The sequence below is a fragment of the Cryptomeria japonica genome, chromosome 6 (genome assembly GCF_030272615.1).
Source record: "Cryptomeria japonica chromosome 6, Sugi_1.0, whole genome shotgun sequence".
Classification (NCBI taxonomy): Eukaryota; Viridiplantae; Streptophyta; class Pinopsida; order Cupressales; family Cupressaceae; genus Cryptomeria; species Cryptomeria japonica.
This window is the reverse complement of record NC_081410.1, coordinates 265,289,879-265,361,967: the sequence shown is the minus strand read 5'-3', so window position 1 is coordinate 265,361,967 and position 72,089 is coordinate 265,289,879. Positions and strand designations below refer to the sequence as shown.

At 40.4% G+C, this 72,089-nt stretch overlaps 1 protein-coding gene and 1 long non-coding RNA gene across 3 annotated transcripts; one reads left to right on the top strand and one right to left on the bottom strand.

The window, feature by feature from the left end:
- Window positions 1-25,646: 25,646 nt before the first annotated feature.
- LOC131062584 (uncharacterized) lies at window positions 25,647-49,354 on the bottom strand. Of its 2 annotated transcripts, XR_009358195.1 has the most exons (5): window positions 49,221-49,354; window positions 48,065-48,163; window positions 27,504-28,113; window positions 27,055-27,289; window positions 25,647-26,149 (listed from the first exon to the last, which is right to left on the bottom strand). It is a non-coding gene; the product is annotated as an uncharacterized LOC131062584 (long non-coding RNA). The 2 variants fall into 2 exon arrangements; XR_009358194.1 differs by lacking the exon at window positions 25,647-26,149 and having other exon boundaries at window positions 26,783-27,289.
- Window positions 49,355-49,403: 49 nt separating this feature from the next.
- Window positions 49,404-51,213, top strand: LOC131062601 (uncharacterized). Its single transcript, XM_059207341.1, has 5 exons — window positions 49,404-49,533; window positions 49,651-50,037; window positions 50,249-50,422; window positions 50,644-50,766; window positions 50,987-51,213. Exons 1-5 carry the CDS (start codon window positions 49,429-49,431, stop codon window positions 51,053-51,055), a joined length of 858 nt encoding a protein of 285 aa, XP_059063324.1. The 5' UTR covers window positions 49,404-49,428; the 3' UTR covers window positions 51,056-51,213.
- The last annotated feature ends 20,876 nt before the right edge of the window (window positions 51,214-72,089 follow it).

The following is a 72,089-nucleotide window of genomic DNA, read 5'->3' as shown; positions in this document are numbered from 1 at the left end:
TAATATCATATAGATTAAATCCTTCATCTTGGTGTAGTCTAGTCACTGGTATTGCTTATAAAAATTTGGGAGCAATCTTATACTCGCATCTTTTGAAGGCAATTAGTCGCTTTGTTATGGTTTATTATTTATTGATTATTTATTTACTAACCATACATGTAATGACTTAATTGAAGTGTTGTGCTTGCAACTACAGACCCTTTTTCACACACACACTTGTATGCTCAGGAAATGAAGATATATGCTAGCAAATATGCATCTTACACATGGAGTGGTATTCCAAAGAATTTGACATATCATTGTCAAAAGTATGTGTTAATCTCAAAACACGGGTTTACAGAAAATGGGAATCAACGGTAACACCTCGCTTTGAAGCATATTAGATAATATAAACATGAATTTATTCTAAATCTTGTCCATCCAGCCACCTACACCAAAAGTCAAAGTTGATGTGGGGTATAGAATGCACCTCTAGACATAAGAAACCAGAAAAACCTTGATGCAATGCAATTCCTTTGAAGCTTATTCCAAAGTAGCAGTATTTAGCATGGTGAAGCTAGAAAACTTGACAAATTGAACATTTGGGCAATTAATCACATGTTTTTGCCAAGTTTCTGGTTGTTTTGGTGGCAATCGCTTCACACATTTTATCCTATTCCAAGTTCAGAGGCCTATATGATGCTTAGAAGCATTTAACTTCTTTACAAACAATTTTTACATAGGAGATTTTCTTGTCACATGGATTGAGACTCCAACCTTGTCAGTAATTCTCAAGAACTCAAGAATTAGTCTATATAAATCTTTGTAAACACTAAAATGTTAAAAAACTATAGTGTAAATGCCTCACTTATTCTTGTGACAAAATGGTAGACTCCTTTTAGCATGAAAAAAATAAAATGGCAATATCCAAATGACAAAAGTTTCACAACACTAGCTCATATGCTAAAATGTCTTTTCACATTAATGCTTAATGAACATTCTGTATTTATGGGAATGGAGAATTGTTTTTCCTGCATCCACAAAAAGTGTGGTAGCTCATAGTTTTCAATGATGGTTAAGTGAAAAACAAGTTGCCCTTATAAAGACTGGAAAATACCACAAGGACTAAAGCTTATTATGCAACATCAAAACTAAAAGAATCTGGAACCATTCAGAAGAACCAAAGGAAGCTTCTACAGATTCCAAGTAAATGATAATAGGAAACTCTGAGCTTTGGAATCACCCAATAAAGAGAATAAACTTCTTCAAATATCTCTCTAAATGTTTTTAAATATCAAAGCATAAAAGTCGATGATGTAGATACACTAGTTTACATAAATCTCATTAATTCATGTAAAGTTTTTGACTCATCTTAAGTTTGACATCGAGAGCAAATATACAGATCAAAAGTTTCACAACACCCACTCATCGTGATTCAAGATGAAACAAGTACATAATAGGCCTTTTTTCCTCGCAAGAACACTCAATCATCATTAAACATTCTGGTATTTATGGGAGTGAATAAGTGTTTTTTCTTGCATCTGCAAGAATCTCGGTAGATTATAGATTTCAATCATGTGAACGAGAAAATCAAATTGTAGTTTGAGCAAACATACAAACACCAGGCAATACCACAAAGATTATAGCTTATGTCACCTAACATCCTGAAAATTTCTAACCAAGATAATCAATGTCCTAATGTTCTATAATTATTAATAAAAAATTATACTTTAAAATATCATAAATCACATAACAGTTGAAACTTCAAATTATGAAAGCATAAATACAAATACACAGATAATTACACCTTCAAATAGTCTGTTCATTCCTTTGAGAAACTTACAAAGAAACCTCTACAAATTGTTCACTGCAACTGCATGGCAACTTATTAGTGTATATAATGGAGTTAATAATTGAAAAATATGGCGAGCATAGGGAGCGAGTAAATTAGGTAGGTAGAAAACCTTGAGGGAAAGTCATGGAGCAAGGTGGAGGAGGCAGAGTTTCTGAACAACAACCATGATATGAACGGAGTGAAGAGACATATTCTGCAGTGGTTATATGAAAATGGCAAGTGGGTGGACAAATGCCTTAACCCTATCCAAGATAGGAAAAGACCGGATAAACAGGAGATGTGGCAAGATCAAGCAAAGCATGGATATCCTAAGACATCAGATAGGGGATGGAACAATCAGAGTAGAGGCCATATGCAGAGAAAATTGGGTGGTGTCCTAGATCCGGATTGATTTCGGGGCAGACAACAGCGGCTACCATGGCTTCAGCGGTAAAGGTGAGCACCCTTAGGGAGCAAGATCATCAAACATCGGCAGGCGCAGTATCAAGAGAATGGGAGAAATTCTCAGCTAGCTAAATTTCTTAGCAACCAAGGGTTTAAGAAAGGCTGGAATGAGTGGTCTAAGCAAATAGAAAATCCCAAAGGCAGATTTATCCAGCAATTGGTGAAGCAGAGGAAAGTTAGTATTTGGATAGGAGGTATGGCCACTAACTAGCAAACCATGAAAAGGAAAAGGCATCATGGTTAGGGATGAAGGGTCATCACACCAATTTTTGGATCAAACCGGTAAGTCACCTGATCCTTGTAGGTTAAATCACTCTATTTCAATCGATGGAAATAAAATTAGGAATGCTAGGGGGAGGCTTAAAGAATCAAGAATGTTCATCAAATGGGGAGGAGGTCCTAAGGAAATTAGTAGCATAAAAACATGGTGTCACAAAAAATGGGGTTCCCACATTCTTGTGAGAGCCCTACCTAGTAGATATTTTTTGGTAGAATTCCCCAACATGTCAAAAAATAAAAGCCCTAAACAGTGGCCCACACTACTTGGACAGTACAAGGATGCATCTAATTGATTGGTATCCTCACTTCATTCCATGGGAGTGTAAAATTGGGGAGGGTCTAGTGTGGATTTGATTATACAACATCCCAACTATTTATTGGGCGGAAGAGATACTCAGGGAAATTGGTTGGGGCTTGGGAACCTTTATTTATGTAGACAAGATATTAGAGGACAAGGTTTGGGGAGCCTATGTCAAAATGTATATACGATTAACTCCCCATTAATCACTACCATTAGAAATAGAGCTACATGTAGAAGGGGGAGTCTAGAAATAGAAGGTGGATAGGGAGGATCTCTTAGTGCTATGCCCTAAGTGCAAATCCAAAGAACATGGGACACTAAATTGCAATGGAGTTGTTGAAATCAATAGAGCCAATGAATACAATCATAAGCTATCTCACAACAACATAAGGGATGAGAATCACCATTAGGAGATCCTCTTTGGACAAAGGAGAAAGGATTCAAGGATCCAATAGTGGACACCAAGGAGATGAATGGTCAAACATGGGAGGAGGAAAGGATGAATCCTTTACATACACTCGCAACAAAAGGAATGTGTGGCATAAGGATGAATCAGGATCAAAAAGAGCAACCCCCGGACAACAGGGACAACAATCAGAGTAGAGAGAAATTTGTGGAGGGTGTTGGGCTGGAGGAGAAGGAGAAGGCAAAAAACCAAGAATATATTATTGAAAGTACGGTTGAAGCAAAGGATGTTATTGAATATAACAAGCCCGAAATTGAGGAAAATCAATTGATAATCACAACATCGGAAGGAAAAAATACCTAAGAACTCATGCCAGAATTAGGGGGCATGCCTAAGGAAGAGGAGGAAGTGTCGACTATGGCATTAGAGGAGGAGGTTGCCGGGATTGTTTTGGAGGTAGATGAGACAAATGCAAGGCATGTGGTGGCCAAACTAGAGAATGTTGATTATGATTCCAAGTTTGATGAAAGCTATGAAGATGACCAAACAAACATTATGACAGAATGAAGCATCATAGAGCAAACATAGTCTAAATTAAAGAAGCCGAATATTGAAGGAAAAAAGCAAAGGGGGCGAATATCCAACAAAGCTAAGTTAGCAATAGCAGGCAGTGCAAGGGTGCCAGAGAAAATTGAGAAACGGGATGGAGATACTCCTTCCCAAGGAGGCATGAAGGTCATTATGGAATGCTAGGGGCATCAATTCCCCTAGCAAATGGCACCTAATTAACCGTCAAGTAGACTCAAGCAAAGCAGATATGGTACTATTACAATAAAATAAGTGGAGAAAGGAGGAGTATCAGATATGATGAAAGTTTGGAGATAGTGGGAGGGGTTGTTTGTGGAGTCAGATGGTGCTTCTGGCAGGTTGGGCTTAATTTTGAATCCACAATCTATTATATGTAATACCATCCTAGAAAATCAAAATTGGATGGTTGTTAGGTGTAAATCTCTCAATCATAATAGAACATTAATAGTCATAAATGTGTATGGGCCCATTTCAACTATAGCCAAAAGAGAATTGTGGAGTGAAATCACTCAATGGTTGAAACAACAAAAGGGTGAAAAAATAATAATAGGGGGTGACTACGATGCCACACTAGACAACTTAGAAAAGAAGCGAGATTTGCAAAATTTGTCAAGGGTTTAGCACGATTTCCATTTTTTTGTAGATTAGAACAACCTAAGGGATGTCCCAATGAAGAATGGGAGATTCACTTGGACTAATCGTAGACAAAGATTTACCAACATAGCAAAAAAGTTGAACTGCTTTTTCTTATTTGGGGATTGAGAGGCCACCATAGATACCTATGAGGTGGCTATCCTACCATACACTGGTTCAAACCACTATTCAGTGTAGCTAATCATAAATTCAGAATTCATCAAAGGTGGATCTCCATTCAAGTTTGAAAACATGTGGCTCAGAGATCCTACATTAATTGATTTGGTGAAGGTCTGGTGGATTGAGATCAGGGTGGGGAACCATTCCAAGTTATACCTCTTTAGTAAGAAACTGTTACACATCAAAAGTAGACTTAAGGAATGGAATCAAGAGTGGAGGTAGAATTGCAAAAGCTAAATGAGACAATAATTGAGAAAGAAAAAGAGTTAAAGATAGAATTAGCAACAATTATGGCAAAAGAGGAATGTTATTGGAGACAGAAATCAAGAGAGGTTTGGTTAAAGGAGGGGGAGAAAAACACAAAATTATTTCACATAACCGCCATTGCTAATTGAAGTAGGAAGAGGATTGTAGAGATAGAGAAGGAAGATGGAACGATGATTCAATCCATGGAGGAAGCTAATTAGGAAGCAACAAGTTTTTTTCAGTCTATAACAAATTGAGAGTCACAGGGTCATAGAGAGGAGAGGGATAGGTTCTTGAATATAATTCCTTCTTTGATTAGTGAGGCAGATAACTTGGAACTATACAAACCTGTCACTCTAGAAGAGGTTAGAATTGCCACCTTTCAGTTCAACCTTGACAAATCTCTAGGGCCGGATGGTTTCTCTACTAAATTTTATCAATTCTTTTTGGACATTTTGAAGAAAGATCTCCTAAAGGTGGTAGAGGATTCTAGGAGAAAAACGACCATGCTTGGGGCCTTGAGTCTCACTTTCATAGCACTTGTGCCCAAGAAGAAAGAAGCACAAAGCATGAGCGGTGTTTGACCAATAGCACTATGCAACAAAGTATACAAAATAAATACCCAAGGTAATAGCTAACAGGCTAAAAATAGTGATTAAGTATGGTGGTCTCAGAAGAGCAAAGTGGGTTCTCTCCAGGAAGGTCAATAGTGGAAGGTATCATTGTGGTTCAGGAGGCGATACACTCTGCCAGGAAATTAAGATCCCCCGACATGATCACCAAGTTGGATATTCTGAAGGCATATGATCTCGTGGATAGGCAATTTCCTCTTAAAGTCTTGGGCAAGTTTGGGTTTGGAGACAAATGGATTGAGTGGATAGGTAGTTGTATAAGGTCCCCAAAGTTCTTAGTATTTGTTAATGGAGTGTCTCAAGGTTTTTTTAAAACCTCCAAAGGTATAAGACAAGGTGACTCTCTTTCACCTTTCTTTTTATCATCATTCCCTTTAGAAGCATCATGCAATCTAGATCAAAGGGGCAATGGAAGGGTATTAACATCACACCTAGTATTGATCCAGTCACCCATTAACAATTCACAAATGACACAATTATATTTGGGAGTGCTACTAGAAGTGAAGCAAGAACTATTAGGAAACTAGTGGATGACTTAGTAAGGCTTCAAGGCAAAGTGTTAACTGGAGGAAGTCTAAAGTCTTTTTTCTCAATACTCAACCTAGCCTTCAAAGGGAGATTGCCAAGATACTAGGGCTAAGAGTAGCCAGTGTCCCAGGGAGATTCTTGGGGGTGCTGCTATTTGCTAGATCAAACAAAAAAAGCTATTGGGAATGCCTTATCAACAGTTGCAAGAAGAAGATAGAGTTGTGGAAATAGAAATGGTTGACTTTGACTGATAGAATTCTAATGATAAAGGCGGTGCTTCCTGTAATCCCAATATATTCTATGTCTTGTATGAAAATCCCTAGAGCAGTGGAAGATGTTCTCATTCAGATTATGCAAAGATTCTTTTGGAATGGGGTTAATGAACATAGAAATTTCCACTAATCTCATGGGATAAGATGTGCGAACCCCAAGGTGCTAGAGGTGCGGAGGTAAAGCAACTTAGCATTATGAATAATGCTATGGGAGCGAAATTAGTGTGGAACATATATCAGGGAAATAAAAAATGGGTCCAGATCCTAAGGAGGAAATATCCTGACACTAATGACCCAATCAAAATTCTTACCACAAGGAACCCTCTGAGAGGCTCTTCTATTTGGAACTTCATTATTAAGAGTAGAAACATTATCACTAAGCATATCACCTAGGAAATAAAAAATGGTCAAAGGGCCTCCTTCTGGGAGGACTCTTGGGATGGGCACCTAGAGCTATGAAATTTGCAACATTTGATGGATATCAAGAGGGAGATTGTCAATGCATGGGGGAGCAAGGTCTGCAACTATGGGACCATTTCCATGGTCAACAACATCCCCAAATGGGAATGGAAGTCATTCAACGATTTAAATGCCCCCCAGGATAAAAAAGAGTCCAACAAAAATTCTAAAAAATAGAAGCCTCTCCATCTCAGAGCAAGATGATGTGATCAGATAGTGTGCTTCACCAGATGGGGAATACAAGGTTAAAATCAGGTATAAATTGGGGGAGGCTATGATGGATGATAATCAATGGCCAACAAACCTCTTATGGGGCAAGCAATGCCTACCCAAAGCTAGAGTATCCTCATGGATGGCCATACAAAATAGGATTCCCACTCAAGATAGATTGGCTAAGTTAAGCATACCTAGTCCGGATAGATGCCCTTTGTGTAAAAGTAATGATGAAATTACAAATCACCTTCTTCTTAACTATGCCTATGCAGAAACTTGTTGGAAACATTTCACTACCAAACTTAATTTGGAGAGCCCACTACTACAAAAATTGAAGGATTGGTTTGGCATGTGGCCAAAATGGCACAAAAAGAGATTTATTTGGTAGCCTGTGGTAGGTAATACCATCTTTAGTGACTTGGGAATTATGGAAGGAACGCAACAAAAGGATCTTCAAGGAACAATCGATGCCAAGAGAGAACCTAATAAAGAAAATGGAGACTCTAATTGTTGAGTTGGCAAATTTGGTTGCTAGAAATAAATCCTTAAAACGAAATACCTACTCAAATTGGGATGAGGAGATGATTCAATTTGTTCGAGGGATTGATCATTCCACCACTTTTGGGAAATAACAAGTCTAAACAAATCTTAGCTCATTGGAAGAGTGTCTAGTGGTGTGCCTAGGAGGCAAATTGGGTCAAAATTAACTTCAATGGCACCTCCAAAAGCAATCTAGGGCCTAGTGGAATTGGGTGTGTGGCTTAAAACAAATTTGGAGAAGTCATTGTAGAATCATCTAAATTCATAGGCGATATGACTAACAACATAACAGAATTCAAAGTTGCTCTTATTAGAGGACTAGAGCTAGGTAAGAAAATTGGAGCTGAAAAAATTCACTTGGAAGGGGATTCCCTTATTACCATCAATGCCATTAGACAAAATCATACACCTAATTGGAAATTAAGTAGGTGGCTTGCTCCAATCAAGAAGTTGATTGATAGCCTAAAAGAATTCAAGATCAATCATGTGTATAGGGAAGGAACTAGGTTGGCGGATGAATTGGCAAAAAGAGCTTCAGAGGACAATGCGAGATGATGATTTGGCATAGGACGCATGGCTAGTTGGCAGCGGTAGATCGCACATGTGGATTGGGTGTTGGGCAACTAATATCAAGTACTTTAATATATGAATCATAACACTCTCTCTTTGGCAAGAGAGCCATATCACACATGCCCACTTTTGGGAGGCTTTTCATGTATGCCATGTAGAAGGAAGGATGATTGCCAATTAATGATCGTATTGAATGTGGCGATATTGTTACTTACCACCAATATTATAATTGACAAAAACGTCATCCATATTCACAATCAATATAAGGTATGTGGAGTTAATGCAATAAGATTCAGCGAATTTCTGGCCCCAAAAGGTATGTTAATCTCATGATTAAAATAGATGTGGAGGGTTTATTTAAGGCTATCTCGGCATTTGAAAATGCATTCTGCTATTCTCCAAAACTATGAAGATTGACTCTAAAAAGAGTCATGGACAAGCCTTTGCTACTTAAATCAACCAAAAGACAAATGGCATTCCTAGGAGAAATAGCATATGAGAGTGGTCATGATTATGGCATCTAGACACCCGCTAGTTTTACAAGCAATGAAGTCAGTATTGGGAAAATAATTTTTTAGGGCATTTCACAAATACAAAGTAAACACAGATATTACAACTGTTAGACACAATGTACCACTGAGAGGGGGGTGAATCAATGGTTCTCAATCTTTTCCCTTTAACTATACTATGTGTGTATACTGGTTATCAAATCTGACTCAATGCAAACTTATCGGTTAGTGGGGAGACTAATCAAAAATGCATTCACACATAAAGGGACATCACATTACACCAACATGTACGAGGAAAACCCAAGATGGGAAAAACCTCGATGAGAAATGTTGTTGGAGTCTACTGCTCCAATCCAGCCTCACAACGAATCTCTAATTACAATGTTTAGGGCACCAACCCCTGATTTTAGGGCACCAACCCCTGATTTAGGGCACCAACCCAAGGAGCTACAACCCCTGCACCAAGCTCCAACTCAATGAATACAAAACATAATCATTTACAAGTTGATAGCTTTGTTACAAATGGATTTTGTAACTCTTCTTCAAATCTCTCTATTGGATCTTCTATTCAATTCACTGTCGGTTCTCTCTCTCTCACCCTCTCACTGCTGCAACCTTATCTCCTGTTGTAACCTTATCGGTTCAACATCTTCTCCTTCTCTACCGGTTCTCTCTCTCTGTCGGTTCTCTTTGTTGGTTGTCTCTTCTCTCAACTACTTTGTTGCTCTCCATCGGTTCTATCTTTTGTCAGTTCCTTCTTGCCTACTCTGTACTCTTTTGCAACTCTTCTCTACTGGTTTGGTCAACACCGGTTATCTCACTGTTGTTGGTTGAACTCTTCAACCCTAATCTCTCTCACACTCAGTCTCTCTTTTGATACTCGTTGAGTACTTGACTGATTTGCTCTCGCATGCAGCAACAACACTATCTCCTTCAGCAGCCTGTCGGATGCTTTAACCTCACCAGTTAAGCCTTCGCCAAAACCTATTACCGATTGTCTCCCTGTTGCTGGATCTTTATGATCCTCTGTACATATCACACTTCATCTATTTCTCTATTTGGCCCTTTGCATCACTTGGCAGCATCTCTCTCTCTCTGAGGCATCATAAAATCTGTCTTTGGCCCGCATATTTGTATTCAAACCTTCCCCCAAAAGCAACATTCAAACCTAGCACCTTAGGGTTTCTTCCACTGATCATGAGGCACATCGAATCCAATCAGATCTCATTCGATCTGAGCTTCAAGACAACTATTTGCACATCACCCCCATTAACGTGCCTTCCAATACATGTTTGCTATGTTTAGCAAACACGACCCTATATATCGACCTGCATCTGTCAAATGCCATAAATATCTCAGTTGTTTCCTTTAACAAGTGAGCACAAAGATCGGATCGTCCTTCCTTGATCCACTCAGCGAACTGCTCCTTCAATCTGCTTCGATCTATAGGATCAGTCCTTTCTAGATTTCTGTTGTTTTCTTCATCTCGACCCGCAATCCTTTGTTTTTCTTCCTCAAGCCTCGCACTCAACATTTAATGTCGATCAACCACCAGCTACCTCACCAACATGACACTTCATTGACCTCTACGAGCTTGCCACTTCAACTCCACGTGGCATCCTTTGTTGGTATCCACTTCAGCAAAGATCTCTGTGTTGGCTAGACTTGGTCACCGACAATCAACACACAACCGGTCCTTCTTTTCTGCCAGTTTACTAACCCTACCGGTATCTCACACTTTACTGGTTAACCATCATGTCTGCACTTTGTTGATCTGTCGGTGGAACACCTTAATCGGTCGCCAGACATACCTATCCATAGCATGCCCATTCTCATCAGGTAGGAGCACATCACTTAGCCTCTTTGCTTCCTTACCGGTTCTCATGCTCACCAGTAGCCATCCTGATGACACCATGTCATCAACCTTCAACTGATACCATCTAAGGCATCTACATACCAATTGCACTCTCTATATGTAGCTGCTCCACTCTGCCTTCTTCATCATCAAACCGGACATCATCTCAACCAGTTTGTCAAAGTGACAAACCCATCACTCGTCACTTAGTGACTGCATCTCTATCCGTTGGGAGTCCTGTTGTTCTGCATCCTGGGAGTCCTCCTCTTGTGCTGATGTGATTTAGGTAACATTCTGTCTCTTCATCACAAACAACAGCTCAAGCTTGTACACTGGTCATAAGATTGCCAGTTGACAACCACTCACTTGGTTGATTTTTCTTCTCCATGTCAACACATCACTTACCAGTTGACATGCTTTCCTTACCGGTGATAAACTGTACTGGTAACCTGCGCATCTCTTTCACACAAGTCAAAACCCTGACTTGTATACCGGTGACTCCAAAGGTCATTCTGTTGAATGACATTCTCTCCCTTATCTTACCTTACCGGTGCACTACAACACAAGGTGATATTAAGAATATCTCATTCTGTATGCATCCATGACAGTGCAGCACATGCATCTCTTATACTAGTAGCCCTTCTACACTGGTTGACATCGATGACACTGTTTCCGGTATGTATCAATGACAACACTGCTCATCAATCTCCCATACCGGTTGACATCAATGACAACACAATACCAACAATCTCCCCCTTTGGCATTGATGTCAACACATGTAGTATCCGACATACTACAAAATATTTCTCCCCCTTTGACAACAATGGCAAAGGGCACTATCAGTGTCTCTCACCTCCTTGTATTTACCAGTTACTGTTAGATATTTCTCCCCTTTTTCTCTTTACCAGATGCATCTCCCCTTTTGATACCAATTGGTACAAATTCTTAAGTTACAGCTCTTGAGATGGAGAACTCAACTATCAACTAACACCAATTGCTCAACCACAAAGTGTATATACAAACCAGAAGCCTTTGCATATACAAGTCTAAGACCAATTGAAGGCACATGTGTTAGTGAACAAAACCTACCTACCGATCAGACTGCATCATCTCCCCTTTGATATGTAGAAGTTATTTTTACCCCAACTAGCTGATATCAAGTGTTGAAGCTGACACTGATACCAATTGTATCTTCTCCGATACCAACTGTATGTTCTCCTGTGCAGGAAACTCTCCCCTTTTTAGACAACACTCCTGGTGATCCAGTTGTGATTTCAATTGAACAAGCATTGAAATATCTCACAAAACTGAATACCTCCAAAACCAAACATATCGGTACAGCCATAAACACTTGCACACCCTTTGTGTCCAGCAAGTCTGATACACATCAGAAAACATGGTTGTCAACTCCCCCTGAGTCATACATCTAAGGTCCAGAACCAGACCTCCAAACTTCACTATATACCGGTTGAGTTGTGCGTATGTGATCATCTAATGATCTTTCAATTCTATTATATCCCCCACAACCTATGGCATGATCTTGGATGTACACAATGCCATACAATGTCATCAACATGCCATGAAACAAACCAATTAGCCCAAAAACATGTATGCCTGCATGATCAACATCCGGGCCAACATATGTCATTCAGGTCTTCATCAATACCACCTGAGACATAACTTCCCATTCCATGTTATCGGGGCTAATGCAATGATCTCCAACCTCATTGTCTTACATAACTTTCAAGTACCTGTTAGAATTCATGTCGGTAACATCATGCACATACCGGTTTCCTGTACCGGTCCATCATCACTATCGGAGCACCTTCCCGTGACTCTTGACATTTTGTGTCACTATGTATCTGATTTCAATTGTTAATCTCCATCCATTGACACATGCAGTAGTGATCCAACTTTGATCTGTAGGTGTGTATCCAAGGCAGCCACTACACACACTTATCTTCTCAATTCCATCCTTCATACCGGCAGCACCTTGTTCTTCAATATGTCCTCTTCCACTAAGGGGTGAATAATGTGGTCAATGTGTGACTCCCCCTAAGGTCATGCATCTCCTTTAAGTATTAGGAGATATTACCTCTGCATTGAATTCACTGTGCCGGTCCACGGTTGCATCCTCTTGCTTCTTCCTCCATTCCTGCTTGGTCTCATTCTTCATCCCATTTTCAGTCTTGTGAGCAGGTCTTTCCTTCTTCTGTTGGTGGGTCCTTTCATTTCCGGACTCTGCTGCATAGCCAGAAGTAGTGCTATAGTAGCACATAGCATCCATGCCAATCTCATGATTGGGGAACCTTTTAACATGTCGATTAGACCATCTTCTTCTGGTCATCCCATTGTATTAGCTACCGGAACCGGTGGACCACTTGATCTTATATGAACAAAACCTCTTCTAATTTTGTTCCATGCATCATTTTGTCTCTCATATGCTCTATATCCATTTCTATGTTGAGCATAGCTACTACACCGGTAGTCATGTGACTGAAAGTTCATCCTTCTACAGTTATGAATTTTATGGCCAAAGCCATTACACCTCCAACAGATGACATTGTTGTTTCTAGGAAGAACATACTGTCTACTCCTAGACTTCATTTTGCATTCATCTACCCTATGGCCGTATTCTTTGCATGCAAAACAGTAACCAGAGAGAGGGGGCACATAACTTACAAATTTGTTTTGCCATGCTTGAGGAGATCTTACCGGTTTAGTATCTCCATTTCTGCTTCTCTAGGGATGAATCTTGGATTGTCCACACTTTGCAACTCTTCCATCCATTCTCTCCTTTTCCCATACATGCTTTGTCTTGTGGGCAGTAGCATTTCCTTATCTTCTACTAGGAGGAGGTCTTCTAGGCTTCCTTCTTGTTTTCTTTCCTCTGGTGAAGCTATCTTCTCCTAGCTTCCCTTTCCCTTTGAGATTTGTAGTGTTCCTCCTTGTTGCATCGGTCTTTATCCTCGTCATGTCTTCACCGGTTGTAGTTAGGTCAACCTTCTTCCTTGGAGCATTCTTGATAGTGAAGGTATGTCCTTTGTTATCTCCATTTGAGGAGACAAACTGAATGTCCTTTTGGGAGACATCCTTGTTGGTGGAGCATTCACCGGCACCACAACCTAAACCTCTGGTATCCTTGGAGTGTTTTTGCTTCTTCAACATCTTGTCCAAGGCATCACCACTGTCATTAAACCGGATTCTTACCTTGAGCTCTTCTTGATATTTCTCAAGGTCTCTCTTGAGATTTTCAGCCTCATCATTTAGCCTCTGACATTCTTTGTCTTTGGCTTCTAGTTCTGATGCTAAATCTTCACACCTACATTTCTTCGTATTCAAATCCAATTTGGATTCCACAATCACCTTTTTAGCATCATCCACTTGTGCTTTCAGATTAGCAATAACTCTAACTCTTGAAGACCATTGACCAACCGGTTTTGTTCTATAATAGCAACATGCTTGAACATTTTGTATTCATTTCTAACTCTACTGAGTTCATCAAGAGCACATACTAGTTCTCCTTCAAAATCTACCTTTGCTTCATATTCTCTTTCATCTTCTTCATCACTGCCAAACACATCATGCCTATGGGATCTGTCTGCCTTGTCACCTTATGATGTGTGCACTTCACTTTATGTTTCTTGTGCCATGAAGAGATGAGTTTCCTCATCATCACTGTTGCAGCTGCTGACAGATCTGCCTTCAACACTTACACATAAAGATGTTGCACTATTATTCATGTTCTCACAAACTGACCCTACGGTTGTAGGCTCATTTCCATAGAGCTTCTTTAATCTCTCCCATAGGCTCTTTGCTGATTTACATCTGTCCACCTGTGAGGAAATATCATCTGAGAGCCCACAGAATATAGCCTTCATTGCTACATCATTGCACCTGCATTTTCTTTCTGTTTCAGGACTGGTGGGAGGACTGACATGACTAGGGAGACCATTTACAACCGACATCTAGACATCATACCCTAGAGAGGATAAGAGAACTTCCATTCTATAACTCCAAATGGAATAGTTAGACCCATTAAACACCGGAGTTGGGATTGACTCTAAACAGACCATTGTGTCCTTAAGCTAGAATCTACCCAAGCTGGAGAAAGCTCATCTGACTGGGAACCTAGGATCTGATACCAATTATTAGACATAATGTGCCACTGAGAGGGGGGTGAATCAGTGGTTCTCAATCTTTTCCCTTTAACTATCCTATGTGTGTATACCGGTTATCAGATCTAACTCAATGCAGACTTACCGATTAGTGGGAGACTAATCACAAATGCATTCACACATAAAGGGACATCACATTACACTAGCATGTACGAGGAAAACCCAAGATGAGAAAAACCTCGGCAAGAAATGTTGGAGTCTACTGATCCAATCCAGCCTCACAATGAATCTCTAATTACAATGTTTAGGGCACCAACCCCTAAGTTTACGGCAACTCAGGGCACCAACCCCTGAGTTTAGGGCACCAACCCAAGGAGCACCAACCCCTGATTTAGGACACCAACCCAAGGAGCTACAACCCCTGCACCGAGCTCCAACTCGGTGAATACAAAACATAATCATTTACAAGTTAATAGCCTTGTTAAAAATGGATTTTGTAACTCTTCTTCAAATCTCTCTACCGGATCTTCTATCCAATTCACTGTTGGTTCTCTCTCTCTCACCCTCTCACTACTGCAACCTTATCTCCTGCTGCAACCTTATCGGTTCAACCTCTTCTCCTTCTCTACCGATTCTCTCTACTAGTTGTTTCTTCTCTCAAGTGCTCTGTTGCTCTCCACCGGTTCTATCTTTTGTATGTTCCTTCTTGCCTACTCTGCACTCTTTTGCAACTCTTCTCTACCGGTTTGGTTGTTGCCGGGAATAATCATTATGTCATGTTATCGTATTATGTTATGTTGTCATTGGTAATTATGAGTTTCAGTAGTTAGATAGTCATCCCAAAGGGCAGTTGGACATGATGGTTGGTCGCACCCCTTCGGGTATTATATATTGCATACCTTTCCTTCGAAGTAGCATCATCATAGTCGTATTTGGGTGTAATGTTATAAGCACTTGATGTACATGGATTGTTGAATTAATACAGAAACTGGTTCTTTAATATATTTCAATTATGTTATGTGCATTTACTTTCTACATTTAATCGTTTACCCGTATGTGGCAAACATTTGGCGTCGTTGCCTAGACATACTCAGGAAAGGAAGGAGTAGATGGCGTACAGACAAGATGGGCCTAACCATCAGTGAGATTAACCCAGAGGCCGACGATGCACAAACGGAACTCTACGACGAAGAGGACACTGCAACGAGGGAATTCTCAATCCTGCTTCAAGAGGCCATCGAGACCTACGTCCGAAGAGAGACCACAAAGGCTGAAGTCCCAACAAGTGTCATGTAGACCGCACTGGAAGTTAGCCCCGCAGCGAATCGGTTGATGAACCACCTCCCCCGGTTGCTTGCACAGGCATCACTGGCACAACGAACCCGCATGGAGGAGATTGCCCGTGAGGAGCGATGCCAACAGGTCCTCCGATGGTACGAAGAAAACAGTTGTCGCTGGGACGCAGAGCATGATGGCAAGAGGCGAAGGGGAAATTGAACCCTGTAATAATCCCGACACAATGTTGACATAAACTGTGGCTGAAAGGGAAAAAAAAAAAAAAAAAAAAATTGTGTGTACATGGTGTGTGCTTGCTATGTATGGAAGTGATTTATCCCCAATATACTAAATAAGGACAAAAATAAAAAGATACAAAGCGATGAATGCGAAGTGGCACAAAGAGCGTTGAATCTCAGACAACAAATAGAATGAAGGCGTAGGCTAAGGCAGCTTGCCAAGGGACGACCGACTGAGGGGTTTCTCGAAGGGAACCCAGGAGGTGTCAAGGAGGTTGTGGAGGCAGAGATAGATAGAGAGAATTACACTCTCTACACTGTCATAGGGTTTCCCGAAGGGAACTTAGGACTCACGGAGGGTGCCGAAGGAGAACTCTATAGTTCGCCAGAATACCACCGTAGGGTAAGAAGTCGTGAAGAGTTGGTGGAACAAACAAGGCGAAGTTTAAACCTGATCGACACTACCAGAGACTACTAAAGAACTTGTCCATTTTGGAGGACAACCGAAGGGAGACGACCGAAGGTGACGGTACGACCGACAATGCCGAGGGAGCTCAAGGGTACCGTATGAGAGACAATTTGTTTGGTTCGGGGTCAACAACCTTCTTCGAAGGACCCATGAGTGGAGGGTCAAGTGCAAGAGGCGAAGGTGGAGGATCACCAGGTACAAGCACACAAGGCACCAGAGGAGCGAGACCCAGCGGTGGGATGGCAAGTAAGCAGAAGTTGTCGAAGTTCAATGATGACGGGAAGGAAGATCTCGTTCGCCATTGCCGCACTTGTGAAACCATATGGTCAGCGAACAGTGTTACCGACCAGGACGAATGGGTAACACAATTTCCAGCAACCTTAAGGGGAGTGGCCATTGACTTGTACTCCGATACGGATAAGACCAAAGTCGGCACATGGCCCAACCTAAAGAAGGAGTTCGAGATAGAGTTTCGCCTCCTCAGAGACGACAATGAAATAGTAGCTGAAATCTATGGCACAAAGCAAAACAAGAACGAGACAGTTCAAGCCTATAGTCGGCGACTAAAGGAACTGTTGGGGAAAAAGGAGAGTCAACCAGTGGATGGTTTGAAAAAGAGATGGTTCATGGAGGGACTGAAACGCTCCCTTCAGAAGAAGATGAAAATTGTTCCACCAACCTCGTACGACGATGCATATAATAGAGCGATGGATCTCGAGAGTGAGACCAAGACATCCAAGAAGAAAAAGAAGAAGGATAGCTCGTCCAAGGATGATGACTCTTCCGAGGGAAGCAGCAGCAATGGCGAGTTCGGCAAAAAGGTGTAAGCCTTGCAGAAGAACATGCTGAGGATGATGAAAGAGCTGAAGGTTATGAAGGGAGGTCCAAGCAAGACTGACGAAGGGGAGCTTTGGAGCACGGATTGTAAGACGGACGGCCACACGAAAGGCTCCTGCCCAAAGAAAGCCTATTGTGATAAATGTCAGTTGATGGGGCATCCCACCAGGGAATGCCCCTACAACATGAAAACAAGAAACCAACAAGTATTGCTTACGCAGGAACAACCAACTACATCGGGCGGTACCGACAGTTCCCAGGCTAACAACAATGCAACATCGTGAGGCTGTCGAGATAACCTGTGGGGAGGACAAAACAACAATAACAATACAAGGAGTTGAATCCAATACGACTCCAAAGGCCGACCAATGATACAATGTAGAGAGTGCAGCCAGTGGGGGCACTTCGCCTGAGACTGCCCGAAGGGAGAGGCCACACAATATTTGTGCAAATGGTGCGGACCGAGAGACCACGAAGACGCCACTTGCCCGAAGTCTGGCGTCAACTTGCTCAATATCGAGGAAACCAAAGAAGAGGAAGTGCTGGCCATAACTCGTGCCCAAGCCAGACAAGCAATGTGCCCAGACCCGGAGACGGAGAAGCGAAGGGTATGGGAAGCATGAGAAGAAATTGAGAAAGAGATATGAGAGGGGGCGAAGGCGAAGGGTACAACGGGTACTTCCAGCCGACTAGAGGTGGAGGAGGCTATACTAATCAAATTTTAAAACTGGAGGTGCCTGTGAAGGTACACAACCTCCTCCAGACGATGCCTCAATTACGAATGGCGTTGTTGAATAATCTCTCCCAACCATGCACCAATACCAACCACCGCACGGATGTTCCTGGGGGGTGTGCAATAGACCCCATGCTACTGGCAGTTAACACTGGAAGGAACCCAGCCATTGTGGAGATGGGTATCCTTGGCACCATTCTAACCGATACCATTGTCGATGGTGGATCAGGAGTGAATGTTCTTCCAGAAGAAACCTGGCGGAAGCTGGGGAAGCTAACGTTGTGACCATCTACATTCAATCTACTGGGAGTAGATCAGCATGGAATCAAACCCATCGGGACACTGATGGGCCAGCAAGTTACCATCGGGACGCAACCCTTCATATTGGACTCCATGGTAATCCCACTAAAGAAAAAAGGGTATGATGCGATCTTAGGGAGGGGGTGGCTAGTGGTAGCCAAGGCCACCCACAACTGGAAGAAGAACACTCTATCTATGGAGAATGGAAGAAGGAAGTTTATCATAGACCTTGGGACGCAGTTGGTTAGTGAGGAACTGGCATCATCTTCACAATCAGAGGGTGAAGGAGAAGGCGACCTGAGGGACGAAGGATGGGGTTTCAAGGAGCCCAACGACGAAGGGATTCTCAAACTAGGAGAGTGCTCTGAGGATGAGACGAGGTCATTGAACGGGCTCTTCCACTAGCAGATGGAGGATTACGAAATGTTCCAAAGCTACAAAATCGAAGTAGAGGAACCAGAGCAAATAACAAAGGAGGTGTACCTGCTAGAATACAGATAATATCGGAAGGGAGACACCCCAAACCTCGGTGACGTAGATAATCCCAAGATCATTCATGTCGGAAATGATTGGAACCCTGTGTGGAAGGCCGCAGCCTTCAAAATCTTTAATATTCTTCTTCTTCTTATGTACGGGAAGGAGACCGTGGTTCCTGTAGAATTTATGGTTCCAGGTCTTCGAATGGCCATTGAAAATAGACTTGCCATCAACGGGTCCAAATTGAAACCCTACCACGAGAAGCGCGCAGGGGACCCGAGAGGCCAGAAGGACACCTGAGAGTCCGAAGAGGGACCCGAGAGGATGGAAGGGTACTCGAGAGGCCAGGCAGGTGACTTGAGAGGCACGGGACCAAAGCGAGAGACTCTCGGGCGAGGCAAACCGAGAAGGATGAAGGGCGATCCCAGAGGCATGGGACCCGAGCCAAAGAGTCGACAATTAGACTAGGAAAAAATAAAAAATTAAAATAAAAAATTTGAAAAAAAAAGTGGTGGTGGAACCACCGTGCAGTGGGACACCGTTGTGCGGTGGGACACCGTACGGTGGACCACCGTTGACGGAGGTCACCAAACTCGAAGGGTGTTCACCTATCGTACAGCCACTACCGTACACCTGTACGGCCAAAACAACATCCACCGTACGACCTTCCCAGACACCGTACGACACCAAGCTTCAGGTGACCCCAATCGTGGTACGACTTAGCCACCATACGACAGACCACTCCATCGTACGACTTATAACCTTTGTACGGGCTCGAGACATTACAGTCCATAGGCCTGAAGGAGCATGGCGGTGGTGGTTTAACATAGGGTGAAAGACAAAATACCACAACACGACAGGGATAAGATAAACGGTGGTGATGGCACGTGAAAAAAAACGACGACCAGATTTAAAATCATTCAATGAGTCTAGAGCCAGGACACTGAAAAATTAGAGTGGAGAAGCAGGTTTTTGGCATCTTAAAATATCACAAAAATGATGTGCGCCATGGACTTCCATGTGGTTCTAAAGGTGTTAAATTGGTGTTGGCAATGGGGGCTCTGCACCGCGCGAGGGGCGCTGCCCCTCGATCCGGCTAGCGTGCTGCCCCAGACCCTATTGGGGGCACTACCCCCAAACCCCCAGTTTATTTTTGAGCTACAATACACTTTTGAGTTGGGCGAAGGCATCAGAGCAGTCACGGTAAGTGTTGGGGTTGTTTTGTACTGTGAGAAAGAAACCTGAAGCTAAGCATTGGTGGGGAAGCCATAAGCCATAGAGGGAGGCGGATTTGGAGGTTGCGAACAAACAGAGTTTGAGGGAAGGCATTGCAAGAACGCAAAGTCGTACAACACCAGAGAGTTATTCAGTTCAATTATCAGCCTTTGGGGAGTGTGATGGAGGATTTGAGGCGTCTCCTAGCCTTTGTGCCAAAAGGTTGTGGCCACTTCCAGGCATGAATGGTACACTTGAGGAACTTGGAGTATGTCTAGGCTAGACGTGAGGTTGCCTTGGTGGATGCACAAAGGGCTCAGGAGGAGCTGACCACCAAGTTGGAGGCAGTAGTAGCGTGAGATTTATCTCAACATACCCAGAAGTTGGATGCCAAGAGGGTAGCACAGGTGGCTATCGAGGACAAATTGGCTAGGGAGAGTATCATTTGAGTAGCACTAGTGGAGGCTGAGACTGAAAAACGTGTTTTGCAAACAAGTTTGGTTTAGGTACAGGGGGACTGTGATGTCAAGGGAAAAAAGAACTCCTTGCGGAAGCAATAATGGTGACATCCGCACTTGAGCATCAGATGGTAGCAGAAAAGGGTTTTCAAGTGAGGACGCAACAGGTGTATGAGTACCGGTGATGCAGAGCATCTTGGAAAAACCAATCACAACTCTAGGATCATGTTGATCCATCCATATTTTAATCATGATAACAATTCATTAGAGGCATATTTCATCATTCTTCAACAATCAATCAATCAAGAAAACTTAATCTAGGTATCAAACTTGCCAACTTGTTGCCCCTTTGGATAGACCTATACACAAAGGTCTATAACTTTTTAACAAGAACTAAAAATCTCAATCCCTTCAGTCAGACCCTGAATAATTGTATTATAAACAACATATCCAAAATTCATAAAGATCCAACGGTGCAATAAAAAGTTACCATCTCTGCACCGAGACCAATTTTGACTGTCATAAATCTGGAAAATGTATGCTTGTTGCCTGCTAGGGCATCATATTTCACAGCAAATACTTAACCAAACTAAAACAATACCATACTCAAATGAAAGCCCTCTGAGTCTACTTTCATAATATGCAAGTCATTAATTTTTCCAATGGTGAAATCACAAAATAAGTACAAACCCTTCCCAACAACTCCATTTAAGACAGTTTAAAACCAGTTTTCACCAAAATCTTCATAACTTCCACAAATATAAACAAAAACGCCTCAAACCAAAGGGAAAAGAAAGATGATTCACATATCTTTCCAATAAGTCTATTTAGAGGTCTTAATAATATCATATGAGTTCATACCATACGCTGCAATGTGACTATTCTCAGGAAGTATCAAATCTGCAATTAACAACTTTCACCAAAACTTCCATATATTCTTCATTTCTAAGCATAATCACTCCAAACCAAAAGGAAAAGAAAGGTAATTAACATATCTAACTATCCATTATACATATACAAAGGTTTCCAGGCCATACATGGTTGTACAAGGCCTGTAACCAACACAAAAACTGGAAAGCCAACTAAAATAACAATAGTAGAATGCACCAAAATATATCCAAAATGTTCTCCTTTCTTCTCTATTCTTCCAATAATGATTTGGTTCGACCAATACAACATATTTATAGACTCTTTGGTAGTTATAAACCATCCAACTACCTTTATGACCCTTCATCTTCTCTTTTACAACTTTATGTGCAATTTTTGCACTTTTACATTTTTGCAAATGTTGCACTTTTGCAATTTTCTTGCAACTTTGACACTTTTTCCTAATGACTCTCCAAATTGTATACTTGACAGCCTTATCATGGCCTTTTATACAATTTTGACCATCTTGACCTATAAGGGCCTATATGGACAACTAGGACATAATCAAGACTTGCTTACATTTTTAGGCTTCCAAGCCTTACAAATCATTCCAAATGGATTCAAATACATTATAAATGACCTTCAAATATTAATTATATTTCAAATGATGACTTTGACCATATATTTGTCTTACACCATGGGTGCTCCTGCACCAACCGGGCTCGACTGGCATCAGCAATTCCTGTAGTTCTCTACCTCGGTTCTTTTTAATGTCATCTCTATTTTGTATTAAGTCGTACGGAGACTACTTTTCTTGGGGGGGATGATGTTGCCGAGAATAATCATTTTGTCATGTTGTTTTATTATGTTATGTTGTCGTCGGTAATTATGAGTTTCGGCAGTTAGTTAGTCATCCCGAAGGGCAGTTGGACGCGACGGTTGGTCACACCCCTTCGGGTATTATATATTGCATACCTTTCCTTCGAAGTAGCATCATCATAGACATATCTGGGTGTAATGTTATAAGCACTTACTGTACATGGACTATTGAATTAATACAGAAACTGGTTCTTTAATATATTTCAATTATGTTTTGTGCATTTACTTTCTGCATTTAATCGTTTACCCTTATGTGGTAGACATTGGTCACCGCCGGTTATCTCACTGTTGCTGGTTGAACTCTTCAACCCTAATCTCTCTCACACTCAGTCTCTCTTCTGATACTCATTGAGTACTTGACTGATTTGCTCTCACATGCAGCAACAACACTCTCTCCTTCAACAGCCTGTTGGTTGCTTTAACCTCACCAGTTAAACCTTCGCCAAATCCTATTACCGGTTGTCTCCCTGCTGCTCGATCTCTATGATCCTCTGCAACTATCACACTTCATCTATTTCTCTATTCGGCCCTCTGCATCACTTGGCAACATCTCTCTCTCTCTGAGTCATCATAAAATCTATCTTTGGCCCGCATATTTGTATTCAGACTTTCCCGCCAAAAGCAACATTCAAACCTGGCGCCTTAGGGTTTCTTCCACTGATCACAAGGCACATCGAATCCAATCAGATCTCATTCGATCTGAGCTCCAAGACAACTATCTACACATCACCGCCATTAACATGCCTTCCAATACACGTTTGTTATGTTTAGCAAACACGACCCTGTATATTGACCTGCATCTATCAAATGCCATAAATATCTCAGTTGTTTCCTTTGACAAGTGAGCACAAAGATTGGATCGTCCTTCCTTGATCCACTCACCAAACTGCTCCTTCAATTTGCTTTGATCTGCAGGATTGGTCCTTTCTGGAATTCTGTTGTTTTCTTCATCTCGAGCCGCAATCCTATGCTTTTCTTCCTCGAGCCTCGTAGTCAACATTTAATGTCGACCAACCGCCAGCTACCTCACCGACACGACACTTCATCGACCTCTGCGAGCTTGCCACTTCAACTCCACGTGGCATCCTTTGTCGGTATCCACTTCAGCAACGATCTTTGTGTCGGCTAGACTCGGTCACCGAAAATCAACAAACAACCGGTCCTTCTTTTCTGTCGATTTACTAACCCTGCCGGTATCTCACACTTTACCGGTTAACCATCATGTCTGCACTTTGTTGATCTGCCAGTGGAACACCTTAACCGGTCGCCAGACATGCCTATCCATAGCATGCTCATTCTCATCAGGTAGGAGCACATCACTTAGCCTCTTTGCTTCCTTACCGGTTCTCATTCTCACCGGTAGCCATCCTGATGACACCATGTCATCAATCTTCAACTGATACCATCTAAGGCATCTACATACCAGTTGCACTCTCTATCTGTAGCTGCTCCACTCTGCCTTCTTCATCATCAAACCGGACATCATCTCAGCCAGTTTGTCAAAGTGACAAACCCATCACTCGTCACTTAGTGACTGCATCTCTATCTGGTGGGAGTCCTGTTGTTCTACATCCTGGGAGTCCTCCTGTGCTGATGTGATTTAGGTAACATTCTGCCTCTTCATCACAAACAACAGCTCAAGCTTGTACACTGGTCATAAGCTTGCCGGTTGACAACCACTCACTTGGTTGATTTGTCTTCTCCATGTCAACAAATCACTTACCAGTTGACATGCTTTCCTTACCTGTGACAGACTATACTGGTAACCTGCCCATCTTTTTCACACAAGTCAAAACCCCGACTTGTATACCGGTGACTCCAAAGGTCATTCTGCTGAATGACATTCTCTCCCTTATCTTACCTTACCAATGCACTACAACACAAGGTAATATTAAGGATATCTCATTCTGTATGCATCCATGACAGTGCAGCACATACATTTCTTATACTAGTAGCCCTTCTACACCGGTTGACATCAATGACACCATTTCTAGTATGCATCAATGACAACACTGCTCATCAATCTCCCATACCAGTTGACATCAATAACAACACAATGCCAACAACAACGATGTTTTTGGCATTGCTATCATATGGTGGAGTCAAGAAGGGGAAGGCGAAAAAGAGCTGTCAAATCCTCTTGAAGCATAATTTTCTAGGTGAAATTGACGCTGCTCTAGACAATGTGGCCCATGATTTGATGGTTCCCCTTTCTCAGAATTACTATATGTCACATGGTGGGAACAATGCAATCAGGAAATTTCCAATTGTGAGGATGTTGGAGCCGAATGAGCTTGAGGAACATTGGGAATCCATGGGCCGTAGCATCTTTTTCCTTGAGAGACTATCAGGAGTGATAGAGTGCGAGGAGGACGACTGGATAAGCTCCTACATGAGGGAGGATGGTTTGGCGAATGTGAATGTAAAAGCACAGGATGATTTTGGCAACACTGATTTGGCTGCAACTGGGGAGGAGTGGCTGGAAAATGACATGAGAGACTTCGTGGAGATGGCAAGAATCCTGGCCCACCATGCTTGCAGACTAGAATGCCCCACCATGGTTGCTTGTGCTTTTGCTGCCCAACAAAAACTTGCAGATGAAAATGAAAAAGTTGAGACCGATGAAGATGAGTAAATTGTGTATGTTATTCTGAAGATATTATAGCATATATAGCATAGTTGTTGTCTATAGATATAGCAACGAGTCTGGGTCTAATCTTTTGTAATCTGGCCGCATTCTGTATCTGTATGCAAGCTGATTGACTTGCAGTCTGAGGGAATTTTTGAAGGGTTATTCCCCATTTTCTGTCTTCAGTGCTAGTAGGGAGCAAAACAGATATGTAGGGTGTATGAGGTATACTTAAATTTGGGACACATGGACAATCTTTACTGTAAATCTTTTCTACTATCAATATAATGAGAGTTGACCCTTACCAGCTATTTACTGACCAAAAAAAAAAACTTGTTAGTGTATATAATTCTTCTATTTTACACCTATCTAACCTTCCAAATGCTCCTTATCTCTTGCAAGAGATGACTTGGAAGACAAGTCTAAACCATTAATGTACATCTACATTTATTAGACTTAATTACTTAAACAAAAGACACACTTTTACTAAAAGTGAGATGCAAAATAGAATTGCTTGAACCACTTCCAACACGTTCACACTGAATATGTGCAGTAATTCAAAGCTCAACACATGCAACAAACAAAACCAAAGGACTTGATTGATACTGTTGCAATAAATTCACAAACCAGTTTATTTAACATTTGTTGATGCACCCTCAAATGGTAACAATGTTTCACATTATCTTGTTGAATTTGGAAACACAATCTTTGTGCCACAAGATTTCCTGTCTTCAGAAATCACTCAGGCCCACTTCTCAGATTGAGAGAGCCTTAGTTTTTGTAACATTTCTCTCATGAAGAAATAGCCCGAACAGAAAACAATAATTCTAACATTTCAGCATCCCTTGCATGAAGAAATTACCAATGTGCAGAAGAGCCCTATATGAGCCTTATTACCTGAGATACTAATGTCAACAAGGAAAAGCTTCCCCCGATTTCGCAAGGGCAGTAAGCCAGTAACAAACCTAAATTGTGACCAGACATTTTAGAAACTTGTGACCTGAAAATTAGAATTCATCTTTTCAAAGGATTTTTATGTATGTTTTGGGAATGATCTAACGATTCTTCTGTGCATCTTAAGGAAGAGCAGCTTTGCTTCTTAAACCATAGTTTCAGGAACTCCCAGACAATTGGTGATTGCATTCAATGATTGCATTCAATGCCCTACACATAATGAACAGAGAAATGAAAGTTAGCTTCTAAACTAAATCTCAGTGGTACTGCCAATACTTCTAGTCCTTGAATATACTAACCTTTAGTTCACAAGAAAATTGTTCTTAGATGAAGAGCCTATCTGATTATTGGTATTCAACAAATTCTTGCAAGAAATAGCATTGCTAAATAGACCTGAGAAGAACTCGGCTCAGTTGATTTCCTTATTTTTTAAAGGGCTCCTTTGAAACCAATATTTTCCCCTTCCAGACTTCTTTACTGTTAACTATTTGGCCAGAGGAGATAATTGTTCAAGCAACTCTGATAAAAGAGCAGACTTCTTTAGATGGGCTTGTAAGAAGCAGTTTAGCAGGTTTTATAATCAGAGAAGCCAACTGCAAATAATGGGTCGTTTTAATGGCATAGATGCACCCCCAATACTTTCCATCAATGGAATTTTTTTCACCAGATAAAAGAAACAAGGGCATTTAATAACCTTGTGAGTACTCCATGAATAAAACCACCAAGCAACTATCGCATAATTGCCAAGAGTGTGTTCTGCCCACACCTTAACATAGTTGATTTTGGAAGCCTCTTGGCTATCTCTCAATCAAGCAGTTGAAGACACAGATTTTAAAATTTAAATCATAACAAAATGTGAGTACAATATTATAGTATTTTGTATTGCATCAAAATCATGATGGCAAACGCACGTCACATTTTTTAAGACAAATTAGTTTTGTGATTAGCCATGCTAAATTGATTATCCGTGAAATGTAATCAGCATAATTTACAGTCTTGGTCTTTGAAAGAAGGAAAGTAAAAAAATAGATCATTCTTTAGTATTTACACATGCACCAAAGAAAATAATCATTATTATTACAATGATTAAAAAGAACTTAAGATCGGTCGTTAACCTCTCATTTGCTTCTTTGGCCTTCCATTTGCAATGTGAACTACTCCATTGCTAAAGTTGGTACTCTTACTCTTCAAAATGTTTTTGTCAACTCCCCATATGCGTACAGTGTAATCATCACTAGCAGATGCAAACATGTGTGGGTTCACAGGATTCCAGCTCACACAGTTTACAGTACCTGAGTGACCAGGCAAAACTGCTAAAAGCTGACCATTACCTTGATGCCATATTTAGACCTGGAAACCAGAGTCAGAAAATTTAGTTAACCATAAGAACACTCTTCAAAAATAACAGGAAAAAAGACGTGTAGTAGAGCTTTATGAATTGATGACAAGGGGACTCTCCTTCAGAAAGGACAAAACTTAATGACGAATAAATACTTTTTACAGTTAAAAAAATCAATATAAAACAATTTGCAAGAAAATTGATAAATCTGTGAGTCTTCACTACCACTGAGAACAAAGGCATTATTAGATCCACCAAAGCAGAACCTAATAACATAGCAACCTTGCTTGTGGCATTCATACTTCAATAATAGCTTTGAATCAGCCGTAATATCCTATAGGTGAATCTCTTGGTTCGCTAGGTTTACAAGGAGAAACCTACTGTCCTTGGAAACACATAAAGAAGTTATCGATTTGTCCTCTTCAATTAGTCTCACAGTTTTGGTATCCAAATGTACATCATAATCATATTCTCCCCACAGGTGCTGATTATTTGTTTTCCTCACATGTGACAGCCAAATCAGAAATCTTTGGCATTTGCTGTCCTTTCCATGAATCCAGTTCCTTTCCTTCTAGATCCAATATATAGATGCATTTATCAACACCACCACAGCTTACACATGTACCATCTGGAAACCACCCACAGGAAGTGAAACCGCTGCTGGCTTTATCATATGTCCACTTGCAATCTCCAATATCAACATTCCAAAGCTTGACAAACTCCTCAATACCTCAAGTAAGCAATACTTGGCATCAGGGCTCCAAGCAACAAATGGAACTGGTTTACAGTGTTCAGCCGGTCTACATTTTATTGACACGACACCATACTTGGCTACCTGGATGAATAATAATTAGTTGTTGGAAACTTTAAAATATGTATGTTAGAAGAAAACAAATATATAAAAAACAAAAAGAAACCAAAAACATACGTACCACAAACTAAAATGAAAAGTATTTAGAATCTCAAAAATAAACTTGCCCCTAGATTGAATCAGAGCTGCGATGTCTAACAAAGTGGCAACAAAAAGATACATATTCTTTTCTTCCCTACTTATCAAGAAGGATTCACATTTCATAATATCGGTAATCAAGTACACAGAATCCCAAGAGTTGTTTGCAAGCAAATTACAAACACTTGCTGAACTGCAACGTTTTCACTTTGGAATTAGAACTGTGGGAGAAAAAGGGGAACATGCTCAAAAGGCCAAAAATGACCTAATAAAACCCTGTCATCAATGGGAATAAATCCTAAAACAGAGGCAATGCAGGCTGTGGAAAGAGACATGCATATTCCAACTTCAACTGTTGTCCCATATTCTAGAACAATGTGCAGAATCTCAAAAGTAAACAGTAAATTCTCATGTACAAAATTTGTAAGTTAGTTTACTATTAATGATGCAGGAGCATTAAAATTATTTTGATTTTTGTTTTCTTTGTCTTATGGCCAATCAAACTAAATATTGCAGCATTGATAGAAATCATAAATAAATAAGAGGAAAATGAATTTGTTAAATGAAGGAGAAGTTAGAGGGGCATTCAAAAAATGAATAATAAGCTTCAGTGAGGAAATCAACAGGTCAAAAAGAGCGGCTAGGAGTATTTTCATCTGGCATTTTGATATTTTTAAAGTTTTGGGGCAGATAAAAGAGAAGTGGAAGGTGCATGGAGGTGATGTTGGAAACTGTAATCACAATCACCACTGTGCATTCACATGTCACCTGACAAAGGGCAGCCTGCATCATTTTACATCTGAAAACTTTTATTAACCTTATCCTATCTTTCCAATAGTATGTGTGATTTCCTATAGACCTTGAGCTATGATCCATATTTATTAGTACCTAGCCCATGCCTAATAAATCTTACCTTATCTTGTCATTAATATGTTGCAGTCACTTGGCCCTTCGCCCAAAGCAATTTACTTCCACTGTTGCTGCATCTACATACCATGAAGATGACAATGTATTAGGTTTCATCAAAGGAAGCTTCGCTAAATTTTTGGTAGTGCTGCTAATTTATCGATCTGGTTCCTTCTCTACTAAAGGCGAAGGAGTCTGGCCTTTGAAGAAGCGATTTTCTTTCCTACTATTCTCTTACTTGTGGCATTCATTACATTAGTTTTTTATTATTTAGCTGCTGATGCTCTCAGGTTTCCAAACAATTTCTCAGCTTTAGAAATCTTTTTGGATTGGTTTTCAATGGGATTTTTGGCTGGTTTTGGAGTTGTGATTGGTCCAGTTTTCCTGAAATCCACATGATTAAAATTAGAATGTAGCGTGGGGTTGCAGCAATGACAACATTGGATAGAAATTTTCTACAATTTATACTTGGATAGATATCCTTGCCCATTCCAAAACTCCCATTCTTGCACAGGCAGGGAGGATTCAGGCAAAGGTTGTGGGACTTGGACCTACACCCGTGCAATTACATTTGCTTGAAAGATTTGAAAGCTTTGTTTTAACAAATCTATTTTGCACGAACTCTGCAATAATTGCACAAGAAGGGATAAGAAAATGCCAAGAAAAATATGAATAAACCAGCATGCAACTGAATTCATGGCGAGGAGCTTTCAGTATCCAAACAGGCTGCGTTCCTCCTCTTCGCATGGCTTCCATCCTAATGCTGGGCTCAAATACTTTCCCTCTGCTCGGAACCAACCAAGAAATTTTAGTCGGTTTCCTGGAACAGACTTCTTTGGCTCTGATGCTTGTCCGTGGAACTATTCCTTGAAGTCTCAGAGCAGCCTGAAGTTCCTATCAAAAGGCCAAAGGAGCTTGAATGATTTTTCTTCCTAGGCAAAAAGGGTGGCTACTTGCGGCGAACAGATTCCCCTTCCGACCCGAGTCAATTCCTGATCCAACAGAAGTTCTAAAGGAACTAACGGGGACCATCCTTTCATGATATAGGACTCTTTCAGTGCTCAATGAACTAATGCTGTGGCAAAACCGGACTTTTCCAGCCTTCCTCGAGCTAAAGGCCCTAATAAATGCTCTCAGAACACTTTCAATGGAAAACAAGGCCTGGAAGGATCCAGAAATAAAGGATTGAAGGTGGGTTGAAAAAGGCTACCTCCTCCGACCCCAACAGAACTTGGAACAAAACCACAAAATGCAAATTGGAAGAGGAAAGGTCTTGGTAGTAAGCTTTTCATTTTACCAACGACTGCGATGAACCCTAAGATTGGGTGCCTAAAGAAGAATGCTCTCTTTTCTAAATGGTGCGGTATAGGGGGTGAGAGCCAAGAAATCATGAACTAGTGGATTCGCTCCTTTTTTGGTATGGTCTCTATCCGTCCTATGCAAAATGACTTTTACTTCTTAGAATGTATAGACTCCACTCTGAAAGAAAGCATTATCCATGGTAGCCCTATCTTCTACCTTGGATCATCCTTTCATTTCATCGATTGGAAGCCTGGTTTTGACCCCATTAATCATAGGATCAAAAAATCCCCGGTGTGGCTCAGTCTAGTTGGCCTCCCTTCTGAGTTTTGGTGTGCGGAGGCCCTCTTAAAGATAGGTGATGCTCTAGGTTTCCTGGTTGGTATAGAAGAGGATTTTTTGAATGGGAAGAAAGGGGATGTTGCCAATGTTTACGTTGAAATAGACCTGGAACGAGGCTTTTATGGAGAACTAGAAATAGAATCTGAGGTGGGGAGATGGAAGCAAAAAGTCATAAGGCTGACTGATGGAGTCCCAAGTAAATGCATTCTTAGAAATTAGATAGTAAATGGGAACTCTATGCAAGGCTCAAGGGGTTCGTTATTCCAGCCAATGGAGCATCCTCATCACGTTGCTTCACAGGGTAACCTCCAACAGGATCCCTCTACGGAATCTCAGGACCAAAATGGACAAGAAGCTTCAGATGGCACTCATTATCAAGTGCCCATTTTGGAAAATCAGATCTCAATTGGGCAAGGTCATTTGACTCCTTTCAAACTACAAGAGTACTCTGCTGATCCACATCTCATCCTTGCTCCAAGATTTAAGTTGAATGGCAAAAATGCATCAAGGAGACTTTATGGTCAAAGAAAGAAACCTATCTTAAATCGAGGTGCGTTCAATGTCTTCATTCCTAAACCTAGAAAGGCCTCAAAGAAAAGGAATCGAGTTAGAAGGCCGCAGACTGGGAGGAACTCCACTCTTGCAGCTCCATATAAGGGTAAAGACATTACATTATCCAATCTTCTTTCAAAGGCAGAGATCCTCAAGGAAGATATTATTCAAGAATTGAACGCCTCTAAAGATTCTCCTCTTCAAGGTCCTGAGGCTTCAAAGGAGTCTTCCAAAATCATCTTTCAGAGATCCCTGTGTATGGATTTTGAAGTTCCTAATGTCACCCCCTTCAGAGATTCTCCTATGAAGCAAAATCATATTGATCTCTCTTTGGAATCTCCTTCTCCCTTCATGGATTCTCCCACTTTGCAGACACCTTGTTTTGATTTGAACCTTGATTAAAATACCCAGAATCTTCTTAATGACTATATGGATGAAGAGGATGACCCAGAGCAGGTTATAGAGACTCCCCTTGAAGCTTTGTATTCCAAAATCAAAGAAAAAAGGAAGTTGGGTATCAAGCAAATGATTGATGGAAAAGAAAAGCCCGAGTTTGGTTTTCTTTCGCCAAAGAGAGGCAGGAAATCCATCAATGAGCAACTAGCTCATGATGGAGAAAATGAGAGCCAAGTTAAGATTATTAATCTTTGGAAAGTAGGAAGGGATTCCCCCTTCTTGAACAAAAAAGAAAATACTATCTTGGAATGTTAGGGGCCTCAATGCCCCTAACAAGAGGTGCTTGGTCAAGAGAAGAATTCTTTTGACCAACGCAGAAATCATAATGCTGCAGGAAACAAAATTAGACTGCCAACAAGCAAAGTCCTTTGGTGAGAGGCTTGGGCCTCAATACTTTGCTAGCAAGCTAGTGGCAGTGTCAGCAAAAGGGGCGTCCGGGGGGCTGCAAATAGTTTGGCAACCTTCCATTGTCCAAATTGAGGGAGTAGCTTCCAATAGAAATTGGCTGCTTGTGAAGGCTATGCATCTACAAACAAATGTTTCATTTCTGCTACTTAATGTTTATGGGCCAGCATCCCCTACTTTCAGACATGCTCTTTGGTTGGACCTGGACAGAGTGATCTCTCAATTTCAGGATCAACAACTTTTCATTGGAGGGGATTTCAATGCTATTGGAAGCATTAAGGATAAAAGGGGTGGAATCACTAGACTTGGAAGATCCCAACAGGATTTTAATGATTGGATTGACAGAAATGGATTCCTTGAGATAGAATTTGGTGATAGTACTTTCACTTGGAATAATCGAAGGCAAGGTTTCAGTAATATGGCAGAGAAAATAGATAGATTTTTTTGGTTGGGTGTTCTCACTTCCTTTCCTTTTTCCATGGAGTGCTCTGTCCTACCCTGCTCTGGCTTTGATCATTTTCCACTTCTTATTTCCCTACATGGTGACTCAAACTTTTCGAAACAACCCTTCAGATTTGAGAATATGTGGATGAAGGATCCCAACTTCTTAAATTTAATTAGTCAATGGTGGAAAGAAGTAAGCTTTGAGGGTTTGAGGCTTTTTTGTTTTGTATCCAAACTAAAATATGTCAGAAAGAAGTTGTTATAGTGGAATGCCTCACAATATAAGAATATTTTTGCTGTCAAAAAGAATCTTGAAGCCCAGCTAGAAGTATTGAATGAAAAGGCCATTAAGGAGGGAATGACACAAAATCTATTTGTAGAGGAAAAGCAATTGCTAGCAGAGTATGAGGATATTCTATCTAAAGAGGGAAACTTTTGGAAGCAAAAATCTAGAGAGGGATGGCTCCAAGTTGGGGACAAGAACACAAAATATTTCCATAATGTGGCAAGGATTCGAAGAAATATAAATAAAATATCTAGGCTGGAGATCCAAGGTAACTGCATATTGATGATCCAAAGGCCATAAGAAATGAAATTGTTAGTTTTTTCTCAAAGTTACTAAACAATGAAGAAGGTTCTGATCTAAAAGAACAAAGGAAGTTCTTAACCTTGATTCCAAAAGTGATCTTGGATGATCACAACATAAAGCTTAATGAAAGCTTCTCATTGGAGAAGGTGTCATTTGCACTAAACCAACTCCCCTTTGACAAAGCCCTAGGGCCAGACGGCTTCCCGATTGGTTTTTTCAAGAAATGTTGGGAGATCATTGGGAATGACCTAGTGGAGGCGCTGGAATTTGCTCGAAGATCAGACAATCTTCTAAAGGAAATTAACAATACTTTTATAGCTCTTATTTCGAAGGAGAAAGCTACTCGTTTAGAGGACTTTAGACCAATATCTCTTTGTAACACCATCTACAAAATCCTCTCGAAGGTGATGACAAATAGATTGAAACCTCTTATGGATAGCATTATCTCAGAAGAGCAGACCGGATTCGTCCCAGGACATTCGATCTTAGATGGAGTAATTGTGGCTTAAGAGGCAATTCATACTCTTCAAAGCACGAGAAGACCAGGTATGATGATGAAATTGGACATATCCAAGGCGTATGACAATGTGGATTGGCGTTTTCTATGTAAAATTTTGTAGGCCTTTGGTTTCAGCAAGCAATGGATAAATTGGGTCTTTGAATGCATATCCACACTTAGATTTTCTATCCTCATTAATGGCAAGCTGGATGGTTTATTCTCATCTTCTAAGGGCATTCGTCAAGGGGATCCAATTTCCCCTTTTCTTTTCATCATAATGGCAGAAGCCTTGTGAAGAGCTATAAAATCTAAGCATTCTAGTAAGGAGTTGGAAAGAATTAAGATTACCACCAACTTTGTTCCAACGCATTTGCTGATGATAATCTTCTTCTTGGTATAGCAAAACCCAAGGAAGCAACTCAATTTCAAGAGATCCTGGTTTCTTATGGCAAAGCTTCAGGTCAAGTGATCAATAAGGAAAAATCAGAAATCTATTTTTTCTCCACACCAGTGCCCATGGAAAATAGGATTCGAAGAATTTTTAACTGCAAAAAGGGTACTTTGCCTTGCATTTATTTGGGAATTCCCATAGACAAAGGACTAAGGAATACGAATCTGTGGGATCCCCTGAAGATAAAAATGGATCAAAATGTCAACTCATGTAAAGGAAAGTGGCTCTCCTATGCGGTCAGATTGATAATCTTCAAGCAGTTATCTCAGCTCTCCCTATTTATCTTATGTCTTTTTTAGCCCTCTCTGCAGGTATGAACACCTTCATCATTCAAAAGATGAGGAATTTCTTCTGGCAAAACACGGAAGAAAAGCACAAAATTGCCCTAATTGCCTGGGATAAAATTTGCAAGCCCAAATCATCAAGAGGATTAGGAGTTTGCAATCTTCAGATCTGGAATAAGGCTTTGGGAGCAAAATTAGTTTGGAAAATGCTTATGGATCTCGAAGCAAGATGGGTAAGAATGATGCACACTAAATATGTAGCAACTGGGGAAGCTCTCAATCTTTTGAGGGCCACTAATCACCCTAAAGGATCTCGAATCTAGAATTTTATCCTCAGATGCAAAAATCTAATAGCAGACTTTGTCTCCTGGGATGTCCGTGATGGCTCATCGTGCCTCTTTTGGGAAGATTCCTGGGGAGGGTATACGAGTTTAGATAGCTCAATTTCCATTCCGTCAACAAGACAGTGGCTAAGACATCATTGGGGGATTCATATCAGGGACTATGTTGAGTTTTCTAGGGAGAATTCTTTCCTCAGCTGGAGTTGGAAGAAACTGGAGGGCCTTCCCCTTCCCTCTAATGAATTAAACCAGCTCTTTGAGACAATTAAGGATAGGCAATTGTTCTTTAGAGAGGGTTCAAATGCCCTGATATGGACTCCATCCAAATCAGGCCAATATAGAGCTAAGGAAGGATACAATATCCTTGCAAACCAAGGGACCTTAGAGGATCAAGGAATTCCCCAAAAGCTCTTTTGGAATAGCAAAATTATTCCTAAAGATGGCATCTTTGCTTGGTTGGCAGCAAAAAAGAAAATACTCACAGCAGAGAGATTCGGGAAGATGGGATTTGAGGGTCCATCCAGATGCATTCTTTGTAAAGCCCATGAGGAAACAGTTGATCACCTTCTCCTAAATTGTCCTTTCTTAGCAAAGTGCTGGAGATGGTTATGTGCCAAACTTGGTTGGACAACGGCCCTTCCAAATGACAGTCTCACTTTTCCAAAGTTGGCCAATAAGACCAAAAGATGGCATCTTGAGCTCCCTGTGGGAAATGACCCCCGCTTGCCTTGTTTGGGAGATCTAGAAAGAGCGCAATAGGAGACTCTTTGACAACAAAGCTAGAAATTTAGAGTCAATTCTATCTTCCTTGGAAGCCTCCATTGTTGAAAATATAAACAGTAGACTAGCCCTCTCACTAAACTTGAATAAAGACTTCACGGCTTGGGATGATAGAACAAGGTTTAGGTGGAATGGTATAAAAATTCCCCCTTTCTTAGGTAAGAATAGTAATGACAGAGGTAGTGCAGTTTGATCCCCCCCCCCAAAGTCGGCTAGTTAAAACTGAATTTTGATAGGGCTTCAAAAGGAAACCCAGGTGCTTCTGGAATTGGTTGTGTGGTGAGAGATCATAGAGGAGTTTTCAAAGGTAAGATGGTTGTGCCTACCCCTCCGGATACTAATAATATGGCAGAATTCAAGGCTCTTTTGTTAGGCCTCACAGAGTTCTCCAGAAGAGGAATTAAGAACCTAGTAATTGAAGGGGATTCAACAATCACTATCAATGCAATTAAAACCTCAAATTCCCCAAATTGGAGGCTGCAAGCACTGTTGGATAAAATTTTGGTGACTGTTGCCAGGAGTAATCATTATGTTATGTTGTCATATTATGTTTATGTTGTCGTCGGTAATAATGAGTTACGACGGTCAGTTAGTTAGCCGACGGGTAGGTAGTTGGAGTCGCAACGGTTGTGTCGCACCCCTTCGGCTGTTATATATTGCACTACCTTTCCTTCTTAGAGAATCATCATGATAGTCGTGTGAAATGTAATGTTATAAGCACGTGATGTACATGAACTATTGAATTAATACAAAGACTGGTTATTTAATGTATTTCCATTATGTTCTGTGCATTTACTTTTTGCATTTAACCGTTTACCCGAGAGGGCAAACATTTGGCTCCGTTGCCTAGACGTACTCGGGAACGGATGGCGCACGGACGCGATGGGCCTACCCGTCGGTGAGATGAACCCGGAGACCGACGACGCGCACATGGAACAAGAGGCGAAGGAGAAATTGAACCCTATAATAATCCCGGCACAATGTTGATATAAATTATGGTCGAAAGGGAAAAATAAAAAATAAAAATAATTGTGTACATGGTGTGTGCTTGCTATGTACGGAGGTGATTTATGCCAAATATATTAAATAAAGACAGAAATAAGAAAGTAGAAACGGACGAGTGGGAGGCCGCACAGAGGGCCTTGATTCTGGAGCAGCAAGTAGAACGGAGGCATAGGCTAAGGCAGCTTGCCGAGGGACGACCGGCCGAGGGGTTGCTCGAAGGGAACCCAGGAGGTGTCACGGAGGTTGCGGAGGCAGAGATAGATGAAGAGAAGTACACTCTCTACACTGTCGTAGGGTTGCCCGAAGGGAACCTAGGAATCACGAAGGGTGCCAAAGGCGACCTCTACAGTTCGCCTGAATACCACCATCGTAGGGTAAGAAGTCGTGAAGAGTTGGTGGAACAAACAAGGCGAAATCTAAACTTGATCGACGCTACTAGAGACCTACTAAAGAATTTGTCCATTTCGGAGGACAACCGAAGGGAGACGACCGAAGGTAACGGTACGGCCGACGGTGCCGAGGGAGCACAAAGGTACCGTACGAGAGGCAATTTGTTCGGTGCGGGGTCAACAACCTTCTCCGGAGGACCCACGAGTGGAGGGTCAGGGGCAAGAGGCGGAGGCGAACCAGGTACAAGCACACAAGGCACTAGAGCAGCGAGACCGAGCGATGGGATGGCCAGTAAACAGAAGTTGCCGAAGTTCAACGGCGAGGGGAAGGAAGATCCCGTCCGCCATTGTCGAACGTGCGAAACCATATGGTTAGCGAACGGTGTTACTGACCAAAACGAATGGGTACAGCAGTTCCCAGCCACGTTACGTGGAGTTGCCATAGATTGGTACTCCGATGTGGACAAGCAAAAAGAGGCCACGTGGGCCAACCTACAGAAGGAGTTCACGGAGGAGTTTTGGTTGCTCCGTGATGACAATGAAATTGTAACGGAGATATACAGTACCAAACAAGGCACCAAGGAGACAGTACGGGCATATAGTCTGAGGCTGAAAGAACTCTTGGGTAAAATGGAAAGCCAACCCGCAGATGGATTGAAGAAACGATGGTTCGTTGAAGGGTTGAAATCCTCCCTACAAAGGAAGATGAAAATTGTACCCCCGACGTCATATGACGACGCTTATAATAGGGCGATGGACCTGGAGAGCGAACACAAAACATCAAAGAAGAAGAAAAGTAATAAATATTCATCTGACGATGATGAAGACTCTGACGCGGAAAGCAGCAACAGTGGCGAATCGAGTAAAAAGGTGCACGCTCTCCAAAAGGACATGGAACGAATGTTGAAAGAATTCAAAGCCATGAAGGGGAGTACAAGTAAGACTGAAGAAAACGACGTGTGGTGTACCGACTCTAGGAGTGACGGACACACCAAGGGGTCCTGTCCCAAGAAGGCTTTCTGCGACATTTGTCAGATTGCGGGACATTTGACAAAGGAATGTCCCTACAATATGAAAACTAGGAGCCAACAAGTTCTCTTCACGCAAGAGCAGCCGGCCGTCGGAACTTCGCAAACCAACACAATGGCATCATCTGGAGGTTACCGGGACAACAGACGCAACGGCAGAAGGAATAGCAACAATAACAATAACGGAAGCCGTATCCAGTATGATGCCAAGGGCCGACCAATTATCCAATGTAGGGCCTATAATCAATGGGGGCACTTCGCCCGTGATTGCACGAAGGAAGCCACCGCTCAGCACCTCTGTCGTTGGTGTGGGCCAGGCGACCATGAGGACGCAAATTGCCCACAGGCAGGGGTTAATCTCCTCAACATTGAGAAGGCTAAGAAGACTGGTGAGAAAGAAGTACTGGCGATCACCCGCGCCTAGACGAAAAAAGCCACTTATCCCGACCCCCGTACGAAGAAGGAGAGATTACGGGAGGCAAAGGCCAATATTGAACGTGAGATGACGGCCGAACGACGGGACAACGAGGTGGTGAGTACATCATCCCATACGGAAGCGGAAAATAACATCATTGGGCAAATATTGCAGATGGAGGTACCCGTGAGAATACAAGACCTCCTGGAGACCATGCCGTAGCTAAAAACGGCTATCTTAAACTCTGTACCCTCACAGGTGAAAACGAGGGAGGTCGTGAGCCCCACAGCCGACCCTGCGTTAAGGGAGGTCCTAAGCCCCACGGTCGATGCCATGTTGTTGGTAGTCAACAGCGGACGCCAACCGGCGGTGGTAGAAATGGGCATACTGGGGACTACCTTGACAGACACTATTGTCGATGGTGGATCAGGAGTGAATGTTCTTCCAGAAGAAACCTAGCGGAAGCTCGGGAAGCCGACGCTGTGGTCATCTACATTCAATCTGCTCGGAGCAGATCGACATGGAATCAAACCCATTGGGACACTGATGGGCCAACAAGTTACCATTGGGACGCAACCCTTCATACTAGATTTTGTGGTAATCCCACTCAAGAAGAAGGGGTACGACGCCATCTTAGGCAGAGGGTGGCTGGTTACAGCAAAGGTGAACCACGACTGGAAAAACAATACCCTTTCTATGGAGAAAGGGGGGCGGAAGTACACCATTGATATGAGGACCCAGGTTGTTGACGAGGAACTGACATCATCTTCGGGATCGGAGGGTGAAGGGAAAGGCTACCCGAGGGACGAAGGACGGGGCTACAGGGAGCCCAACGACGAAGGGATTCTCAAACTAGGAGAATGCTCCGAGGATGAGACAGGGTCATTGAACGGGCTCTTCCACTGGCAGATGGAGGATTATGAAATGTTCCAAAGCTACAGGCTCGAAGTAGAGGAACCGGAGCAAGTAACAAAGGAGGTGTACCTGCCAGAATACATAGAATATTGGAAGGGAGACGCCCCAAACCTCGGTGACGTAGATAATTCGAAGAACAATTGTGTCGACAACGATTGGAACCCTGTGTGGAAGGCCGCAGCCTTCAAAATCTTTATTATTCTTCTTCTTCTTCTTATGTACGAGAAGGAGACCGTGGTCCCTGTAGAATTTGTGGTTCCAGGTCTTCGGATGGACATTGAAAATAGATTGGCCACCAATGGGTACAAATTGAAACCCTACCATGCGAAGCGCGCAGGGGACCCGAGAGGTCGGCCGGACACTCGAGAGCTTGGAGGGGGATTCGAGAGGCCGAGCAGGCGACTCAAGAGGCACAGGACCACAACAGGAGACTCTTAGGCGAGGAAAACTGAGAAGGATGAAGGGCGATCCCAGTAGCATGGGACCCGAGCCGAAGACTCTTGACAATTAGATTATATATTAAAAATAAAAATAAAAAAAATCCACCGTACGGCAGTTGACCGTACAGCTGAAAAAAGCGTACGCCAGGTGACCGTACTGCATGGAAACAAAAAAAGAAAAAGAAAAAAAAGGAAGTCGTGGGGCCACCGTACAGTGACCACACCGGCGATGGAACCACCGTACGGTGGGACCCCCGAAGGTGGAACCACTGTGCGGTGGTCACACCGATGGTGGGGCCACCGAAGGTGGAACCACCGTGCGGTGGGACCACTGACGATGGAACCACCGGCGGTGGTCACACCGACGGTGGGGCCGACCACCGCACGGTGGTCCCACCGGCGGTGGATGCCACCATGCGGTGGTCACACCGACGGTGGACACCCACACGCCGCACTTAAAACAAACCCCCGCACCACGTAGCCCACGCAAGGAAAAAGAAGGAGAAGGAAACCCCGCGGAGGTGTCAGTGCTGTTGTTGACCGTATGGGGAGGTTGCATGGCCGAGGTGACATTACAGAGGAAACTAAAAAAAAAACGACGACGACCAGATTGAAAAATTATTCGATAACATCTGGAGCCTGGACACTGAAAATATTGGAGTGTAGAAGAAGGGTTTTGACATCATAAAACATCACAGAAATGATGCACGCCATGGACTTTCGTGTGGTTCTAAAGGTTGTAAATTGGTGTTGGCGGCGGGGGCGCTACCCCTCGACCCCGACCTGTACTACGACAGGGAGTGCACCTGGGGCGCTGCCCCCGGACCTCGCGAGGGGTGCTGCCCCTCGACCCCGCTGGGGCGCTGCCCCAGACCCCGCAAGGGGCACTGCCCGTTGACCCCGTTGGGGCGCTGCCCCAGACCCCGGGGGGGCGCTGCCCCTCGACCCCGCTGGGGGCGTTGCCCCCAGACCCCCAGTTTATTTTTGAGCTACAGAATACCACGGGAAGTGTTGTGGTTGTCCGTATTGTGAGAAAGAAGCCTGCAGCTAAGCATTGGCGAGGAAGCCATAAGCCGTAGAGGGAGACAGATTTGGAGGTTGGGAACAAACAGAGTTTGAGGGAAGGCATTGCAAGTCCGCGCAGTTGTATGACACCAGGGAGTTATTCAGTTCAATTTTTAGCCTTTGGGGAGTGTGATGGAGGATTTGAGGTGTCTCCTAGCATTTGTGCCAAAGGATTGTGGCCACCTCCAGGCATGACTGGTATGCTTTGAGGAACTCGGAGTATGTTTCGGTTGGACGTGAGGTTGCCTTGGTGGATGCACAGAGGGCTCGGGAGGAGCTGACCACCAGGTTGGAGGCAGTAGTCGCGCGAGACTTAGTTCAGCGTACCCAGGGGTTGGATGCCGGGAGAGCAGCACGGGTGGCTATCAAGGACAAATTGGCTAGGGAGACAGTATCATTTGAGTAGCAGTTGGTGGAGGTTGTGACTAAAAAGTGTGTTTTGCAGACAAGTTTGGGTTAGGCACAGGAGGACTGTGATGTCAGAGGACGCAATAATGGTGACATCCGCACTTGAGCATCGAATGGTAGCAGAAAAGGATTGTCAGGCGAGGACGCAGCAGGTGTATGAGTTCCGGGCTCGACTGGCGTCAACAGTTCCTGCAGTTCTCTACCTTGGTTTTGTTTAAGGTCATCTCTATTTTGTATTAAGTCATCTGGAGTCGACTTCTTTTCTTGGGGGGGATGATGTTGCCGGGAATAATCATTATGTTATGTTGTCATATTATGTTTATGTTGTCGTCGGTAATAATGAGTTACAGCGGTCAGTTAGTTAGCCGACGGGTAGGTAGTTGGAGTCGCGACGGTTGTGTCGCACCCCTTCGGCTGTTATATATTGCACTACCTTTCCTTCTTAGAGAATCATCATGATAGTCGTGTGAAATGTAATGTTATAAGCACGTGATGTACATGAACTGTTGAATTAATACAAAGACTGGTTATTTAATGTATTTCCATTATGTTTTGTGCATTTACTTTCTGCATTTAACCGTTTACAAAGAGGCAAACACTGAAGCAGATGCCCTTTCCAAGGTTGCATCTAATGGAATAGCTCTTAGTTGGTGAGCAGAGGAATTCAGTAATCAATTGTCCCAGTGATCGAAAAATTTCTTAAACTGATTTTGGTGGGCAGACGAATTCATAAATTAATTTTCGTTTGAATCTCAATGCAGCGACCTGTTGAGTTCCCTAACGGCTCTCGGTTTTTATTCAAATTATCTTTCCGCCAAAGCTAGGATTGCGCTGGAGTGTTGAGCTAGATGTTGCCATCCTCTTTTTGTCTAGTCATGGCTTACTTTGACAAGAATGTTGCTAAGGAAGTTGTTTTTTTGGATGTCTTTTAAACCGTCAGCAATCAACATCTGACATCATTAAATGATCCAAAAAAGGTGTGTCTCAAGAAAGATCGATGTGGTCATCAAAATTTGCCAAATCTCTCTGCAAAGGAGGAAAGGACGCCGCCATCATGATGTGGAGAGTTCAAGCTGTCTTGGTGGTAGTATTCCAAGGACCGAACATTTAATTTCTTTTTTTTGGAAGAAGGAACCTCACCACCTTTCCCATCGGTCTCATCTACTCAAGGCATTTTACAATAAAGAGTGATGGAAGATGCAAGAAGTGTGAGCTTTTTTCTCTAGTTTCTTAGCAAACAATGGAAGAAGACCCCTTTGGCTTCATAGTGAGAGTCTTCCCACAGCCAATTTCTTGTTTTGGGGCGGACTCTCCTATCTCTCTCTCCTCTACGAGCCGTCAAGTATCTTTTAGAGAAATCTCAGATTTGAGACCCAAACGACTCCTTCGAGTTTCGGAGTTGTCGGTAATCTTGGCGGTCAAGCTAATCCTTGGTCATGGCCATCTGAGTAGGCGGGAGTATCCGAGGGATAACACCCATATTTCTTCAAGGTTCGTGGCATCTCTCCTCGACAATCAAGTCCCTAAAGCGGAGGTGTTGGCTTTGACAACCCAATTGTTTGAGCAAGATGTATTGGTGGGCTTGGATACAGTCCTTAACCGTGCTATCCTCGACACTGGGATGTCTCGACCAGGAGACATGATCCTATTCTCAATCTCGGGTGAAACTATCAACTACTACCCGTTTCTTCTGGACCTTAAAGGCCCTGCCCTAATGCAACATAGGGCTTTTGCAGCAATGGCAGTCAGGTTCCTCAATTGGAAGCTCTTGGGCGATGAGCCAGAGAATAGAGACAGGGAGGATGAATTCATAGACTTCACCAAACTAAATGGCTTTCTTTTCGCCAAAACTAGAACGTGATGAGCCGCCGGTTTCTGGTGGAAGTAGTGATGAACAGCAAAGGGGCCATGGCTGTGGGCGGACGGGCATGTCACGCAGGAGAAGAGGTCATTTGAGAGGCAGGGGTCGTGCTCGGGTTGGTGCTTCAGCCTAGGGCTGCTTGGGAAGCATGGAAACAGATATGAATTCTGTTTTTTTGACGTGAAATTTCTAGTTTTTTTTGGAAATTTAGATCGATGTTTTGTTGATATTCTCAGACTTAAGGAGTTAGAAAGAAATTGGCGATAAACTTTAGACCATTGAGGCTGTTAGGTTGCCTCTTTTTTCTTAAATCTGGAAAATACTCTTGTCTGTTTTCTACTATGGAAGATTTTGGTTTTCATGGGGAATCTGCCCTTAGTCTTTAGCACTCAAAAGTTTCTGACTTTTGCTATGTAATTGGTTCAACCTTTTAATACAATTTGCTTTGGCTATGCCATTTACCGATCAAAAAAAAAAAATATGTTGCAGTCACCCATGCTTTGCAGACCACCCATGTGTAGCTATTGAGTCTTCTATATGTTGCAGTGAGTTTGTAATTGTTACTCACTCTTTGGAGTCCAGCTCTGCTGAGCTGAATGGGGCTGTTAAGAGCTATGAAGCTCAGAAGTAATCTTTCCATCTACTTAATATAAATTTCTAGATCTGTTTTCTCTCTACTCCCTCTATTTTCTACATTTGGTATCAAAGCCTGAAGAGCTTGGAGAGCTCATTAGATCCGAGAGCTTGGTTGATCGTGAGAGGAGCAGGATGGTTAAAAGAATTTGCAGCCAGTCAAGAAAGAGTGGAAATTGCTGCTAAAATATTATGGAGTTTTTGCAAGAGAAAGTGCATGCAAGCTTAGTCGTGGCTACATAGAAAGAACCAACAAAGAGATTGTTGGTAGGAAGTCAGAGAAGCCTGAAGCTATTTGAAAGGCAAAAACCATGTTGTGATTGGAGTGGAAGAAAACAACAGTTTTGCTTTCTAAAATGCAGCAACATTAGTTTTGTATTTAGCTAATATATTTTTGGTGGTGTTTTCTTTGTAAGAGCAGCAGCTCTATCTTCTAAGAAGCTGCTATGTAGAAAATATCTAAGGATCACAGAAACAAGTTGGTTGGTAGCAGCAAAAGAATGAAACTGTTGCAGATGTATTTTTTTTAAAGGAACTGCAAAAAGAAGCCTCTATGACTTTCCAAGTTTGAGTACAAGAGGCTATTGTGCAAAGAAGTTCGCAGAGAGAATTTGTAGATCATATTAAAGAAGGAAAAGGATTTGTAGAAGTTTGAGGACATTTAAAAGAACCAGCTATAGCCATAGTGTCATATTCCCGTGTAGACAGCAAGCAATGATTAGAAACATTAAATAATACATGTACATAAATATATATATTTTCAATACATAAATTATTTTTACCACTTAAAATACGTTTTATCTTAACTAGTGGGAGTAATGAAAGAACGCGTCCATTCCCAAGCCACCTCCGGAATAGACGCCATGTTTCAAGGAGAATCGCGTGGTTTCAAAGAGGTATAAACCCGCACCCCAAGGAAACACGGGAGAGGAGGTGACAAGGAGAAAAGGGCAAGGAGAAGCATCCAACAGGTAACTTCGTTACTCAGTAATAATATTTATTTCAGTTTTCATAATTTATGATGCCTAGACAACCATGAGGACTGCTCGGGGAACGCATCAGTCAGTAGACGATGTAAAAGGGCTAGTCACAGGTTCTTCCCAGCGATGAAGAACCAGTGCCTACTAAGCATTCCTTCCCAGCACCAGCAGGTTGGTACGTTCCCAGGCCAATCCGCTTAAATGTCGAAATGATGAAGTATGTCTTTGTGCAAGTTGTATTAAATCTGCTTTCAGTCCTCATATAACAGTAATTAATATAATTTAACTAGTGACCCAGATTAATTGCTAAATCGGTTCCATGCCTAAAAATGTCTTATCAAATGAACTAAGCACATCTGTAATGTACAAGAGGGTAAAATGAACTTAATCTTCATGCTAGATAGGTAACCTGCAATATCAGGTTTAGTATGCTCCATTAAAATACACTTTAGTGATAGATAGAAGAATAAAAATAATTCATTCATTCTCAGACACAACTAATAAGTAAAGAAAAGGAATACTAATTAATGATAGTCATGTTTCTGCAACTAGGCACAAATATAATGAATTAATCCCTACAAATTTATATATAATGGATAAATGTTAACCAAGTAATATAGTCATGAATCTATGTTTTTTGTATGCATTTGTTATCTTCCTGATATCCTCTATTTGTTAGTACATTCAAGATAATGAGGCAAGCCAGGGGTATGCTGGGCCCATCCTTAGGTGGCCCTATTAGCCCTAAGAGACGGGATGGGTCTGGATGGGTAGCCCAGCCAACCTGGAAAATCCTCAAAATCTAGAATGGGTCTATATGTATTTTGTGCTGCGATAATTATGCCACTGATCTAATATAAATACTGACATAAAATCAAATATCTAAATGTTGCAAGAAACCGTAATTTCCTTTTGTGGCCCTAAATCCAACCTTTGGTGGATAGATCAGGCCCTAATTATCAGGAAGGCGATCTTGAGAATTGTTTTAAATAAAGAGAGGTGGTGTGTGAAGCTGACGATCACTGACAATATATTAGAGTCGGGTGTTGGAGCAACTTTGAGAAGAATTCACAAGTGAATTTATTACAGAAGGGTTTGGAACTGCCATAGCAGTCAAATATTGCCAGTCAACCATTGGTTGAAGATCACTGCAAGGAAGATCAAGAGGATCTCTACCATTTGTTAAAGAGGTTGTCAAAGTTTGATATAGCTGTAGCTGTAAAAGGAAAGATTGTGAGTATGTGGAAAGTTTGAAGCAGATTGCTAAAGCTGTGCTGAAATCTGAGCCAGAGCGAAGTCAAAGTGCTTGAGAAAGGTGCGGCCACTAAGCACAAAGGGAGCCATGGAGAAACAAAGCCGTAGCTGAAGGAGAAGATTTGCTGGAGAAAAGTAAAAATAGAAAGTATGCTAGGTAATGAGATGTAAATGGGTAAATGTTTGAGTGATTTGGAATGTTTATTGTACTTGAGTTGTTGTAGGAGGTGCATGATTGGTTATATCCGTCACCCCAAAGTTTTTTGGTCCAAAGATGTAAAACTAAGCTATAGGCAAGTTTAATTTCCCCAGGTGTTTTGTAAGTATCGCATGTAATCATGTAGCATGTATCCTCTTGTGTGTAGAGAGGATGCGGTATCAAATTGTAGAATTATCTAAGCTTGATAGTGAATCAGAGAAGTTGAATCTTTGATTAAAGGGAAAATGTGAGATGGAGTAATCTCAAAGCATGAGGGACCAAGGTAATAATTACAGGAGAGATTAAGATATTGATGAACCGTGTAGATGAAAAGGATTCCTACAGAACTAGTGAGTACAGTGGCTGGTTGCCCATGTATCTTGATAGATGGATCACTTTTATGTGAATGCAATAATCATTTTTAATACAGGAACAGAAGAAGAAGTTGGGATCCTGAGCACCAGTTGTGTGACTCTATGGGAGATGTCAATGAAGAAAACTGGAATCGGTAGTTGTGATTAAGGGAGAGTGTTCGAAACTGTAATTACAACCACTACTGTGCATTCACATGTCACCTGACAAAGGGCAGCCTGCATCATTTAACATCTGAAAACTTTTATTAACCTTATCCTATCTTTTCTTAGTATGTGTGCTTTCCCATAGACCTTGAGCTATGATCCATAACTATTAATTGATGGCATGAGCAGCCCATGCCTAATAAATCTTACCTTGTCATTAATATGTTGCAGTCACCCATGCTTTACAGACCACCCATCCATAGCTATTGAGTTTTCTATCTATTGCAGTGAGTTTGTAATTGTTACTCACTCGTTGGAGTCCTGCTCTGCAGAGCTGAATGGGGCTGTTAAAAGCTATGAAGCTCAGACGTAATCTTTCAGTCTATTTTGTTCCCTCTATTTTCTAGAGATGAAGGGAGAGAGAGCCAGACAAGTCTAACTGTGCACAGGGATTAAAAAAAAAGGTGGGTGCACTTGGGAAGAAGTGTGTGAAGAAGCAGAGGGAACAGCAAAGAGGATGCGTGGTTTATTGAGGAAAAATTAGAAATCTCCAGCAATGGAAAGAGTGCAGATTTGCAAAGAAAAAGAATAGAGGAAAGACAATATAATAATATAGGCGCAGAAATGTATGAGTGCGTGGGAGATAAAGTAATTGGAGCGCTTGAGATAAGGATGAAAGCGCAGGGGAGATAGGAGTACGAGTGCGCAGCAGAGAAAGGAAGGTAAGTGCAGAGGTAAATAAGTATAGGCGCATGGAATGAGGAATAATGTGTGGAGAAAGCACAGAAAAATGGAGAATACTGTGTTGAGAAGAGAGTGGTAATAAGGTAAAAGTAAGAAAAACATACAAAATTCGAGGTGAATGCTGAGGCACAGAGGTGCGTAGGTTAAGGCAAAGAGATATGCAGATACAGGCATGGCAGATAAGAAGAATTGAGCAGAGATACAAAGCATTTTATGTATTTTGTAGTTGTCCATCAAACTAATAAATTGAATTGTGATTTTCGCTGTAAGAATTTAAATTGTTGTGTTGAATTGGAGTTTCGTTAGTGCTGCACAATTCACTAGTCTGATAAGACTATTGAATTTTGAACTGCGTCAATTAATCATAACAACAATACTAAGCACAAAGAGATCATTATCAGACATGCAACTACAGCAATAAAATACATTTCCAGTAACTTGCTATCCCACCCAACGACTTGATGACCTCACTTGTGGGAGCAGTGTGACACTTCTGACTGCCTGAGAGTCTGAGAAATTGCACAATATGATAGTACCAGATCTCATCAATTACACTTAAACATCTTTTGCTTAAACCAATTTTAAACAAACTTGAGTGTAATAATGTACGAACAAGTGTAGAAACTAAAACTGACCTCCCAAATCATTATAGTGCAATCTTTCGATGCTGAAGCCAAGTGCTTCCCGTTATTTGAAAATAAATACCAAACTTCATTCTCATTTGACTGTAATACCTGAAACATAAAATTGTGTTAACAATCAAGGTAAAACACAATTGCAAAACTGACAAAACACAAAAACTAGAATGGGAATCTCTTGATCAATACATAGACTCGAAGATCTGGTTATTCTTCACACACTATGAACCACATATTCCATTAGTCATAGTCAAACATTCTATGACCATTACAAAGGATTTACAGTTTTAACTTTGATTGTGAACCATCTTCTCTAATAGAGGAGGAAATAATTAAACAATCAAATATGGTTTTAGGTTTTAAACCATGAACCGTATGAAATGCTAAAATATATTAAACTGGCCACAATCACCAGAGGGATTTTGCAACAATGAAATCAAGCAAATTACACAGTTAAATTAAAGGTTTAAGTGATAGAAACACAAGCATCTAAAAATGTTTTACAATATTCTCATGTAAGACAGGACCAAATTTTTCAGACAATGAATGAACTGCCAAGGAGATATATTTTAAGTTCAAAAGCTATGACAACACTGCACACAAAATGGGAAAAAAGAAGATATGAGCTATTCAAAAGCCTATATGTTATTCAAACAACACCATAAGAGAGAATCGAAATATTTACAGTCTTATAAAAATATTTCCAATTTGTACTCTAGAATAGCACTTTGACTAATATACCTGAAAGGATGCACAAAACAAGTAGGTGATGTATTTTGAATTACAAACTGCTTGATAATTATTGATGTGACAGGAAACTCATATAAAATAAAAACCGACTTTACTAAGCTGCTGATGCCTAAGGATTCTAGGCTGCCCATTGGTGAACAAAATGTGCAAGCCATACAAATTTCAGCATCTACCAACCACCTCAGGGGGTGAGATAGACTGAAATTTAATGAATACATTGAACACGGACCAGACGAGAAAGTCGGAATGTTTAGACAGTAACAAATGGCTTCTAAAGTTGGAAGCGTCTCCCTAAATTTCTCTCACGACCTCTTCCTGTCCTCTCATCTGTCCTTGTACCGGTTTCCATTTCCCATTCCACATGGACGCGTGTCAGCACCAGACATGAATACATGAAACCTACCTCCGGCCTTCGCCGTCGCCATCGGATTTTGTCCTCACTTTAGTCTTGATCGGTTGCAGACCTTTCACTCCACTTAATTCCCTCGTTCTGGCAGTTGGAAAAATCTACGTAATTCTTCTACTCCCTTCCTTTTTATTGGCGCCACAATGTAAATCTCACTCCGCGCCACCACCTTCACTTCCCACTTCGATCCATTCTCTCCATTCCCATGGCGATACACAATTATATGTTTTTTAATCCCCAGACTCTCTTTCAGGACATTATTGCACCCGACGGTCGAGCTTTCATGGACCCTGTGAAGGAATTGCTGGATGTAACAAGCTCTCCCCTGCTCTGCTGTGTAAACTGAAACTATGATTTTGTGTAGGGATTACTGAAAAAACTATATGGTTTTGTGTAGGGTTACTGAAACTACATAGTTTTTATGTAGGATTGCTTGGCAGGAAGCGTGGCAATTCCAGAATTCGATTCTGGGGAGGTAGAGCTGCTTGAAGATCCCCTACCTCTGCCCCTGCTTATGCCATTGCCTTGTGCAGAGCAAGTGTGGAAGGATGAGGAAGTTGTGTTTGAAGCCGATTCCCTCTCTAATCTCTGTTTCCTCCCACCACCTCCTACTCTGCTGCAGTCAAGAGAGGACGCACAGAGCTTGGTAATGTCACAGGGCCCTGCCCATTTAGGGTTTACCGAGAAAGTTTCAGGGGAGGGGGGGAGAGAGGAAGGGGGGTATCTGGGTAGTAGCTTACATGCCCATCCGATTGAAATTGAAGGCTCTGCACTCAGTCTTCGTCGTCGAATCTATGGTACAGGAGACATTCAGGTCTGAATTTTTTTTTGAAAATTTCCCCCGCCCACTTGCCATTCTTAAAATTAGAAACTGTTTTGATCATCTTCATCCAAGATTCTAACAGTCTGGTTTCTTAGTGGCTGTTCATTGTTCATTATGCAACATACTAATTAGAGAATTGCGAAGAATTCAGTGAACCTTGAAATTTTCTTAGCAGTTGGGTTGTGTTTATGATGGGTTGCAGGCGATGGATTGCATTAAAATGGGTCTTGAAGGTGCCGCTCCACTCACATGTGATCATTCGAGTTTTGAGGAGGCGAGGTATAAGGTGGGGCGTTATACTGTGGAAGAGAGAAAACAACGTATCTACAGATACAAGATGAAGCGGAATGAGAGGAATTTCAATAAAAAGATTAAGGTGCCTCCATGCTCTCCATTTTTAGTTCTCTTTGGGATTTTGTCAATGTAAAGCAATGTTAAAATTTGTTCATAGTTTGGTCAAAAATGTTTATCTAATCAAAAAGCATGTCAAGTTTGTTTATACTTCTGATTAAATGTGTTTATCTAATAAAAAATGTTTAACATGTTCAATTTGTAAGATCTCTTTTGAATTGTAAGCTTATTTAGTTTAATTGGTAGTATGCATGTCGGAAAACCTTGGCCGATAGTAGACCCCGTGTTAGAGGGAGATTTGCAAGAAATGAAGTTGGACAAAACTCAAGGGCTAAGCAACATCAGGTTTATGAAGATGGAGATGAAATGGTAAAGAGATTTCTTCTTTTTATTCTCGTTGTTGGTTATTATATAATTCAATTTTTTGGTCTCATAGATTGTTTGGTCTTGTGGATGTCACTAAAAGCTTTTGTTTCATTTTCGTCATTCAAAAAAGTATTGGAATGTAAATGTATGAGGGTATTTCCAAAAAATATTAGAATGTCAATGTATGTTACCGATCAATCGGTGTTGGTGTTTTGTTGTGTAGTTGAAAGTTGTAGGAGAGACGTATGGTTGCGGAAGCACTAATGGTAGCTACTTGCATGGATTTGAATGAAATGAGAGGAGAAAGATGTGTACCAAATTTGGTATGGAAAGGTTGGGTTAAAAGTTTAAGAGTCTACAAGTTATTTGTTATTCCTCAAATAAAAAATAACAAATAACATGTTCACTTTTTAAGTGAATTCACTCCCAAATTAACTTTTGTTAACTTAATGATCAAGGTGACACCAAATGTGTCTCCAATTTAATTTATTGTATTGTGTTATAGTGATTACACAATAGTGTGATGTAGTCACTATAGCACCGAAAATTAATGAGTTTTCTTATTCTTCGTGAAAATAAATTACCTTTTGTTAAGCAATTCTTTATTTTCTAGTAATAAGAAATTGATTTTTTACAAATATTGATCAATTTATATTATTTTAATTTTAGAGCTATTTTAAAAATGAGAGAAATTATATCACATTTTAAAGCAACATAATTAACTAATCTAAGTAGAAGTAAAGGTTCATAGTGGGGACCAAAATCACCATTTAAAATATCAAATTAAATCCAAATTAGATGGCTATTGATTTTTCACAACATTCTCCTCATTATATATTAGGTGTGTCATACACCTTGCAAATCTTAATGTTTTAATTGTCTTTTGTCCATTTTATTCCTTGAACATTATGCAACATGCAATTTATTTTTCATGTTTGTAAATATATATTTGTAAAAGAATAATTTTCATACATTTAAAAGTATTTATGACCAAAATAAAGTTGTAAGTGATATTATGATGTATAAGAGCATTATTAAGAGGGGGGTTACAAAGTGGACTACAAATTTTTGTAAGAGCGTCACGTTTTTAATTTTTTTGTAGATTTGATTATGAAGAGTGCTTTCCTAATATTTGGTAATGCAGTTGAGTTGCTTGTAGTTCCATGATATTTTCATCTACTTGCATAGATTTGCATATTGGTTCTTTCTCAGACTTTTGAATTCTAATTTTGGGAATTTTTTCTATCTCTTTGCTTTTTTTTTGCTTTTTTGCTTTTAGCTTCTTTTTTTTTTTTTTGAGTTTTCCAATTTTGGGGGTTTGATGTATAAAAAATGAAATATAAATGCTTCGAAATAAAGCTATGATATTAAATAACTATTTCAGATCTTTTAACAATTTCTTCAAACCCTTAACTCGAGATCACATTTAATAAATTAACAATACATATCGTTATTAGCTACAGATAATATTATTTTTGAAAATACCAATTAGATGCACAAATTCCAACTCCTCCTTGAATGAAGATATTTGCTAATTATTGGAGTCCACAACAGATTGAAAACTCTTCAAAAAACCCACACGGCCTTGGAACAAGTAAGACCAACACTTGAGAAAGTATGACCTGATTTGGAAGGTGAAATGATTGGAATTATGAGCCTTTAAATTGTCTAAAATCTACAAATGATTGATCTTGAATCTACCTTTGAATTAATCCTCTAAATGCCCTTTTGCAACTCTATAAATCAAAATCCAATGCACGAGTATAATCTCTAGATGGCATTATCCATTGAATACCCTTGGATGATATCTCACACCTATAGGTATTGTCCACTCTGAGAGTTTTCATTCCCAGAAAGCTTGAAGCTTCAACAAAACCCTTTCTCTTCAATCTCCATCAATTTTCTCCAAAATGAATAAATGAATGAATCCCAAAAAGACTTCAATTAACCTTTTATAAGCCTCCATTTAAAAGCATCCAATAAATTACATTTAATTTAACTTAATGGCATTTAATAAAGTCGGTGTCCCAATTAGACTTTGTGATGCATAAAAATGGAACCAAGTGACTAAGACCTAATCCCACTCTCATGTACATACAGTGGAATACGAAAGAGCTTAGGGAGATATCTCAATTTGACTACTTCTTGTAGGGAAGAGAGAGTCAAGAAATATCTCTTAGGGTTTCTATTCCTTTGTTGTAATGAAGAGGAGATGTGCAAAATATGATGCAATAACCAACTATGTTAGGAGATGAACAATGAAGCAAACATATATTAAAAATGCATAATCTGACTGAACTGAAACTGAGAGATTGGGTCCAGAGAAGGGAGGGAAATCCAAATGTGCACGTGTGACTGAAATTTGGAGCTGACTAGGCAGGACTAGGGCGTTGGGCACCTTGGTCCCTGATGTTGCAGCTTGTTATGGTTCTAGGAATCAGGACTTGTAGGTCCGATCTGATGAACTGCCCACAGAAACTGAAAAATGAAGGGGACCAAGGCACCATGCCCTGGTCTTAGAAATATGAGACCTAGCTCTGTCCTTAAGCCTGCACCTGTGTGATATGTCGGTTCCAAAAATCGTGCATGTGCCAAATTCTTGTACCTGCACCTGCAACTAGAAAAATGGTGTCTAGGTGGCTATATAGGGTTTTGCCTTAGTCAAACCCCTTGTTTTGGTGATTTCCACCTCCACAAATAGCTGATAATGCATTGAAAATGTGTGTGCAAGAATTTTGTGTGTATGCATGATCCTAAATGAACAAGAAAGTAAATCTAGAGTTCTACCCTACGCTTTGGAGAGTAAATCCTAAATGAGTGTAAATGTAAATGTAAATGCTTCAAATCACAAATGTCACAATGGATCTAAAGCATGAATGGAAATCTGAAAATGAATGTTATGAAGCTCATACAAAGACATGAAAATAACATGAAACCATACCAAAACCTAAGCGAGAGGTACAAGCCAATCAACATTTGGTGATATCCTATTATTCTTCAATGTCTTCAAAGCTCCTAATGGATGTTGAAAATGGTTGATGAAGAATTGGTGAATGGTTGATTTGTTATTGTAGACTTCATATAACCCGCACTTTCACTTCACAAGAGGCTCCTTCAATCGTTGGATCTTAGATCCTTCAAATGAGGAAAGCAAGGCTTTATGTAGGAGACCCTAACCTTGTTTTGAGTCATAGGCCAACCTAGAAATAATATTTTCTACCAATCTCTCGGATTTGAATATTAAAATACTGCCAAAACATTCTCCCGAAATTCGGGGAGAAAAAGCCAGGACCAAGTAGGTAGCTACTTGGTCTGAACACATGGTCCAACCAACTTTTTGTCAAATTTTTGAGGAAGCAAGATATTGTGATTTTAGAGAAAATTCCAAGAGCATATGGGAATTTGAGATGTCTAGATATGCGAAATCAAGCCTTGAAGGTCGAAATAGAACATACTTAGGTTATTTGATGAAATGATTAATTGGAGGAATAAAATAAAAAGGGGCACACTTAGGGTAAAGGGCCCATTTTTATGAAGTGTAGAGTGATAAAAGAAGACGTTAGATTTAATTAAATTAATTAATTAAATTCTTAAAGGGAATTTTAAATGCAAGATGCAAACACACTAAGGCGGGTACTAACCTAAGCATGAAATTGTACCACCCAATTAAGGGTGTACAATTTACGATGCTACAAACTTAATAAATGACTTTATATCATTAATATAATCTATGTAATAAAGACCCCTTATATCCCCTTATAATATATAGTTATTTACTTGATTAATATTATTAAAGTAAAAACTTTAATAATTTAATAGTAATCATTTACTACAATAAATGTCAATATCAGGACATTTATTTAATTTTGCCATCTACCCATTAATAGCCAAGGTACCCTCCAACCGTCCAAAAGACTTACATAAATGGGACCGAAATGCTCAAGAGACTTACTAAAAATAGTAAGTATGTTCAAATGGAGCCTAAAAGACCTCTAGAAGGCAAACCACCAAAAAAATGAATCTTTGAGATGGAGAATACTGAAATAAACAACCCAAGGGTCAGCTGAAAAGCCTTGAATCACCCACAAAGCCCCCCTAACCACCACATTAGCCTATAAGGACCAATGATAATAGGTTAACCTCTGAAATAAATAATGCTCAGGAAGGCGCAAAAATGGGGACATTACATTTGCATATGATGGAACCATAGTGATTTGGTTATGGGTATTCTTCCTTTCTTGATTTCTTAGCTTGGTAAGCTTGTGGATATATATTGGAAATAATTGTTTATTTATTTATCCTTGTATAAGTGTGTGTAGGGGAAAAAGTGAGACTAAGTATGGAAACCCTAATCCCACTCTCATACACACTCATGGAATATGAAAGAGCCTATGGAGGTAACGCACTTTGACTACTTCTTATGAGAAAGAGAGAGTTGTGGATTACCTCTTAGGTTTTCTATTCCCTTATTGTAAATGAGCGAGAGGAATGATGCCAAAATGCAATCTAACCTAGAATGCAAGTACATATCAGAAGGCAAAATCAAAGCTGCACCTATGTCCAAAATCTGAGCAGAAATGTCCGGGACCAGGGTGCCACGCCACTGTCCTGATTCTACAATTCTGGAGCTGCAACTGACAAGATGGATTCTGGAGCCTGCAAGACACTATTCTGCCAAATCCTGGTGATAGAGGGTAGGACCATGGTGCCACGCCACTGTCTAGGGTAGGACTAGGTTGCCACACCCTTGTCCTTAGAGTTTTTGCTAAGATCTGCAACCTAGAACTGTCCCTGTGTTCTCTTTCGGTCCGGAAACTTCCAGTGACGTTTGGATCTAAACCTATACCTGAAGCTGAAAAATAGGGTTTGGGGTGGCTATATAGGGTTTTGCCTTAGTCAAACCCTTGTGTTGGTGATTTTCACCTCCACAAATAGTTGATAATGTACTAAAAAATGTGTGTGCAAGAACCTTGTGTGTGTGCAAGATCCTAAAATGAAAGCAAACAATCTAGAGCAACCCTAAAGAGTAAACCCTAATTGCTTATAATTGACAAAGTAAATGCTCTAAATCCACAATGAAAAGTGATCTAAAGAATGAATATGAATCAAAATGAAGCTTGTGCAAAGACCTGAAACAACATGAAACCATACCCAACCCCAAGGGAGAGGTATAAGCCAATCGCCAGTCGATGATCTCCTATTGTTCTTCTACATCTTCAAAAGCCCCCAATTGATAAAATGATGCTTGATGAATGTTTGAAGGATGAATGTTGAATGTTGTTGAAGACTTCAAGGATCTACTCTTTTGCTGCAAAGAAGGCTCTAATGCTCCGAAAACCTGCTCTTAGATTCTTAAAAGAAGACCCCTTCAAATGAAGAAAGAGAGCTCTTAAGTATGAAACCCTAGATCTTAATTTCATGTTTAGGCCGACCTAGGATTTGAATTTCCCACTGATCTTTTGGGGTTAAGCATTATTATATCATAGGATTGTGCTCCCGAAATTTCGGGGGAAAAGCTGAGGATCGTGTGCATTCCCGCCACGGTTAGACCAAATTTTCAAGGCCGTTAGATATGATGATATTAGAGAGCATCCCAAAGTTATAGCTAATTTCGAGATGTTTTGATATGCGAAATCGGGCTTAAACGGTCAAAATAAGACATAATTGGGGTTTATGATTAAATGATTCATTGGAGGAATAAGATAAAAAGGGGCACGCTTAGGTTAAAGGGCCCAACTTTATAACACGTAAAGTGATTAAAAATGACCTTAGATTTAATTTAATTAATTAATTAAATGCTTAAAGGGGAATTAGAATGCAAGATGCAAGACACACTAAGGTGGGTGCTAACCTAAGTGTGAAATTGTACCACCCTGGCAAGGGTGTACAATTTACGACACTACATTTAGCCCCCACTTTAGTAGTCATATGACACTACATGCATATGCAAGCTAAAGTACATAAAAGTAAACATTTTTTGAAAAAAGGATATAGCCATAAGTTGTCGGACGAAGCCCCCAGCGGTATCTACGGTACACAATCAAGAACCACACCCTAAAAAACCATACATTAAATCACAAAATCACCTAATGCTTACTAAAGAGGGTGATGAAATTCATGGGTAGCTATATGCCCCCCCCCAATTTCAACTTGCTTATTAGTGAGGTGAAACAAGTTATCGTATTTACCACAACGAATTGTGATTAAGATTTTGATGAAGAAAGTTCGCAACAAGGCTTGAATACTCATCCAAGCATGTTATGGAACTCATGTGGAGCGAGAGGGAGAACTCATGATTCCAATGCCACTAATGGTGTGAGAATCAGAGCTTCCTAGCTCCAGATATGATAGATTGAAGAAAAAGTGCAGAATTTTTGGTTTTAACTAAAAAAACAAAGTAAAAAAGTTCATAACGCATAAATATGAAAGTGACACCTTCATTTGTCACTTTTTAACTTTTTGGCACTATTCACTACAAAGGAGCCCACATATTAGCCATCATGCCTCGATGCCGACCTGAGCGACCTATGTGGATGGAGATCCTAAGCTAGTCTGTACTCATCGGTCGACCACTCGACGAGGTGAGTTGACCTTCCATTGACTCCATTTGGCTTTTTCATGCTTTCACTGATTGAGAGATGATGATGTCATCGCCAAGACAGGGTCTGGGCCTCCTCTTCGAGCACCTAGGGGTCATAGGGCGCCTTGGTCCCATCTAGGCGCCCTGGTCCTAGCTGGGCACCCTAGTCCCAATAGGGCACCCTGGTCCCAGTTCGAGGAGACCAGTGGCGACACAGGATCAGGCGATTGAATGTTAGAATAGATAAAATGATTGCATTGATTAGATGATAATGATGATGATTGATTACTGATGATAGAATGTTTTTCTTTTTGCAAACACTTCCATACATCCATGAGTATACTATTGAGCTCACCTTCTGGAGCCTTCGGGAGTAGATCCTAAGGCTGACAGTGGGGGAGAGGGAGTTGCTACATGCAGTGGGCTTGTGGGATGCGATGACTATGTTGGCCATCAGATTCCATTCTACGATGTTGATGGCATTGATGGAGAGGTAGGATGCAGAAACCTTGACGTTCTCATTACTTGTGGGGGACATGACGTTCACCCTTGAGGATGTATACCACATTTTGCGCCTTCCCATCAGGGGGGAGACTATGAGATATTGATCCGACCGTACAAAGGAGGATTATAGGAGAGAGCGAGCGTATGTTGTGGGGAGAGTGATACTCGGTGAGACAAGGGGCCATATCATGGTCAACTAGCTCCTACACCCTACTGGCAAGGTTCCATTAGTGAGGTGACTCATGATCGCAACCCTTGCATTGATCATGTGCCCTAATGGTGTGACACACATGCATGGAAGACTCATCTACAATATGCGAGAAATGGAGAGACATAGGAGGGTATACTCTTGGGGTCAGAGCATGCTTGCACATCTCTATCACGACCTTGGGGAGTATGTGTTTGGGCATGGATGCAGCTTCATGGCATGCACGCTACTACAGGTGTGGATGTTCAAGCATATTACCTGCACGAGGCCTGTTGGAGCCCCTATAGACTTAGTCCCAAAGCAACCTAGGGTATTTGCTTATCCACTTACCCGCGAGTGGCGATTTAATGATCTCCTGCATTGGAGGTTGTGCTTAGACAGATTAACAACGAGCGGAGTCATATGGAGACCCTACCTCAGTATGTACATGTGGGCAGGGATACACAGGCAAATGTTCAACATGCAGAGGAACAATCTACTAGAGGGGCATTACAGCTACATAGTCGTTCCCTTCTACTTCAACCGAGTTCGACGACAGTTCGGGTTCAAGCAGTGTGTTCCTACTGATGTTCCTGTGTACATCCAACACTCATGCGTGATATAGAGGCTAGGAGCCATTCTTATGCCTACCGGTGATGAGATCGACATCACAGATTTAGACAGGTCAGATCAGGACATTGCGATAAACTACAGAGATGATTCATGTGTGAATCAACAGTACATCACATGGTGGGGGAGGAAATACCCTGGAGCCATTTTCCCAACAAACTTCCCTGGTGGAAACCCCAGACCATGGAGATAGACAAGCGACGAAGACAGATCTAATACATCTGAGGAGGGCTCAGATGATCATGTTGATAACATAAGAGAGCAAGAGGCAGGTGTAGACAGAGATGATCCTAACACCAGAGAGGGAGATCAGGATGGAGATGATGAGGAGGACGAAGAGGAGGAGGAGGAGGAGGAGGAGGAGGAGGACAATGACGAAGAGGAGGACAACAACGAAGAGGAAGATGAGGAGGACAAGGAGGATGAGGATGAGGAGGACGAGGAGGGTGAGGAGGAGGAGAAGGATGAGGAGGAGGATGAGTCAGATGTAGTTCCTCATCACTTCGGAGAGGATACCATAGTCCTAGATCCACCAAGCCTCCCATTACAGGCAGAGAAGGACCCTACCAGAGGTCCTAATCCTAGTCCCCATCAACCCATACCCACTGTACAGAGACAGTACGAGCGCGAAGAGCCTAGCGGGTCCCAGTCTCAGGCGGTCTCTTTCCATGATCCCTACTAGCGAGAAGGAGATCCAGGTAAGGTGTCCTATTATTGATTAATCTATGTATCTTACTTGTTTAGATTTGATGATATAGAATGTTACTGATAAAAAATTTCTCTCTTTCTTGCAGCTACCATTCAGGAGTGGCATTCTCTTATTTAGAATGCAGTGATAGACCTCATCGTGACTGCGCACATTCCTAGTTCCTCATAGATATCCCATAGATCCTAGAGGAATGCACGATGACATGAGGATGTTTTCTCCCCTATTCGGACAGAGATGGAGGTCCTACGAGAGAGATTATGACAGACAGAGCATGACCTAACAACGTCACAACATAGAGGCAACCACATACCATGGGATTATGATGGAGAGGGATCATAGGAGCTCCTCGTGGAGTCACCTGTAGTCCATATCACGATACACCCCCATGGGGCTACCCCCACGGCCAGATCAGGAGGGGGCATCTAGCCACCATCCTCCAGCTACTAGTCCTAGGGATAGGAGATGATCTTGATGTATTGATGTATATATTATGATACTCATGGATATGTTATTTTAATGCTTAAACAATATATGCATTGCTTAGATTAGAAGTAACATATTGAGTGATGAACATGTATGTCTAATTTAATTTCCATGTGACTGACTTCTCAATGCTTCATGATTAAATTGATACATGTGTGATTTAATTAAATAACTAAGTATTTAATTAAATGCTACTTTGACGATGTAAAAGAAGAACGTATTAAGCCTAAGAACTATATGACTAATGTGATTTAATTAGATTTAATTAAACACAACATGATATAATTCTACTTAACACAGAAAAAATTGTATAGCATGCTAGCACATGTATGAAATGTAAATCTATTACAATTTACATGAAAGAATCCAAGACAAACCATAAAGTAATGAAACATGCTTGTCAAGAATGAAGTAATGTAGACCAAACAATATAACCTCATTTAATCCTACATACTTTAATGAAGACACACTAACATATTACCCAATTTTGAAGAAAGAAAAGATATAGAGAGCAAACAAAAAGTAGACTATAAAGAGGGAGAGAGAGAGAAAAAAAGATAACTAGGCATAGTATCTATGAAGGTGCATATAATTTATGGGTTCCTTGAGAGGCGTACCTTCCACATCTACTATCCTATAAGAACCTGATGCATAGACCTCAACAATAATGTATGGTCCAAGCCAAATAGGGCTAAATTTTCCTTTCTCCTTAGGTAAGGCATTCACATTGCGTTGATTCTCGTAAAGGACTAAATCACCTATTGAGAAGAAACATTGAATAACTTTATCATTGTAGATTCGTTGCAAAGTTTTATGATATGCTTGAATATGATCGAGGGCATTTATACGCCGTTCATCGAGCATCCCGAGTTGTTGAAGTCTTTTCTCCCTATAGGAATCATCATCCACTATACCCCTAAGAGAAACTCTCAAAGAAGGGATTTATAACTCCAAAGGCATAATGGCATCAACACCATAAACAAGATTATAAGGAGTAAAACCCATAGCAACATGTACACTCTTGCGATTGGCCCAAAGAGCATAGTTTAATCAAGTATTCCAATCCTTACCATGCTTGTTTACAATCTTTCGAAGAATTTGTTCAAATATCCTCTTAGAAGACTTCACTTGACCATTTGATTGAGGATAATAAGGTGTAGAAAATTTATGTTGAACATGATATTTCTCGAGAAACTTCTTCACATCCTTATTTTTTAATGACTTTCCATTATTCGAAACTAAGGCAGAAGGTATCCCGAATCGGGAAATAATGTTTTCCAAAATGAATTGAGAAATTACTTCAACAGTAGTAGATCAAAGAGGAACAACTTCCACCCACTTCGTAAAGTAATCAGTGGTAGTTATGAAGAAGGTATGTCCTTGAGATGAAGGAGGAGATATTTTACCAATGAGATCCAAACCCCATGTAGAAAAGGGCCAAGACGCCACTTAAGATCGAAGTTCTTGGGCAGGGGCGGATCAAATTGCTATGTTGCTAACACTAATGACATTTTTAAAAAAATGCAAAGGAATCATTTTCCATGGTTTGCCAATAATATCCCATTCAGGGTAATCTTTGAACTAAATACCTACCCCCAAAATGCCCCCCACAAGCACCTGAATGTGCTTCCTCAAGAGCAATAGGGATTTTAGCCTTGTTTAAGCATTCAAGGAGAAGACCATTATAACCCCTCCTATAAGGAAAATTAGAAAGGATAATGTACCTAGCAACCAATTTGAAAATCCTAGCCCTAGTATTCTTATTTGCAGAGTCAGGAAAGGTACCATCACTCAAATTTCTCACGAAATGCGATTACCATTCATCAAAATCTATAATGCAATAATATGCCACATCACTAGGATTATCAGCAATAGCTGGGGCAGTAAGGCCATGAATAGTGAATTTAAGATCTACCAAGGTGTCCTCTAGAGACACAAGAGAGGAAACACATGCCATCGCATCAGCATGTCAATTATCCTTTCAAGGAACGAGCTCCATGGTATAAGAATCAAATTTTTGCAACAAGGATAAAGCTAGATCTCTATATTGTGATAATTTGTCTTGCTTAGCTTGATAAACTCTTGTCACTTGTCTTATGAATAGTTGAGAATCTTCATAAACATGTAGATGTTTCACATTCAACGCCAAGACTACTTTAATTCTAGCTATAAGAGCCTCATATTCAGCAATGTTGTTGGTACATAAGAAATTGAGACAATATGATAAATGAATAGGCTTCTTTTTAGTAGAGATTAAGACCACCCTTGCCCCCGATCCTGTACAACACTTCGAGCCATCAAAGTACAATTACCAAGTCTCATCAACCTCAGTGGAAAAAATGTATTCATCAAGAAAGGACTCTGGATTAGGTAGGGAGAAGGGTGAAGGAGCATCAACTAAGTGGTCAGACAATGCTTGACCTTTTATTGCCTTTTGTGAGACAAAATTAAGGTCAAAATCGGTCAGCATCATAACCCACTTAACTAAGCGTTAGGAAATGCCAGTTTTGGAGAAAAGATGTTTAAGAGGATCAAATTTAATGATAAAATGGATCTCAGCATTCAAGAGATAATGCCTCAACTTTTGGGTTACAAAGACTAAAGAAAGGCACTATCTATCTATAGTAGAATATCGGACTTTGTAATCAAATAGAGTGTGGCTTATGTAATAAATCAGGCATTCTCTACCATCCTTATCACATTGTTCTAATAGGGCTTCAAGAGCTTGAGGGGATGCAGCGATGTATAGAAGAAAAGGCTTAGTAGGATCAATAGGCTGAAGAATAGGAGGATTGGCCAAATAGGGTTTTAGGTCTTCAAATGTTTGACAAAAATCCTCATTCCATTGGAAAGTGATATTCTTTTTAAGCAATTGTGTGAAAGGAAAGGTACGATCCACAAGTTTAAAAATGAACCTACGAATAACTTGGATATTTCCTTGCAAATGTTTAGTTGGGAGACATTCTTAGGAGGTGGCATGTTAACAATAGAATCTATCTCCTTTGTATCCACCTCAATGCCACAATGTGAAACTATGAATCCTAATAGTTTTCCACTATCCACACTAAAAACACATTTTCGAGGATTCAAATGCATGTTATACTTACGAATTCTCTCAAATATTTGACGAAGGATCTTAACATGATCTGTACAAAGAATGAATTTGGCTAGGATGTCATCAACATAATCTCCTAAGGTTTTATGCATATAGTCATGGAAGATGAGAGTCATAGCATGTTCATAGGTTGCACTTGTGTTTTTGAATCTAAAGGGCATCACAATCCAACAAAACGTACCCCAAGGGGTGGTAAAAGAAGTTTTATATTGATCTTGAGGATTAATGAAGATTTAATTATATCCTGAGAAATCATCCATAAAGGATAATAAAGCATTCCCTGCTACTGAATCCACTATCATATCGATATTCAGGAGAGGAAAGTCAACCTTTAAAGAGGCCTTGTTTAAATCGCAAAAATCCGTACACATCCTAATCTTAATTTCAGCTTTAGCCACAGCCACAATGTTTGAAATCCATGGGGAATAATCAATAGGATGAATGAATCCAGCATCCAACAGTTTTTCAATCTTAGCTTTAACAAGTAATTCCAACTTTGGGTGAATCTTTCGAATATTTTGCTTCCTAGGTTTAGCATCAATAATTAGGACAATGTTATGAGTGACAACCTTAGGATCTACGCCAAGCATGTCAGAATATATCCAAGAAAAGATCTCAGGGAATTCATGTAACAACTTGGCATAGTATTTTTTCTCTTCTTCGTCAAAACATTTCCCTATCTTGATGATTTTATCTTCAATGCAAGGATCCATCTTGATATCAATGGTGTCATTTATTAGGAGATTGCTTTGTTGAGGAGCATCTTTTAATTGAGGAAATTCTTTAACTATCTCATTGTTATTTCTTTCTTTCCCAAAGTAAGCTTCCACATTTAGACAATAGGGAAAATTGTGGTTATTATGATAGTGAGGAAGGTTGTCATAAGCTCCCAAGAATTTTGCTAAGGAATCATCGGTAGAAAAAAAATCCAAACCGAAGATAGAAGAAGGGTCACAGTCAATACATTTTGGATATTTTAGCGAGAGAGAAGCAAACATGACATTAACACTAATAGATGGTCTCTTAGATGCTTTAGTATGCTTGAAAGGATCATAACCAAGCCCAAATGTCATATCACAAAATTTATTTTCCAAGGGAACCTTAATCCCTTGTTCTTGAGCACCACATCCATTTCCATTATATCCACACTTAGCTAGGATGTGAAAACTAGGACCATAAAGGTTAGTCATTTTCAAAGAAGAAGGAAGATTTTCAAAAAGTGAAGAATCAAAATCCTCTAGACCAGAAACTAAGGGAGATGAAGTCTGAAAAGCCACCACAAAGTCATTACTCAATGGCCTAGATAAAGTAGATTGATTTTTAGGTTCTTCTTTCTTCTTTTCGACCTTAGGTTCTCTAGGGGGAATTTTGTATTCCCCTACAAAAGTAGGATTGAAATCAAGGGATCCCTAATCATCTTTTGCAAGAACCTTTTCAGGAGAGAAAGTGTTCTCAATCATAGAGTCGGGCTGAGAAGACTCTTCCTCAAGAACCTTGGGTCCACTTAAGGAAGTATTGGAAATTGATTTAGATATAGGAGATAGGTTTGATGAAGTGGTCACACTAATCGGAGTAGAATCTTTAGAGTAATTATCTAAAATAGTTGGGGAAGAATTAGTTGAAGAGGATTTAGAAATTAATGTTTGTAAACAATCCTGGAATCTTGTGTCACCTAACAAGGTATTATGTGTGTGAAAAGTGGAATAAGTATCTACAAGCTGTAAGACACAACACTTCAATTAAGTCATTACATGTATGGTTAGACAGATATAAGCATGAATAATAAAACCATCACAAATCAACCAATTGCCTTCTAAAAGATGCGAGTATAGACTTGCTCTCAGATTTGTATAAGCAATACCAGTGACTAGACTACACTAAGATGAAGGATTTAATCTATATGAGCATGATATTAAGCTAAATGGATGCAAGATTATGCTAGATGGATGAATAGTAAGCTATATGAATTCAAACAATCATAATTGAACTAAATATGCAAAATGCTAAACTAAGATGCAATAATCTCAAAAAGCAAGCACAATATCTTCAATGACTCCAGAGCAAAAACTATATAATAACAATAAATCTCTAGGGTGTTCTGAATGAGAGATGAAGGCTAAATTTATAGAGAATCACAAGAGAGACCAATGGTCAAGATCAATTAGCAACAAGTGGTTGAGATTATTCAAGAAAAAACACAATTTAGGAGAATTGAAATAATTGAGAGATCAGATTTAGTTAACCTTGAGATAGATTCCAATTATAGTTTGATTGAAATGCATTCAGATTACAAGTTTGAGTTTGCATTGGAGATACAATTCAATTAATTCCATGCAATTGTGATAAAAATAGGTGATTCCATGCATATTTCTTTGATTTATTCAAGAAAAGAGTCTTTTCAATGCAACTGAACTTCTTTTCTCAAAAGCTTTGAGTTCCAATTTTAGAGAATGATTAATAATTCGTTTTAATTGCTTTTCTGATTTCAAGTTCCCAATTTAGAAGAAGAAATAATATCTCAAGTTTGATTTCTCTCTCAATTCAATTCTTTTATTTTATTTTCAATTTAACTCTTGCTTTGCATATTGATTCCTCTTTTGTAATAAATTAGTTCCTTTTTTATGATTAAATGGCAAATTAATTAATTAATTAAATATGCTAGAATATTTAATAAATTAAATAGGATAATTGATCAAAATGATTTTTTTGGAATGATTTAATTAATTAAATAAATATTTAATTAATATAGAATAATTCACTTGCCATGTGACATTTATTGATTGAAGAATTAATTAATGATGTTCTCAAAGTCGATCTAATTGCCTTTGGTTAGGACCTTGGTGATGTTGTCGAGATTAGGGGCCCATGGTTTAGGTGACCATTTTTAGGGTATTACATTTGCCCCTCTTTGAATTAATGTGCGAGCAACGCGTTGGTTCAAAGAATAGTTGATGTCTAGGAGATACTAGTTCTAAACTTGATTGATCACGCACCAGATGAGGAGCGATGTGTTTATCTTATTTTGAAGCGATGAAACTGAACATAGTTGATTAAAGTGATACCGATCCTAAACTTGCTTGAACTAGGACTGATGAAGAGAAAAGATATCGAACTTGAACTTGATTGATCAAGAAGCAAATCTTACTGATCTAGAACTTGATTGAACTAAACATAATGAGTGAAGATAAAATCGATCTTGAACTTGATGGATCAAGACACGATGAGCGAAGATAAACTGTCCAACTTGATTTGATGTGATGAAATTGAACACCTGCTTAGATTGAGCGTGTGATAAAAGATACTCTTTAAACTTTTGATTGAGTTTAAATGAATAATTATCTTGAAAAAAAAGCAATGAAACTGATTAACATTAAGAGACTGATTCAGATGAAGGCAATATCAGCTTGATTTGAAGCGATGAAACCGATATGCCCCTAGCAATTGATTCAATTCATATGATTGAGAGATCTCAACTTGATATGAAGTGATGAAGTTGAGATGCCCTTGGCGATAAGGTCTTGTTTGATTTTATTTAGTTGAAAAGATTTTTGCTCGACTTTTGATGAAGATTTAAAAAATTTCTCGACATTGAAGATGTGAGGTCATGAGGTTACGAGTATGACCCCTTGGGAGCAAAATTGAAAGATAGCGAGGGTACATGATTTTAGGCAATTATTGGTGATGATAATGACTTGAGCACAAAGATTGAGTCAGAGGAATATTTGAAGATTTAGCATTGATTAATGAGAAATTGAGCGCAAATTGAAGAAAAGAATGAGAATGTGATGAAAGTGCTAATTGATTTCAATTGTGTGAAATTGACTAGAAGAATGATCTCAGATTTCGATTTCAATCTCAAAAATGGAATCAGGATGGGAAAATTAGCTAAGGGTACAATTTTCATGTCCATCGGAGCAAATTGAAAAATTAGGTTTTTGGCTATATAAGGGGTCATTTTAACCTCTCCAAGTTTGAAATTTGAAAAGCCCTCTTCGAAGAAAAAATGGTCATTCCAATTCAAGAGCATCGATTCGAGCACCAAAGATGACATAATCATTCGCAGAACTACGAGCCAACGGTAAGAGACTAATCTTATGCCTTTTTATTTCATCAATTTTGATTTTTTTTTTAATTTTTTGTGTTTTCATGTCGTTAAAAACCGATCATTATCATTTTGTTGTGTGAGATGATACTGTGTCTCGTACAACAAACTATCTTTTATTGTTTTGTCATTTTAGGCCATTAGTTTTGTCGTCTGGGACCTCCCTGCATATCATACGAGTGTTTTCTTTATAGACCATTTTATCGTGCGAGTGTATTTCTTTTGTCGTATGGGATTATTTTGTCGTGCTACATGAATTCCTAACTCGTACGAGTTTTTGCTTAGACTATGAAATATCGTAGGAAAAACAGTGAGCATTTTTAAGGGTTCAAACATGAAAATTTGATTTTGCAATTTGTGTATTTGGATTTGTGTGATGTTTAACTTATTTTGTAGCATAATTTGAATGACTTTCTGATGCTCTATTTATTTGATATTTGCAGGTTCGATTGCCACATGTTTTGTTTCGGTGTGTCTATCCTCCTACAATGAGGCTAGTCCATGAGTTATCTGATATAGATAGAGCACATATTGATTTGTGTGGCTTTACTCACCTTTTATAGATGTTGGATATCCGTGTGAATCACGGAATGCTTACTGCACTTGTTGAGTGGTTCCATTTAGAGCATAACACCTTTCATCTACCAGTGGGAGAGATGACTATTACTCTAGAGGATGTTTACAGGATTTTGAGGATTCTGTTTGCTGTGGATAAGGTTGACTATGATTCTGCTCAACGTCCTGGTATCTTAGCCTTGAGATGCATATTTCATGATAAGGACATTCTTGTGCGGGCTATCAGTTGGGATGATATGATGGCTAGGTAGAATGAGCAGTTTCCACTAGCACGTGTATTGGCAGGATTCATTGGTTGCTCCATTATGTTGGACAGAGGACAATGGGGTTTCTTATGTGGCGGGGCTAGGATGCTGGAGAGACTTTTGGATGAGCCTGGGAGGTTAGGGTGGGGTTCTTCTATATTAGCCCACATGTATCAGGAGATGCATGAGATCGTATATAGGGAGGGGAAGAGCATGGCAGTAGGTGTCTTGGTTTTACAGATATGGGTCTGGGAGCATATCCCAGTTTGTAGACCTATTGTGGATGATGCCAGAGATCCACACCAGCTGATCATTTATAGATATTTTGGACACATTACTCAGCCCCATTTGGGCAAGACAGAGTATTGGCAATGACATCTTGATGATCTAATCGTTGTTATATGGAGACCATATAGGGGTCTTGAGTTGTGGGACAACTGGAGAGTTGTGCGGTGTGACATGTTCATGACTCATCCTCTTATCCGCAGGTCAGTGATAGTTATTGAGCAATTCATTGTATCTCGGGTGATGAGGTAGTATGGTAGGCCTTAGGGGATTTCACAGGAGTTCACTGCATATGCCCATTATGGGGACAAGGAGAGACGAGGATGGGCCACTAGGTTGTCATAAGCATTGAGCATGCAGGCGCTTGTCGGATTGCAATGACTTCGATGGGACTATCTGGAGGATATTGCAGATGTGGGGATATTTCCCTAGTATAGGGATTGATTTCAGAGTCATCCCTTTCCTATATTTATGGATCCAGCTGAGCATGCACCTCTCACAGAGGAAGCTGAGGATGAGGACCCTGCACAGGCACAGGGTCGGAGAGCAATGGGTCCTAGGTGGGTAGGTGGTGATCTTGGTGTAAGCAACAACAAAGTACCAGCTGGGGGGAGACAACAACAGAGAGGGGAGGGTGGATCCCTTGGAGCTATTGGTGTGGGGGTTAGTGGTGCTAGGACAACAAAGGGTGGAGGAGAGGAGGAGCGAGAAGCTCCTAGATAGGTGCGAAAGAGGAGGGATGAGAAGGGTGGAGATGGTGGCGGAGATGGAGGCGGAGAGCCTGTGAGGGAGCAGGGGGCACTTGATGCAGTACGGTCTATGAGATTGAGATTAGCAGGTTTGCAGTCACAGTTGACAGTGGCTCAGACACAGCTTGTAGGACGAGACCAACAGTTGATGGAGGTCAGAGCTGAGTGCGATCGTCAACTCACTGAGATGAGGGTAGAAAGATATTGACAATTGGTTGAGGTTAGGGCAGAGAGAGATCAACAACTGGCTGAGGTCAGGGCAAAGCGAGACACTCTTCAGCGGGAGGTTTTGCACCAAACAAGTAAGGCAACTTATGATGTTGCAGCTTATAGCATAGCAGTTCTTGTAGCACAGCAGGTTGTCCCATATTCCCAGTATATGGCTTGATCTGAGGGAGCTTGGGCACCTAGGTAGGATGTTGGTCAGCAGGCTCCACCTCCTCCACCACCTGGCGATGAGGGAGAGGTAGAGAGCTAGATTTTTATAGCTCTTAAATTTTGTTATATACCCGATTTTTTTGTAGCCTATACAATTCTTGCTCTAATGGGAGATTGTAGATGATAGTTGATATAATTTGTCCTGAGAATTTTATTTGTACTCCGAGATATTATATGATGATATATACAAGATCTTGGTTTGATGTCATCGTACTTGTGTTGATTGATTATGAGATGTTTTTCTATATGCTTTATTCTATATGTATGCATATCTTTTTAGTATGGATGTATGTAATGTAGATGAATATGGATGTTTGTTTTTGTTTCTTTTCATATGCAAATAAATGATGAAAATGAGTAACTAGTAATGCAAAAAAAAAATTTCTATGCGATAATATGGATGAAAATGAATGTGTATAATGAAATCTATGGATCTTATAAAAAAATTTATTTTCTACGCGATAATATGGATGAAAATGAATGTGTATAATGAGATGTATGGATCTATATAAGATACTTGTGCATGCAACTAACATCTCAATATGCAAGTATTCGATCGGAGAAATGATGAAAAAGAAACCACTTAGCTAAGAAATGATGATACTTCAAACTCTCATTTAGAAGATAAAGAGATCATTGTTATCATACAAAAATCACTCGAAATGCATAAAATGCAAAATGAATGCAAATTAAAACTAGTCACTGGATTTGAAATGCTTAATTTTCATCACTGAGCACTTACAAACATAGAAGGCAGAATAGAGTTCCTTCCTTTTCATGTGCAATATTAATTATCTTGTCCGTAATGACCCTTTTTTGTTCATATCCTTGGACAGATTACACATGCATCCAGATTGCACATTTAAAGAAATTATCTCAAAACAGACAAAGAAATGATGCCAACCTCCCTATAGCATACAAATAAGAGGAGTCGAGGTATGTGTGGCGATTTCACCTTAATGTGAAGGAACTTATCATAGACACCCAACTGATTAGATGTTTCCAGATCATCGAAATCATTCCTACAAGCATAAAACAAAGAAAATATTATGCCCCCAATCCTTTCTTCTCTTAGTCAAGATAGACTTCCTTGAGTTACTTAGAGGGAATAATAATCGATAACATATATAAAAGACATCACACAAAGAAAATTTCATGCATATCTCAAACTGTTTAGTGATTGTTTTTAGTAATGTTGTTTTGCATGTGTACTCAATGATAAAACTCTTCAATAGTTAGGAGACAAGTGACTGAATCAGATTGGACGACCGGGTATCACTGACAGAATGATGACTTGGTTGATACTACTTAGGACACATAAAATGCTTAGTCGATTACCCTAAGACTAGGACATTGATCAGTTTCAAGCCATGAGGGTTCTAAAAGAACCTGGTTGTCACAAAAGTGACTAAAAGATATGTACAAGAGAAATCAAAGATACAGGAAAGTGGGAAATGCCAATTTTGCATTGATAGATGGAGCGCTTGAGTACAAGAGGCACCTGTTTGCCAGGTTTTCACTTGCTTGGCAAAGATTTTTCTTTTTTTTTTTCTCTTTTTTTTTTAATCTTTTTTTTTAGGATATTTTATCTGTACAGGTTGCTGGAGCAAAGAATACTAAGTGAAGAATTTCTTCAAGTGGATGGTGTTGATCGGTTCACGAAGCTATTCTCCTTCTGATGTTGAGAGATGATAGGCACCAGAGCCAAAGACTGCAGTAACAATGTAGGGACACAACCAGCTGGGTTCAAACTTCCCTTTGTTGTCTCGAAATTGTTGATTTTTAGGATTTTCCCTCAGAACAAGGTCACCAACCTAAAATTCTCATTGTTAGACCTTCTTGTTATATCCTTTAGACATTCTCTTTTGATACACTCTCAGATGATCAAATGCCACTTGCCGACGTTCATCCAACAACTTGAGTTCTTGCAATCTAGATATTTTGTAGTCTTCATCAGTAACAAGACCTTGCAAAGAAACTCTCAAAGATGGTATTTCCACCTCAATAGGTAAGACTGCTTCAAATCCATTGTAAAGACGTCAATCTAGGATCTAACCCTAAACTACGCTTTATTCATAAATAAACTTAAAATTTCAATCTCTAAGCATATTTTATACAAGATATAAGCAAACATCGAATATATCATAATAATGCACATGAATAATACAATATCCAATACTAAGAAGTTCTTATTTCCTACTTAGGCTTCCAAATTGCCTTAAGAATATACAAGAAGATGCATCCGTCGATCTTCAATCTGAGTCACTTCCTTTTGTCTTTTGAACGTAGACGAGAACAAAAATCAGGCACTTTTTCAGGCCAACCTTGAAGCTTATGCTTCCCCAGAATTCTTGGTCAATCAAGAATATCCGACCCTGCACGAATTGGTTTAACCAAAGAATTCGAAAGCAAGAGGGAATCTGGTGCATGCCTAGATAATATATGCATTTTCATTTTTCCTAGTTCATTCTAAGAAACAAGCATTCGCTATCATACTAGGATGTGGTAGAGAGTATAAATAAGGAATTTCCATCTTTTTCTATGAATAATTCAAACAATAACTTGGCCGAGTATATGCCATGCACAACAAAATAATAGTTGGAAAAAGCAACTATTCTCCCTAAAGCATCCACATTCGGCACCCGTCCCGAAAGGTAAATTTTTCCAACTCAAGCTTAACCCTAGCTTGATTCCCTCAAACACAAATTCTTTTGAGAATAAAA

Excerpts from the sequence above, each read along its gene's own strand:
- LOC131062601 (XM_059207341.1), top strand. The coding sequence starts at position 49,429 with ATGGCGATACACAATTATATGTTTTTTAATCCCCAGACTCTCTTTCAG. Across the intron at positions 49,534-49,650 it reads CTGTGAAGGAATTGCTGGAT|GATTGCTTGGCAGGAAGCGT; the intron begins GTAACAAGCTCT and ends GTTTTTATGTAG. Across the intron at positions 50,423-50,643 it reads ATTTCAATAAAAAGATTAAG|TATGCATGTCGGAAAACCTT; the intron begins GTGCCTCCATGC and ends TTTAATTGGTAG.